Raw genomic sequence first — 69954 nt, 5'->3', positions numbered from 1 at the left:
GGGGAGGGTTGGGGGAATGGAATGGGGATTGAGGACAAATATGTGATACCTTAATCAATAAATAAATTAATAATAATAATAATAATAATAATAATAAATCCTTGAAACCTGAAATTCTAGCACCTCATCCTTTCCTGGGTGCACTTTTGAGGGAAAGTTTTCAGGATGTTGACTGGAATGGGCACAGCACCAAGGAAAGAAATCTGCTGTCCCCAAGTCCCTTAGCAATTCAAGGTCCTCTTAGGTTCCCCACAATGAGAGAAAGCAAGGATGGTATGGATGTCTGCATGATACAACCTTCCCCCTTGAACTGTGAAGCCACAGGGCCTCTTGAGTGTGCACCTGCCCTTTCCCCCTGCTCAAAGAATAAATGAGTCAGATATTGCCCATTTACATCCCATGTAATGGACAGTGGGGACCAACTGCCTTGGTCTGGTGCATACAGCCCACCCTGGGATGGGATGGAGAAGTCAGTCCAGGGGGGAAAAAGGCCTCCAGAGAGGACTCAGAGGCCTGAAGTGAAACACAATGCACTTTATTGGTGACAGAACAGATGGGTAGAGGATCCTGTGTGTTAGTCACATCAGAACTGTGGGGATCATTCCACCGAGGGAGGGGACCCCAAGGGCAACAGAAGGTGACAGCTAAGGCCACACAGGCTAGAGCCAGAGAGAGCCTGAGATTCCCTTGGATGCAGTTGGCCAGGGATCTGAATGGAGGAGCAAGAGGCCCCAGTCTTCTAAATCCAAAGAGCAGCTGTCTGTCGTAGGGGAGGAGCTGATGGAGACTAGAGGTGCTCTAGTGATGGTTCCCATGCTCATTATTTACTTGGAGCGGTGCTGAGAAGACTGGGAGAACTTGACGCTGCCACCCCGGTTGCTGCCAGAGCTGAAACCTCCGCTGACCCCACAGCGACTCCCAGAGCCAGAGCCAAAGCTGCTGCCTCCTCCAAAGCCACTGCTTCCGCCGAATCCACTGGTTCCACCGAATCCACTGCCACCTCCAACGCCACTGCTTCCGCCAAATCCACTGCCTGCTCCCCCGCCTACACCGAAGCCACCGCCAAAACCACCTCCGTAACCACCTGTGGAGGCTGAGGTCGTGTTGCTGCTGCTGACCACAGCTGCAGGGGAGAGGACAGTACAGGGATCAGCGCCTAGGACACTATTATAATTAATGATCCGCTGGGCCCAAAATGATTGATCATTGTAATACACTCTAATGTCATAAGATGTTCAGCCCCATAGCTTTAAAACATCATGCGTTGCCCTGTGGTTCCTTCCGCATTCGATCAACTCTTGACCCCCTTGGAGATTAATCATAATTTCTCCTCCTATTAACAGGCTCCCTATTAGTTATTCCCCATGCTGCAGACCTGTTAATAGTGCCTTGGACCCAGAACAATAACAAAGTCTTATCTGTTTCCCCTTCCACCATATCCAACTTCCATAGAAATATTTTAATTAGTTGCTGCTGCCCTGTATTATTACTAATATTTAAACATCAGCTCCCATTATCAGGGTTACTTTGGCTACTTACAGATGCTGACAGCATTCTGACACTCTCCAGACATCCTGTATGAAAAAGCAAGAGAAAATGTCATCATCGCAAAGCAAATTTCCAACAAGCCCATGAATGAAGGTGTTGAATAACACAACCGGAACTGAATTCGGAAGCCTAGCAGATCGGTCCCCTTTTTCCACCTTTCTATGAGCCACAACAAAGAGACCCTATACACTAGGGGTGTCGAACTCAATCAGAGAAGGGGCCAAAATCTAAAATCCAGCCTAAATCGCTGGCCGAATGGTTTACTGAACAGTCATAAACTGACAATGTCATAAACTGACAGCGGAGTGCAGTGATGACAGCGCGGTGCGGGCCACATTGCAAGGCCTGGCGGGCTGGATTTGGCCCGCGGGCCTTGTGTTTGACACATGTGCTATACACATTGGTTACATATGTGCTTTGACTAACAATGGTGAGAGTGGCCTAGTAATCACAGGTGCTTCTCTGCAAGGCCTGTGGAAGGTGGGGGGTTGGGGTGGTCGGGGCCTCTCTCTACACAGCAGGCTTTCATCCCCATATACTTGTTCACTTATCTAGCCCTCAGCATGTGACTTGGGTCAGTAAAGTTGGAATTGGAGACTCACCTGCACTCCTCGCCTTCTAGCAGCTTGCGGTAGGTGGCAATCTCCACATCCAGGGCCAGCTTGACATTCATCAGCTCCTGGTAGTCACGCAGCAGCCGGGCCATGTCATCCTTGGCCTGCTGTAGGGCAGCCTGCAGCTCTTGAAGCTTGGCATTGGCATCCTTGAGAGCCATTTCCCCATGCTGCTCAGCTTCTGAGATTGCTGCTTGAAGGTTGGCATTCTGGGAAAGGAGGAGGTAGGAGAAGTGATGGGCCCAGAAGGAGTGTCCCAGGCTCTCTGAGTCTTACAATAGATTATCCTAGAGCAATTGTCTTAAAGTCAGGCAACATCATCCCTTCGCTAGCATTTGTATCTTGTCTTCATCCCTGAAGATATTTCTCTTGTGGATTACCAGCCATCTAGATTGACTTGGTATTTGAACTCCCTAGAAGCCGATGCTGCCTGAGATGAACCCAGAAGTCCATTTCAGACTGTGAATCCTGATATTCTAGCCCCCACCCCTCACCAGTAATCCCAGGCACTAGCATTTATCACCATCCCACCTGCTTCTTGGCGTTCTCAATCTCAGCCCGCAGCCTCTGGATCATCCTGTTGAGCTCCATGATCTCACTCTTGGTGCTCTTCAGATCATCCCCATGTCTGCCAGCTGTGGTCTGCAGCTCTCCCAACTGGAGAACAGAAGGGAAAATAAGGTGTTCAGGCAGTTTTGCCTGATTTGTTTCTCTGTTTCTAATCCCACCCAACCTTGAGGTGCTTCGTAAGCATTTGTTAAAATGACATTGAGTCATGTTTCAGCAGGGACACCTCTGAGGCAGCAGGGAAAAGAACATCTGGTTTGTCATGAAAGAAGGTTCTTGTATCCTGCAGTCCTTGAGCAAGCTAGAGTCAGACCCATATGTCATGGCAGGGTACAGTGGAACTACCTCCTCTAGGGGAAGCACTTTCTAAAAGCTAAACAACCAGCCATTAGAGGGATGTATTCAGAGAGTAGAACCAAGAGAGGTCTACCCAGGGACACTGGGGACTCATCACCCAGCAGCCCCATAGGCCTCAGATTCCCTGAGACCCTCAATGGATCCTCTGAGAGGTGCTCAGCTGCCACCTTGGTCTGGTACAGGGCCTCAGCCTCGGCCTTGCTTCTCTGGGCGATCTCCTCATACTGGGCCTTGACTTCAGCAATGATGCTGTCCAGGTCCAGGCAGCGGTTATTGTCCATGGACAGAACCACAGAAGTGTCACTGACGTGGCTCTGCATCTGGGACAGCTCCTGCCAACACAAAGAGATATGTTCACTCTCAGGCCTCTACCACAAACACACAGAGGCTCAGAGAGACTCTTGATTAACAATCCCATTCACTGACTCAGCTCTGAATGTACATCAGCCCTACCATGTCCCCTAGCCCCTCAGAAAACCCTATGTCTGCAGCCCATCCTGCAGAATCCCAACAAGGGACTTATTTCTAAGCTCAGTCTTTCCAGACCTTAATATTAAATATCTGAGCCTCAAATCTGAAACATCTCACCCACCTTCTCTCTCCCTCTTAGTAATAAATAGCTTTACCATATCATAGAGGGTCCTTAGGAAGTTGGTCTCGTCAATTAAGGCATCCACCTTGGCCTGAAGCTCTACCTTGTTCATGTAGGTGGCATCCACATCCTGAGAAAGAAAGAAGCATGGAGGCCTTATTCTCCCAAGGACCAAACAACAAACCATGATCACAGCATGAAAGAGTTAGGTGATTGATTGGTCCTTGTCTGAGGCTGGTCTCCACATAATAAAATGATTCACATCTCACTGTGGAGGTTTAAGTTCAACGCTATTAAAAAAATAAATAAATAAAAACACTAAAAATAAATGAACTGACTCACTAAGGAATCTTTCTAGACTAAGATGAACCTGGTTTCTTTTTTTTTTTTTTTTTTCTTCTCCAATTGCCTAAACTTGATGGCTCTGTAGCAATGGAGTAAGGAGATTTTCTCCAAAGCAGCCAGAAATCTGCACCTACAAGTCCCACATAGCCCTTACCTTCTTTAGGGTCACAAATTCATTCTCAGCAGCTGTACGCTTATTGATTTCATCCTCGTATCTGTAGGAGTTAAAAAGAAATAACTGAGTTTGGGTTTTGAGGTAGTCATAAACACCACTATTCTCTTTCAAACTCTGAAAGCTCATCTCTTCCAGCCCTCTGTTCCTCTCCCAACCCACTTAGATGAACATATCCTCCTTACTACCTCCCTATTAGTTAATAGGGCCAATCATTCCAATTTTTCCAGACATACTATCCCAGTTTTAGCACTGTATGTCCCTTGTCCTGGGAAAACCAGGATGGTTGGTCAACACACCATGAGTTGTCCCAAAATCCTCCAGATCCTAGAACCAGGATCTTCCCCAACCTCGCTCCTGAAGAAGTTCTCTCTCAACTCTACACTCATCCTGCTTGCCACAATTTTATTTGTAAAGGAATATCCTTAAAGAAGGAAGGTGAGGAGTGAACCTAATGAACCAAGCTATCCTCTGACAATAAGGAGAGGAAAAGAGATTAAGTGACACCACTGGCCAGCAGACAGGAGGAATGCAGCAAGGGCTGGGTCTCTGTAACAGGTTGTCTCATAGCATCTTCCCACTCCTGCTCCTGTCACTCACTTCTTCTTGAAGTCCTCCACCAGGTCCTGCATGTTCCTTAGCTCTGAGTCCAGGTGGCCTCTCTCGCCCAGGATGCTGTCCAGGTAGCTTCGCAGGGAGCTGATATAATTCTCAAAAAGGGGTTCAAGATTGTTGGTGCCTGTGATGGAATTGGTGCCCTGCTGTTGGAGCAGGTTCCACTTGGTCTCCAGGACCTTGTTCTGTTGCTCCAGGAACCGTACCTGCAATGCATATAGGAAAACATCAGGCAAAGGATCAGAGGGACCTTGGCTCAGGTAAGACAGGTGTCTGTATCTGCCCATATCCCAACACAAAGGCCTAGAAAGGACATGAAGATAGGCTTCTACTGTGGCTGGAGAAGATATGATCAGACAATTCTATCAGTCAGACGACTAAGGATGCAGCATAGTTTGGAAAATTACAGGAGGAAAGATGGACAGGGAAACTGAAATGAGCTCTGCCTGGCACAGAAGTAAAGATGACCCTTCAGTGTTCCCAGGGATTTCGTGACTATCATAACTTCCAAAAATACACTGCACTCTGCAAAACTGCACTTAAACCTTGCAGAGTCTTTTCCACCTAAGGCTCCAATGACACTCCAGTTTTCAAAGGATGTGAGTCACTGAGAACTGATACTGATTGAAATGCCATAACCATTGTGTCAGGAGAGCGATAGCCTGTGTGAGCTATCCTAGCCTGGAAGTCACTGACCATCCCTCTCTTTCTAAAAGATTGATTAGGGGTGCGAATTAGGTTCCCAGCTTCTCTGCAGAGACTAAGGTTCCATGTAAACCTCTTTTATCTTTTTTCTTGGGCACCCACCTCCATTGTCTGGCACAGAGACATAGAGGGAACAGATCTCCTACAAAGCCTTAGAGGGCAGCCTATGTTTGTAAAGCTCCCAGTTCTGTGTCAGAGTCAGACAAGTAGGACTTGGGTTTGTCTGGGTCCAAATAGAGGACCACTATCTTTTCTACTCATATCTTCATGTGGATAAACTTATTGGCCCTAAACATGTTCACAGACCCTGGAATGCTGCCTAACCTTGCCCTCTCAGCCTTGCCCATCCAGAATTTATCCTAAACCCTGTGTCTAAACGTCAAATTCAAAGTTCTCAGCCTAGAAATGGGGTCCAGTCAGAGCATCATCACCTTGTCGATAAAGGAGGCAAACTTGTTGTTGAGGGTCTTGATCTGCTCCCGCTCCTGGGCCTTCACCTGCCCAATCTGAGGGTCAATCTCCACATTGAGGGGCTGCAGAAGGCTCTGGTTGATGGTCACTTCCTGGATTCCCCCAGGAAAGCCACCAGGGCCAAAGCCACCAGGCCCACCAAAGCCACCAGCTCCACCAAAGCCACCAGCTCCACCAAAGCCACCAGCTCCACCAAAGCCACCAGCTCCTCCAAAGCCACCAGCCCCTCCAAAGCCACCAGCCCCTCCAAAGCCTCCTCCCATTCCTCTGCCACCACCAAAGCCACCTCCATAGCCACCTCCAAAGCCACTGCCACAGCCGCTGCGCCCTCCCCCAAAGCCACCAGTCCGGGAACCACCAGCCACACTGATGGAGATGCTCTTGTTGCCACCCAGGTTGTAGAGGCTGCGACTGCCAAAGCCACCTGCCCCGCTCCGGACCCCACAGGCTCCTCCACTGGCTCCCCCTGAACGGGCCACACAGCTCATCCTGCTGCTGCCGCTGGAGACCACAGCAGAGCGTCCGGAGAAACCCTGGCTCCCGCCGCTGAAAGATTTCTTGCAGACTTGTCTGTTCATGGTGAGATGTCTTGGTGAAAGAAGAGTTCCAAAGTGCAGCAGGGGAGCCTAGAGTCAGAGGAAGAGGGAAGGACACTGAAGACTCTCTGCAGAATAAATCCCTTTATATACATCTAAGAGGTTGCTGGGCTCACATGAACAAGAGATAATTAGTCCCAAATAGTCATGGGTTGGGTTTGCCTCCAAGGCAATAAGTTTGTTCCAGGATGCTAAAACACACCTTGAAAATAATCTGAAATGGTAAAAGTGCTAAGGTGGCAGGCTTACCTGGAAGGCGGTGGTGTCTGGCGTTGCCCCATGCTTGGGCCTGGCCACCTCCTAGCTTTGTCTGACAGGACCCAGAGGCACGCTCATCCGCATCAGGTGTCCTTAGCCCTACCAGACTGGGCTCAGCTCTGGAAGGGAAGGTGTGAAAGGTGGGTTGGGGAGGTTCTGGAGAAAATATCTTAATAGAAAGGATGATACATTCCACTCCATCATCAGTATATGGCCACTGAGTGCCCACTGTGTGCCCAGCTCTATGCTGGATTTGGGGATGATACGGTGATCTCTCTGTCTCCATTCCTGGAAACAAAGCCCAGAACCATCACAAATCTGCCTTCCAGTTCCCCCTCTGTCCCAACCTATAGTTGGGGAGGCAGCAGCATGTGGGTTCACGACTCTTTAGAGAAAAAGGGCAGTTAATGCCTAAGCGCTTTGATGAGTCATTAGCAAAATTCAACATGCAAAAATGTCATTTGTTTATTTGTTCATTTGTTTTGAAGCCTTCCCAGAGAAACTACACACTATTCCACATGTTGGGGTATCCCTAAGGCTTCCTTTCTTGCTCCCCCAACCCCATTTTTGGCGCTTCTCTGGTTTCAGTTCAAGTCCCAAAGAACTGGAAATTCAAACATCAGTTCTAGCATCACTTCAACAAATTTAACAGATTACCTAACTCGAGCCAGCTACTGGAGACTCGGTCATGAATAAGGAATGCAGGGCCTCTGTAGGACCGTTCTCTGGTGGAGGGGCCTCGCTGTCTAGATTCACTCACCAGCCTCAGAAGGGCAGACCTGGCAGAGCTGGCAGCACCACTGTAGGTCTCCAACTCCAAAAGCCTGAGAATCTGCCAGCGTGGTGTTTTTCAGAGGCTTAGCAACTGGGCTTGGCTTGTACAAGAGGAAAGCCTTCCTGCATACATCTGGAGCCTGCCAGGGAAGCCGCTTGTCTCTCCAGGACAGGTCTCTTTTCTTTCTGTCTGCTCTGCACAAGGCCCTGCCAAGGGTGTGGCCTGTATGGCCTTGGCAGGAGGCTCAACAGAATGGGCAGAAAGGAGGAAAGAACGAGGGATTCTTCAATGCTCACCGGGAAGGTCTGGAGATGGCCCAAAGGCAGAGGAAGGAAAGTGCTCTTCAATGGCCTGGTTCTCCCACCTGTCCTTCTCTCCCTCATTTGTTACCCCTAGGCTATACAACATTCTAGCCCAAGCATGTCAAATTTGTTGTGGTGGGCCACATGCCACATAAACGAGGCATGCGGACCAACGGCGAGTTTGACATGCTTATTTTCCCAAAATAAGGCCATAAACTTTCTAGGAGCTTATGGTCTTCTTAATATACTGGATCCCTTGTTTTTTAGCAAGGTGCTTTGCCAGTAATAAATGTTCATAGAGGTTAGTTGAATGCATCAATCAATTGGTGAACTAATGAATGAATCCCACCTTTATACTGAATTACAACCAAATAAAACTGGTCAAAAGCTAGTCCAAATCCCATTACACGAGGTAGCTCAAGCTCATTGAAACCATCTGAACAGGAGGAATCCAGACCTCTCAAATTTGGTGTTCAGATTTAAGAAACATACATGCAAAATGGATGTCACCACCGCTCCAGTGGGAAAAATGTGATGACACACAGGATCAAGAATCAGTCAATCACAGAATCAACTTGAAGTTGACTAGGCATTCGAAATCACTTAATCCTTCCCATAATCTTTCCCATGCCTAGTACTGAGGTTCCCTCCCTAGCATGTCTAACTTACAGCCCTGATCTCCCATGGCTGCTGTCCAAGACTTAATGGCATATGAAATTAGCCCAAGGCCACACACAGACACCCTCCTTGTCTTTGCTTCCTCAAAGGAACCAGAGTTTAAAGAATGAACCAAATCCAGAGCTAGACCAATCCCTCTCCATTACTAACCATGACCAAGGCTTTTAAAATTCTCTGTACATCAGCATCATTAACCATTAAAGATGGCCAATCATCTCTATCCCTCTGGGTCTCATAGGAACATAACAGGATGAACAAAACCTCTGCCAGGTGTTTAAATAAACATATAAAAATTTAGCCTTATTTCTCTCTTAATATTTAAGAGTATGCACTTTAGAGTCAAATAGATCTAGTTTTTTAATTCATTTATTTTTAACTGAGGTATAATTGACATACATTATATTAGTTTTGGGTATACATAGACCCAGTTTTTAAATCTCAGCTTTGTCACTACATGTACATGAGCAAGAGCAAGTTCATTAACTCTCTGTGCCTTTGTTTCCTCATCTATAAAATTATTAATGGTACCTCTCTCCTAGAGTCACTGTCATGCCTAGGCAGTACCTAGCATATTAAGTGTTCAATCGGTGTTCACTATTATTTTTAACTATTTTGGTTTTCAAGTCACACAAAATTTCATCTTTCATACCTGTCAAAACAATTCATTCAATAAAATGATGCTTCCATTTTCAGATAATGCCCCACAGGGAATGTGAGCACAAATAGAAATCATAGAAACTCCACAACTTGGGATGAGGGGAAGCAGGCCTCAGCTTCCAGCACCACAAAGAGAAATCAGTGAACAAATAGGAGGAGTGTTTACTGAGCAGAGACTCTCTCAGTCACCATGTGGTAGAGAGAATGGTTTACAACGAGCTCACAACCTAGACAAACCGAACAACACAAGACTGTAAAGCTAAGAGCTGTGTTGCAGGTGCTGTGAGAACATAGAGAATCAAAAAGCAATGAACAGATGGAGTCACATGGGAATGCTTCAAGAAGAGAAATGAGCTCAAACTTTTAAGGAGGGCAGGTTCGGATAGGCAGAAGGACAGGCATTTCAGCCCAAGTGGTCATGAGCCAAGGCTTAGCATTGAAAATGAGCACAGTTGGATTTAGGAAGTAAAGACTATGCGAGGCATTTGTCATTTGTGGTTACACAACATCTTTGAACAACCTTCCTATGGTCTGGTCATATTCCACATTGTGATCCTGACCTTCCTAAGGTAGAATCTAGAAAACACATTCCCGGACACTTTGCAGCTAGAGGCCAGGCCTTGCCATCTTCCAATAAGATAGACCATTATGAGACTTGGGAACAACAGAAGGAGATGGACAAAGAGAGAAAGTGATCTTTCTAGAGAGCCCAATGATGGATCATCTGGGTCTCCATGGGCACAGGTGGAGTTTTGTCATTTTGCCCCAAGCATCTGGGTATAGCAATAGTCATCATGATTTTTTCACCAGAGCAGCCCCCAGGAGTGGCTGGTGTGGTTACAACACTTCCAGAGATTCCAGGAGCAACAATGTCCTTTAATAAACTATTCTCAGTTTTCATTAGACAGAACAGATATTCATATTTGAAATCCTGGGCAATGGGTCTCTAGAAATCCTTAAGCCCATAGTGAATCAAGGCACCTTACTGTCCCCCACCAAGGAAGATACCAGCCATCACCAGAGTCCACTGATTCTGCACCATACTTGTCATTTTTATAAAGACAAATCACATGGAGAAGAATCTTAGAGAAGTAAAGTCACAGCTAGGATTGTCATCAGCTAAACCTAGATCTGGGACTGCCCCAGCAGGTGGTAGAAGGAGTGGGAAGAGGGATTTAATCTATTCTTATTGTACAGGCAGGATTGTGGAGAAGAAATTACCCATAATAAAACAAAAAGATGTATGGGAGGGGGGGCGGGCGATGTTAAAATATGTACACAGATAATAATTTAATAAAATAAAAAAAAAAACATTAGCAGGACTAGAATGTCAATTCTGATTGGAGAGTCATAAACAATGCAGATGATGGAAGGAGAGGAACCAACCGCTCAGTGAGTTGAAATTCTTGATAGTCAGGCTCAACCCTCTGTACTTGGGGAACCCAATAAATATTTTGAGAAAAAGGAACCTGGATTACTTGACGCTTAATTAAGTGTCCTAAGTACTTTCTCCCTGGAGAAGAGAGTGAGTCACTGTATTGCAATGTATCAAATCAGAACCTCATAGGGTGCTCCAGCCAGGAGGCTATCCAGTCCACTCCTCCTCTTGGAGGCATACCCCTGCACACACAGCCTTTTCTACTCTTCAGGATTCCTGTGGAAAGCAATTTATCAAATCTCCTAGCTTGCCCGAGCCAGCAAGGCACCACCCTTACCTAAGGAAAGTCTTCATGATCCTGTTTTCATGCCTTCTGCTCCAGTGGGAGCCTGATTCCTCTTCATGGGATTGCTGAAGTTGGGGTTGGCAGGGGCTTCACCCGCCTATCCACCATTATCACGACACCCACCCCTCTCTGGATCTGAAAATCCCTTTTAATGCCAAAAAGTCATATTGATCTTCATATATATCAGAACTAATGTTTTCAATATCCTTTGAGAACATGCTATGATTATAATAGTATGTAATACTAATATCTATACTAATAAAAGCCTAGGTGGCCTCACACCCTCATGCCATCACACGACTGCTCATATCTTCACAAGATGGCCACCCTCACATTGTCACAAGATGGCCACCACAAAATGGCACCACAAGATGGCCGGCAGGGGAGGGCAGTTGGGGGTGATTGGGCTGGCAGGGGAGGGCAATTGGGGGCAACCAGGCCAGCAGAGGAAGGCAGTTGGGGCTACCAGGCCTGTAGGGGAGGGCAGTTGGTGGAGGGGAGGGCAAGGAAGTGATGTTAGGGAAGGCAGGCCTGCAGGGGAGGGCAGTTAGGGATGACCAGACTGGCAGAGGAGGGCAGTTATGGGTGACCAGGCCAGCAAGGGAGGGTTGTTGGGAGGCATCAGGCCAGCAGGGGAGCAGTTAGGAATATCAGGCCGGCAGGGAATGGTTAGAGGGCAATCAGGCTGGCCCACAGAAGCAGTTTAGGAGCAATCAGGCAGGCAGCAGTTAAGTGGTTAGGAGCCAGCAGTCCCAGATTGTGAGAGGGATGTCCAACTTCCACAATCTGGTCCTGACAAGCCTTCATTGGATGTGGCCTGAACTGAAATGAATTTGCTCTCCTCTGGCCTTCTAGAACAATACACACAAACTCCCCTGGCTTCTGTCTGACAACTCTTCCAATATTAGAAAACCCGTTGAATTTGCTGAAGCTATTCTCCAAATTAAATACAACCAGTTACTTCTCCCAGTCCTCAGTACACATAGTTTCCAGGCCTCTTCATTCCATTTTGTTAATATACATCTTAAAGCCACGGTGCCTGATTAAGATGTAATATTAATAAGTGGTGTAGTGTGCACCAAAACTACCAATAGGAACCTTGTTATCTGTGATGTGGACACTGCTTCTTTCAATGCAAGCCAAGATTCTATGCCCTTCTTAAACTGCTCGTCCTGGGTTTGAATCTCAGCACTGCCTCTTACTTGTGTGATCTTGGGCAACTTTCCTCATCTGTGAAATGAAAATAATAGCAAATTTATCTTCCATAGCTATTGTGAGAATTGAATTAAATAATGTATTGCAAACACTAAGAATGTACCTAGATATAGTTAATACTCAGGGAACATTTGTCATTTTGTGAGGCTTTGGAAGTTGCTTATGTCCTAACATGAGAATAGGGCTTCTTCTCTTGCTCTGGAAAAATCACAGGTTAATTCAAATAATTAATTGCTTCTGTGTCTGATGGTGGAGCAGAGATGTAATGGCCTCTATAATAAGAAGGTATCTTCAAACAAAAAAAAACAAAGCAGGAAACACCATAGAATATAACAGAATTTATTATAGAGTAATTTACTTACGGGAAGATTGGGTCGGAACGAAAAAGACAACCCAGCATTCTGTGCAAATCATTCTCTGCTAATTGACCCCTATTAGAGTATTTTTATGGTATAACTTTGGTACTAATGACTGACAAGGCAAAGAGATAGAGAATACAGTAGTACCAGGGGCTTTATCTCCTGGTAGTCTTATCATTGATAATATCACCAGATTGATATTCATCTTGGTTGTTATGCCATTCAGTCCCTTACTAACAAAACTATTTTTAGCTATATTTAAAGAAACACAGATAATCATCAGCTATCTAGATTGCTAAGAACAGTGAGGTTGGTCAAAGGTCATAGCACAAAACTTAAAAATGAAATGAAATTAGACACAGAGATGGAGTTGATTTTGTTCATGTCTACATCTATACATGACCCAAGCACCCGTTTTCCTCATCAAATTCTTGACTTAATGTCCTGCTTCTTCCATAGATGCAACACATCCACCTTGATCAGCCTGCCCTGGCTCTCTCCATTCATGCAGTAAACACTTTCTGAGCACTTACTGTTTACCAAGCACTGTTCTATGTGTGAGGAATGCAGTAGTGGACAAAGCACATGAAGTCCCTGCTCTTTGAGAGCTAACATACCAGTAGGAGACAGACAACAAAGAAATAAATGGATGTCATGTCAGGTGGTAAAAGGTTCTATGAAATAGATGCAGCAGGAAACAGAGGTAGGCATGACAATGGGTATTATTTCATAGAGAGTGGTCTGTGTAGACCTGAGCAGATATCTGAATGCAGTGAAGGAGCAAGGCATGCAGACATATGAGCAAAGGGTGTCCTGGCAAAGGAAACCACAAGTGCAAAGGCCCTGAGACAGAAGCATGAAAAGTGTTTGAGGAGCAGTGTGGGGCCAGGACAGCTGAAGCAAATGGGAAAGGAGGATAGGCATCAGAGATGAGGTCTGAGGCAGCTGAGAGGCAAATCACACAGGCTCTGAGATGCTGAATAAGGCTGTGTTTTACTCTGAGAAGTGAAGCCTTTGAAGGGTTTTAGCAAAGATGAGAGAAGAGCTGACTTTTTAATTTTTTTAAATATATTTTATTGATATTTTACAGAGAGGAAGAGAAAGGGATAGATAGAGAGTTAGAAACATCGATGAGAGAGAATCATCGATCAGCTGCCTCTTGCACATCTCCCACTGGGGATGTGCCCACAACCCAGGTACATGCCCTTGACCGGAATCGAACTCAGGACCTTTCAGTCCGCAGGCGGATATTCTATCCACTGAGCCAAACCGGTTTCGGCAAGAGCTGACTTTTTAAAAGTTGAGTCTAGAGACAAAGCTTGTGCACAGCTTCATACAAGAGATGGGATGCAGAAGTGTCCACTCAAGTCCTGTTTTCCCTAAAGGAACGGAGAACAGGGCTCAGTGTCCTAACCTGCATGGTAGAGTCCAGTACACACACACACACACACACACACACACACACAAAAAAAAAAAAAAAAACAGGGACCTGGTTTCTTCCCACACAGCAATACTCAGTCACAGTCTTAGTTCCTGGACAATGCTGTGAGGCCAGGAGGAAACCCCTCTGCATGCTCAGCCAAGTCATGTATCCTTACTACAGTGTTGACCAGAGAGCTGACTGCAGGGCCACTGCATTCTGGAAGCCCTAGGGTTTATCCCTCTCTGCTTTGTTATCTTTTACTAAACAGACATTTACAGGGGCTCTCTCCTGCTAGTCTCTTTCCCTCATTCTACACCAGGGGTCTTATTGAACCTTTATGTAAAAACGAGGGGCCCAGTGCAAGAAATCATGCATGGATGGGGTCCCTAGGCCTGGCTGACAATGAGGGCCTATCTGGGCCGTCTTGCCTGAGGGAGGGATCAGGGAGGTTGGCTAGCAGTGGGAGGTTGGCTGTGGGAATGCACTGACCACCAGGGGGCAGCTCCTGCATTGAGCGTCTGTCCTCTGGTGGTCAGAGCACATCATAGCAACTGGTCAACCAGTCATTCTGGTCCTTCCTTTCATTCCATCAAACAATCTCTTAGGTTTTTATAGAGAGAGATGCCTGATAACCAACTAATTGTCCTGGTTAGGATGGGATGGGGTGGAATGGGGTTGGAAATAGGAGTAAGTTGCTGAAATGCTGAGCCCCCACTCAGACTCATGGTAGGACCCCTTCTTTCTGTAGCTGGGTTCAGGCCTCTCACCATTCTGCCTTGCACACAGCTCCTGGGAGCCCAGGCTAATGTCCACCAGCCTGTGACACACAGGGTCAGGGATTCTTTGTTCCTGCTACAAAGGCCTCAAGAACTTTTCCTGGCTAGTACTGGTAATTAGAATGCTATTTCTTTTAATATTGTGTATTTTTTGCTAATTCCCCGTTTTCCTGAGAGCAACATCTCAATAGTAACTTCAATATTATATATTGGATAAATTTTTTTAAATATTTTTTATTGATTTCAGAGAGGGAGGGACAGGGAGATAGACAGAAACATCAATGATGGGAGAGAATCGTTGAATGACTGCCATCTGCACATGTCCCCACTGGGGAGCAAGCTGGCAACTAGGGCATGTGCCCTGATGATTCTGCCAGAAATCAAACTGTGATCTCCTGGTTCATGGGTCAGTACTCAACCACTGAGCCATGCCAGCCAGGCTTGGATAATTTTTTAAAAGAATGTTTTAAAAAGCTTTTGATCCTCAGATGTCTGTAGATTTCTTTCCATATGAACTGGGGTTTTTTGTATAAAGTACATTTTTAAAAGTAAAATAGATAGATAGATAATAGATAGATAGATAGATAGATAGATAGATAGATAGATAGATAGGACTAGCTGCTGTGTGGACTTTCGATCACAGGAGTCAGGGGAGAATGTGTGGAGACTACACCACCTTCCTTATCTTCTAGGACAAACACTTGCCTTCCAGTTTCAAGCAACTCACTTCCACTTCCTGCTGTAAGAAGAAACAGCAGCCACAGGGCACTGCAGAAAAGATAAACAAGGAAACAAAACAGACGGTGAGGCTTGCCCTGAGGAAGCCTTTATTTATTTAAGTTTCCTCTGTGGCCAGGAGCTCACCCCATCGTTGTGCTGAATCCTATCTGTCTGCTGTGCCCCCTCAAACCAGTGATTGTAGTAGCAGAAAGCTCATCTTTTCCTCATTGTGAGGTTTAATGACAGGGAGTTACTAAATAAGTTACTTGAGACAAAAGGTAAAGGGGGGGAGGGGGAGGGGCGGGGAATTAGGTGATCATTTGACCTCGGGAAGAGAAAGTTAAGAGGAAATATACATTAATTTTACTGTGCAATGGTTTGAAAAGCACAGATCTCACTCCCTCCACTGGAGAATCTAAGGGATTCCACTTGGACTTAAAGCAGAGGGTGTGGTCATGGTAGAAAATAAGATAACCATGAAATACTGTGTAAGTAATCTAGGGAGATTTAGAGACAGCAATTCACAGCTCCTCGCCCATGGAAGGTAGGCAACAATTATTGAAGGGATGTATGTCATTCTGAGGGAAATGATTCTTCCAGACCAAAAAATGGCAATATATCTCCTAGTCCCTGAGAACATCTCTCATAGTAAACAAGAAAGGAACAGATTAAAGCAGCTGCAAGACTCAGCATTACTGCTCCATAGAAGGGGAGTGAGGTGCAGAGGCAGTTCCCAGATATGAGTCCAAAGTCCATCGTGGACCTAAAGGCCACATCCTGAAAGCAGGTGACCCTGAGTCCCCTCTTCATCTCTTTCAGAGCTTGTTCTCTCACACATGCCTCATCCTCAGCTTATTCAGTCTTGGCACTTGAAGCCCAGCCCCAAATGAATTGGACCAAATGGTCCTCCAAGTGTGTCCTAGCCCTCTTCAGCCTCCCCTCCCACCACTTCCTGCTCTTTGTCTTGAGGATGCTAAGTTGCTTTGAGTTCATAGATATATTGTGCTAGGCCATACTTCCCTGCCTTTACTGTCTAGGGCACCCTTCTCCCCTGCACACCTGCATCTCTCACCTCAACTCCAAGTCTATGCCTCTTTCACCTGGATGACTCCTTCTCAGGCTTCAAGATTTATCAGAGGTGTTGCCTCTCCAGAGAACCTTCCTTGAATCCCTAGGCAAAAGTAAATGCTTCTCCCTTGGTGTGACAGAGTTTCAGTATTTACATCTACCATCGCTCTCTTTTCTGAAAGTAGGCAAAATCTGTATTTAATGTCTGCTTCCCCAGTGCTCCCCATACCCATGCACACATGCTATATAATAAAGATGTAATATGCAAATTAACCCTCACACCCTCACAAGATGGCTACCTATGACCTGGTCGACAGGGAGTTTGTAAGGGACCATCAAATGACTGAATAGCAGGCTGTGTGGGGCAACCAGATTGGCAGGAGGAGGGGCCAGTTGGGGGCAACCAGGCTGGGGGGGGGGGGGGGGCAGTAAGAGGCGACTAGACTGGTGGGAGGGGCAGTTAGGGGTGACCAGGCCAGCAAGGGGGTTGCAGTTGGGGGCAACCAGGATGGCTGAAGGGGGCAGTTAGGGTCGATCAGGCTGGCACCCAGAGGCAGTGAGGGGTGATCAGGCTAACGGGGGGGGGAGAGGGGGGTGGTGGCAGTTAGGGGTGACCAGGCAGGCAGGCAAGTAAACAATTAGGAACCAGTGGTCCAGGATTGTGTGGTCCCAGATTGGAGAAGGTGCAGGCTAGGCTGAGGAGACCGCTCCCCCATGTCCAGGCCTTTAGTATTCACATAGAACTATGTCCTCCTCAAGGGTGAGGACTCCAGTGTGATGCTTGTTGAGCTGAAACTTTTGGTGGATTTGCAGACAAAGGAACTCCCAGTATTATGAAGGAAATACTACAGATACCTCATAGGGAAGGGAGAGTGATCAGAATGAGGCCTGAAGAGGCCTGTGGGTGGCAGAGCAACAAGGTGAGTCAAAAAGGCGGAGCCACTCAGGGAAGCTTCCTAGAAAAAAAGGACTTCCCCTTAGAGGAGATTAGAATCCTGTTCTCAGTAATATTGAATATAGCCTGGCCGATGTGGCCCAATGGTTGAGTGTTGACCTATGAATTAGGAGGTCATGGTTCAATTCCTGGTCAGGGCACATGCTGACCTATGAATCAGGAGGTCATGATTCAATTCCCAGTCAGGGCACATGCCCGGATCGTGGGCTCAATCCCCAGTTTGGAGTGTGCAGGAGGTCCAGGCTTGATCCCCATTGTAGAGTATGCAGGAGGTAGCTGATCAATGATTCACTCTCATCCTTGATGTTTTTCTCTCTTTTCCTCTCCCTTCCTCTCTGAAATCAATAAAAATATTTTAAAATAATAATAATCATATTGAATGTAAACTATAATTGAAAAATAAAATAGAATCCTGCTCTCTGTCACATCACTTTTCTCCACCTCTAGCACCCAGGCTTACGTGTCCTTAATGCCACCTCCTGCATGAAGCCCCCTTTGTCCTGGGCCGGCCCCCTAGTATCATGCCCTGGAGCAGGGGTCTTCAAACTTTTTTAAGTGGGGGCCAGATCACGGTCCCTCAGAGAGATGGAGGGCCGGACTATATGAACTACTAATTCCTACTGTAACACCTTGGCTGCGCTCACTGCCCAAAAAACCTGGCGGGCAGGATCAGACTCCCCTGGGGGCTGCATGTGGCCCGCGGGCCGTAGTTTGAAGACCCCTGCGCCTGGAGGGTCACAAAGAGAGAACAACTCCCTCAGTTATTTCCTCAGGTAGCTAGACACTGACCATCCACCCAAGAAATAAAAATGGACATATTCCAAGGTCTTAGAATCCAAAACCTGGGTCCCAACAGCAAGCTAAACCAAAATCCCACAGTAGGACAACACTAATAAACTCCTCTTTGCTATCACCTTCTGGTTTTACTAGCAGCAAGAGAGGGACAATTTGCTGAAACTGAGAGGGTGGGACCCAGATCAGAGGGTTTTGGTAAAGGCAGAGGGACCTATGCAAATGTGATCATTGCTTGGGAGCTCAGAGCCTAAGCCAAACCAAGGATGAGGTTTCAGCCATGATTAGAAGTCAAGAGCTTGAAGAGCAGGAGTCAGGGTAGATGAATCAAATAAATTGATTAAAGATTTCCCAACTCACATTATGATGTGATAAGTGATTTAACTATACATCAAGGTAAAGCATTGGCGGGAGAGAGGTGGGGAAGGACCAGGGGGCGGGGAGTGGGGGGCAGAGAGCTCCCAAGGGGCAGGTAATGTCTCTATAGTTCCCCTGAACACAAAGGGCTGGCCAGAATTCAATTTAAGGGGTCTTAGGGAAAGGAGGCACCAATTATCTCAAAAATAGATTTTCTCCCCAAATAATTCCCTTCAATTAGCCACTCAGCTTCAAATTCATGGCTCATGACCAGGATCCACTGCCTTGGACTGTTCTGGAAATAGAGAACAACATGAATGTTATTTCTCTTTTTTGTAAGATAGGAATCTTCTTGTATAAATAAATAAAAAACACTCACATAGCCACATACCTACAAATATGAAACCTAGACCAGCAGTGGCACCGGGGTGGTTTCTCTCATTCTATGCTTGCTCAGAGGACATGACTAATTCATTAACCTGCCCAACAACTACCACCACCACCACCCCTGACCTCTCAGTGCGGTCCATCACAACCTGCAACTTCCTTGTGGGTGAACTTGAGAACCTTCTCCCTTTGTTCCCATCCTTGACTCCTCCCCTCGTAGACACCCCAGAAACTCAGAAAAGAGCCAGTTCAGCATTTTTCCAGAAGAGGGGTGCAGTGGTGGGAAGAAGTCAAAGACTTCTTGTTCTGACACTTGGGGTGAACCCCTGAGACAATGGGGAGATTAGGGCAGGGTTTTTGAAGAACCAAGGAGTCCTGCCCAGGGAGTGGCTGCTCCTGGCAAAAGGCTTCAGCCCAGAGAGCCCAGATTAACTCTTTGCTGCTCCTCCCCTGCTGCCCTGAGCCTACCTCCAGGTCTGTGTGAAGGCCCCTTGGGCAAGGACTGGCCCTGAGGAAACTGTGTGCCTTCTATGTGCACACAATCAGAGTCCCCTGGGCACTACGCTGGAGGGACTGGAGTCTGAATGAACACCCCAGAAGGCAAAGGTGTGAGGCACCAATTGGGTGGCCAAGGAAATGAGTGTCAGACTGCACATAGGGAGCCATGCAGTCTTTCTCTAGTGAAGGGAAGATTATGCTGCTCCAGGTATCCTGGAATTGGTCCAGTATAGAAACAGGGTGTCCACAAAGGCAATGCCCAAACCTTCACCTCTGAGTGCCCTGACCCCCATTCTTCCTTTTACCAACAGGAATCTCCCAGGGTTGGCCCATCAGGCAGCTTCACCCTCTACTGATCACCTCCCTGACTCTTGCATCATTACACAGTCGCCTGAGAACCTGGGGAAGTGGTCATATCACAAAAGCTTGGTGAAGAGGACAAGCTTTCACTCCTCCATCCAACAACCATGACCATGTTGATTCTTAGAACAAGTTTCTGAAAGCCTTGCTGGTCTGGTGAGATTTAGGCCTACACATGGAATTTCGTAAGTAGGGAGGCCTTGCTAGGTAGACTCTGAGTATAAATATCCAATTATTCCATATTCAGTAGAAACTCCTGATGGCCTTTCTTCATACCATTCCTATACCCCACACCTCCAAGACTTGGACTCCTTCCCTCCAGGTTCACTGCAGGCTCAGTATTGAGATGGCCTGGCCCTGATTCCTTACAATGGTTTATCTTCGTATAATTGTTGATTGTTTTGAGTTTATGTCTCTATTCCAGATGCAGCCTTCAGGCTCCACACACTTCTCCCTCAATAATCTGAGTATTTTTTTTTAAAGACCTGAAAATTTAACTGATGATCTTGATCTACACAGACAGAGCCCTCAAGCCCCAGCTTCCTTCACTTTCACCTGAATTCAGATGATTTCTTCCTAATGAAGAACAATTGCTCAGAGTGAATGACAAAAGCATTTTATTGAAAATTCACCCATAGATGGATAGAAGGAAGGAGAAGAGTTAGATGGGACACTGAGTGGTTCTTGTCCTGACCTTGCAGGGTCAGTTGCTGCCAAGTGATGGAGAAGGAGTTGGTCCTGATGTAGAGAGATATCTGGGATCCGGTAGGAGATGGCACTGGGCTGGGAGGGCATGAATACGATCCCAATTATTCTGAAGATGAAGCGTGTAGTTTTATTCTCCTCTGTCCATGTGGGTGAAGAGTCAGCTGACAACCTTCCCATTACAGGTAAGTCACCAAGTCCACATTGAGAAGAAATTACCAAACTCCAAAAGGGCAGAGTCCACACCCTGGCACTGAGGTGACATTGGTGAGATGAGTCCCAGAAAGGTAGCGTGGAGGCGGAGGTGAAGGAAGCACAGAGACACCAAGACTGGGCCCAGCTGGGCTCAGGGAGCTGCAGGGATCTCATCTCCTCTATCGGTGGGATCTCTTGGTCAGGGTGGTGGAAGAGATGATCTTGCTGGAACCACCAAACCCATAGCCACTTCCAGAGCCAGAGCCAAAGCCACCGCCCAGGCCAAACCCAGAGCAGCTTCCTATTCCTCCACCAATACCTCCTGCGCTGATAGCACCACCGACCACAGCTGTGGAATAGAAGCAAAGGACATGGTTATTCCAACAGTATGGGCAACCAAGAATTACAGCTCAAACCAGTGTGAACAAATGGGCTTGGCAGGGACCGAAGGTACTTACAGATGCTCACAGCATTCTGGCATTCTCCAGACATTCTGTGGGAGAGATAAAGAGCAGTGAGTCACAGCAGAGCCCATAGCCACACTTCATTCAATAACCAGGTGTCGAGCACCTTTCCCATTGTTAAGCAGACAAGCATAAGGCCTGGCTATGAACCTGTTATCTAATAGTGTACTTGCTTATAATGCACCAGAGCAGCATTGAAGCAGGTGGCCCCACAGAAGTGCCCCGGACATGCCATGACCCCAGATCTCTCCATTCCCCATGTTCCTGGACTGCTTTCCTCCCCTCACCTGCACTCCTCGCCCTCCAGCAGCTTGCGGTAGGTGGCGATCTCAATGTCCAGGGCCAGCTTCACACTCATGAGCTCCTGATACTCCCGCAGCATCCGGGTTAGCTCCTCCTTGGCCTTCTTCAGAGCAGTCTCCAGCTCTGTGCGCTTGCTGAAGGCATCTTTCAGGGCCAGCTCCCCACGCTGCTCAGCATCAGCCACGGAGGCCTGCAGAGTCTGACACTGTAGGCAAGGGCATGTGACAGACAATCGTCAGTATCCTGCTGTCAAGAAATGTACATCTGTCCCCTCTCCTGCTTGCTGGACTTAACATGTCAGGGTTTGTCTGTCCTTCTCCCCACCTTCCCTGATGCACCTTGTTATACATTTCATCCACTCCACCAGAGCCCACCAATGCCCCCCACCTGGTTAAAGAGCAAAAACCAATGAAAAAGAGCCAAGAAAACTAATTTCCTGGGGATGCATGTCATGTTAACTAAGATACTGCTGAAAGATCTGGGTATGACTTATGTAAAGAACTACAAATTCCCTGCAGACAAGCTCAGGATTTTCTGGCCTGTGTGCCTTACCTTCTCATCTCCTGTGGAGACACCTGTTAGGCCCCAGCCCTGTACTACAGCTGGAAGGAAGTGACACTTACCTGCTTTTTGACGTTCTCAATCTCAGACCGCAGCCTCTGGATCATCCTGTTGAGCTCTGCAATCTCACTCTTAGTGTTCTTCAGGTTGTCACCATATTGGTCAACTGACGTCTGGAGCTGCTGGAACTAAGACCCAAGAGACACAGGGAACCAGGGGTTAGAGGTGTCTAAGTAGGGTCTATTCTCAAGTCATCCCAGCAAGAATTGCCACAAGTAGAAGGAATAAAACAAAAATGTCACATTTTTGTTTTATTCAAAACAAATCAGACCTCAAAGAATCAGTTCATTTCTGACTTCTCTTGGATTCAAGCTGATAATCACCTGCTCACAGACATCAAAAGCAAAGCCCCAGAAGCCACTCCAAACTCCTGAGAAAGCCTCAGGACCCACCTTGCTCTGGTACAGGGCCTCAGCCTCAGCCTTGCTCTTCTGAGCGATCTCCTCATATTGGGCCTTGACTTCAGCGATGATGCTGTCCAGGTCCAGGCAGCGGTTGTTGTCCATGGAAAGGACCACGGAAGTGTCACTGACGTGGGTCTGCATCTGGGACAGCTCCTACAGGGAAAATGTCTCACATTAAGCCACCTGGAGAGTCTTCCCTTATCTGAGACCAGAAATCTGCTGTCGTCACAGAAATGGCCATGCCACAAGCTCAGATGGAAGCAGAGTTAACATTCCCAATGGGGGGGTGGAGGGGGCAATTTCAATGTATAAATCAAATGGTTGTGGCATTTCAAGACAGGAAAGTAATGTTTGTAGTCCTTACTGCTCCTCAAGGACTATCATAAAGAAAATGGAACAAATGCATTTCACTAGAGAAATGCTAAATGGCAACAAATTCTATCCCATGCAATGTTTAGATCTAATCACCTCTTCTAAGACATCTGGTTTTGAGAACCTCTCACATCACCCCTTTCTATCCATGACCTTGTTGAGAATCCACCCCCCTGAAGTAAAGAATTAGAGTCCTTTCAAAGAACTGTGAATTCCAATCAACTGCCTCATAGATGGAGGATTCCCTTCCCTGAATAGAGGGGGCAATGGAGTCCTCACCGCAGCATAGAGGGCCCTCAGGAAGTTGATCTCATCATTAAGGGCATCCATCTTGGCCTCCAACTCCACCTTGGTCATGTAGGCAGCATCCACATCCTACAGAGGAAGAGTGGGGAGAAGAGACGCGCTACAGTAATTATAATCGGGGGCAGCAGATATTAGGTGACACAGAAAGGCTTCTCAGTACCAGGTGAGGTAGTGAGGAACTAAGCCATTAGACATATTCTGCCCCAAAAGCCTCCTGCAGACATGGATGTTAATTATCTAAACAGGTTTTTTTCCCAGCCTTAATTTCTTAGGACCCTGTTCAGGTAAATCTGGATAGTATCAAATATGGTGGAGATGAGGCAGAGATAGACCAACCCCACCAAAGACCATTCCCAAGGGAAAGGTGACCTCCTTTATCCCCTACCTTCTTGAGCACCACAAAGTCATTCTCAGCAGCTGTGCGCTTGTTGATCTCCTCTTCATACCTGGGATGGAGATAGAAAGGAAAAGACAGACGCACCACAGTGAGCTAGTGTTTCTCAGCAACCTGCTACTCCTTTCAAACATCTGTTTGGAAATATCCAGCTAATTGGCTACATTCCCCCATGTTCATACAAATATTCATTCAACCTACATTTATTGAATAATGACCAGGCATGATGTACCAGACTAGACCCTGTTTTATTCAGAGAAGTGAAAACCAAACTTTAAGAAGACTGTTTTCAAGAGATAAGATATTGGGGGGGAGGAGAGGGGGGAGAAACAGCAATGATCTGCTTGATCTTATTTCCCTAGAAGTCATCTTTGTTTCATGTGATAGTTAACTGAGGGAGAATGTTGGTATCTTCTCAGCTGCACCCCATAATGAGTCAGCATTATAATAAGAGCTACTATGCATTGAATGTTCATTATATGTCCATTGCTACCTGCTTTCTTTTCCTCTTTTAATTTCATTTAATTCTCAACATATAAGGTAGGACTATTATCCCCATTTAAATATGAAGAAACTAAGGTTCAGAGAGGTTAAGAAGCTTACTCAAGATCATACAGCCAGTGAAATATTCAGTATTTAATCCAAATCCAGCTGTCTCTACAACCTATATTCTTCTGATCATGGTATTGTATTTTCCATCTGTTTGATTTCTAATCTTCTTTGTATATGGCAAGTCCAGCTCTTTGAATGTATCATTCATTTTATGTTTGGGCAATTTAGGATTACTAGGCCTTACCCCATTAAAATGTAACTGTGGCAATACAGGGGAGCAGACTAGAGAACCTTCTTGACACCTTTGGGATATCGTCAGAGCCTAGGTTTCTAAATGACTGGAGAGGAGCCCAGGAAGCCTGGGACATAGCTGGGCAGACTTGTGAGTTGGCATCCCCCTTTCTTCCCCACGTACTTGGTCTTAAAGTCCTCCACACTGTCCTGCATGGTCTTCAGCTCGGACTGCAGGCGTCCTTTGTCATTGACCAAGGAATCCAGCTGCTTCCTGAGGGCACTGAGGTAGGCCTCAAAGAAGGGATCCAGGTTTTTGGTGGATGTGGTGGTTGTCTGCTGCTGGAGGAGGTTCCACTTGGTTTCCAGGACCTTATTCTGTTGCTCTAGGAATCGCACCTGTGTTTCAAAAAGTATAGAATGAGGGCCCTGGCCCTGGCTGGTTTGGCTCGGTGGTTAGAGTGTCAGAATGAGGGCCTGAAGATTTGACAGGAGAGTTGGCAATGGCCAACTCCAACCACTTCAATCCAAGTCAACCAGGGGGCCCAAGAGCCATTCAAGTAGGGCCATCATGTTGCAACTTCAGGAACCACACACTGGGTCGGTGCAGTGGATCCCCACTTGTGAGCTCCTGGAATCCAATGGGCCATGTGGGTTGTGAAGAACAGAGCATAGACAGAGCAGCAGAGCCTGACAATGCAGCAAGAACAACTTCCTGTACAGGGATCCAGGGGCCCTGGGATGAATTACTAAGAACACTGAACCTCTATTAAATAATAAAATAAAGTAAAGTAAAATTAGGGAATACACCCATAGTCTGAGTGATTGCATTCAAAGTGACTCAGGACCATAGCAAAGGAATGATAAATTCATTGTAGATTTTTTAAAAAACACTTACTCATAAATGCACTTGGTATGTCCCTGTGAACTTGTGTACAGCTGAGTATACTTAACTAAGATCAAGGCCCTAGACATATTCTGAATCTCAGCTAGATTCAGTTCTGCAAGGGGACTTCCCAGAACTTTCCCTTTTTCTATGAAAAGATCTAGCCAGATAAATCAAGGTAGCAGCTTAGCATGGCATTTCCACTTTATGTGCTTAGAATTTAAATAAAAACGGGTAAGGGCAACTGATCACAATTTGAACCAAAAAGGTTAGATGAAACAAGCACCAAACCTTTGATCTTGCTATCATATCTATGTGCCCTAGGGTCGCAAAGAAAAAAAGCCTCTTTAAGCTACTATTGGTTTATTCAAACTAGCAAGAAGAGCAAACAATCCCACTCAATCTACACCAAGATTGTTCATTCCTGCCTCATACAGTTAAACAGACTTAGACTTTGAAGCATGGAGACCCAGGGCATCCTTGACTGAGGGTGCTACACATATCCATTCATTCATTGGTCATTGGATGCCTCAGCTCTCTGAGGCTAATCTGCTTGCTATCATCCATCACACTTGACTATAATTGAGTTTGAGGACTTGAATCCCTAACCTTGTATGGAAAAGGAAGTTGGACTTCTAAAAGACCAGGAGAGACTCATCCTCTTCATCTCTTTAAACAAACCCAGATAAGCAATTTTGCCCAGATTCAGGAGGGGACCTAGATTCTGCCACTGAAGTAAGACTCTTTTTTATTTGACAAACCAGCCTGGTTTCCTTCTGTTACAACAGAAGTGCCAACAGTTAAATTATTACATCAATTATAATAAATTGTTAGCTAATTATTAAATTATTAACTGTGTTATTTTAAAACCAAAATCTGAGAAAAAGCAGGGTAACAATGAACCCACTTAATCGCTGGGGCAATTGGACCCAGAAAAGTTGAATGATTTTCCAAGTATCACATGGCACATCTAGAAAACTCCAAATATTGAACTACTTTGACAGCCCACCCAGCAGGAAACGAGAGACTTAGAATACTGACACACACCCCCTTCAACAGCTGGAAAATGGAGGTCCAGGTAGTTCAGTGGTTTTCCCATTGCAGGCTCAGGTCTGAGATGCTGGGACTCTAGCAACCCTGGTTTCTGCCACCTTATCTGGCCAAGGGGTTTGCTCACCTTGTCGATGAAGGAGGCAAACTTGTTGTTGAGGGTCTTGATCTGCTCTCTCTCCTCAGTTCGGACCTTCTGGATCTCGGGGTCGATCTCCACATGGAGTGGGGTCAGCAGGCTCTGGTTGATGGTGACCTCCTGAATCCCCCCAGCAGGGCAGACGGGGAAGCCAGAACCACCCCGTCCACCAAATGAGCCCCCGAATCCACCACCAAAGCTGCCAGCACCGAAACCAGCACCAAAGCCACCAGCCCCAAAACCTCCCCCAACACCAAAACCTCCTCCAGCCCCAAAGCCACCACTTTGCCGGCACCCGGCCATGCTCATGGAGATGCTCTTGTTTCCCCCGAGGTTGTAGAGGCTCCTGCTGCCAAAGCCCCCAGAGGAGCTACGGCATGCACCCCCAGACATGGAGGCCGAGCTGAAAGCAACCCGCTTGACCCCACCTACGACAGCCGAACTACCGCTAAAGCCCTGGGATCCGCCTCGGACACCCTGCTGTCTGGAGATCATGGCTGGAGAGAGGAGAGTGAGCTCTGAGTTGTCAGAGAGAAGCAAGAGGGGCCAGGCCAGTGAATGCCGCAGCTCTAGCCTGGGTCTCTTATATGTGCTGGAGCAGAAGGGCTTGGTTGCAGGGGCATAAAGGAAAAATCTGAAACATTTCTGGGCTTGGCCTTTGGCACCAGCCCAACCTTCTCACACTTGCTGAGCATGTCACTAAACACACCTACAGAAGTCAATCGGAGGACACAGGTAACTGGATCCCAACACACTCCCCTCCAGGAGAACCTGAACGGGTGCCTCAGGGCCTCCTGCATCAGAGGCCTTGCCTGGCCCCACCTTCCAGGTCCCCCACCCACTTCCCTTCCATCTCACCAGCTGCCAGTGGCCTCCCTGTTCCAGACAAGACAACCCCTTGCCTGTTTTTTCAAGCCACAGAATTTGGAACCTGAGGGCCTGGGTTCAAGTACACAACCTGCGCTTACCAGCTCTGCAAACCTGAAGCAAGTCACTCTCTGAAACTCATTTGCTTCACCTGTAAATTAGAAATGTTGCTTCGTAAACTGTCAGAAGCTGCACATATATTTGTTGTTGTTGTTGTTGTTGTTGTTGTTGTTGTTGTTATTATTATTATTATTCCTCCATGTGCACTTAGCCCCATGTACACATGGCAAGGAGGAAATCCGTATTATAGCCTATAGCCTTCCGAACCTAGGTTAAGACAGCTCTGTTCTGTTTGCTGTCCAGACATGTGCTTGCCTCCACCAGGACAGAGCCTGTTGTATTTTCTCATAATTAGTCCCAGTTCAAAAGTGTTTGTAGCTTTTTTGGTGCTGGAGACCCCTTTGGCAGAATGATGAAACTTATGACCTCCTTCTTAAAGCAGTGTTTTTAAATACAAAAAAAACAACTTTTAAGCCCTAACTTAAATTTTTCCCCACTGAGTGCAACAAGCAGCCCTATGTTCAAATCCCACCTGTTGCCACTAACTAGGTGTGCAGTCGTGAGCAGGTCAACTAACCCTCTGAACCGCTTCAACCCATCCTCTCATTCATAAAATGGGAAACCTGCCTTGTAAATAATAAGACAACGTACTTATAGTGCCTGGCACTAAGTAGGTCAGTAAGCATTCCTTCTTTTCCTGCGTGGGTTTCGCCATTGCCACTCGTGAGGAGACATTAGCTAGGTCTGTACCGCTCTCCTCTTCTCAATTCCTCATGACACTGCTAGTCCAAATCTAGGGAGCAGCAGTGACCAGGGCCTGGATATTTCCCCCAAACCTGAGCTGACCTTGACTGAATGAAAGCTGATTACAGCAAAAATGCACAGCTCCTTTCATACGAAGAGAGAGAGCAGGACCCGAGGGGTGAGAAGAGGTGGGTCAAGGGATCCAGGCTTTGGGGACAGGAGTGCAGGGAAGGCTGGACTGGCTGGGAAATCTCTCCCCTCTGCCAGCCTCTCCTCTTCTCACTCCCATCCTCCCCACCTCTTGCTCTACCTCTGATCTGCACCTTCTCTCTGGCCCAGCTACCTCAGCCTTTGCCCAGGTGGCCTCTGAGTGAATGAAGAGTGGGCAGAAGAGCTGTGTCAGTGAAGACAGGAAGCAGGGCCCCATCCAAGGTCTGTGGGAGAAAGCCCAAAAGATGGTCCATCCACCTGTAGTAAGTGAGCATTCTAGAGCCAGGACCATCTCTTATAAGGGATGGGGTTGAACATTCCCTCATCCCTTTAATGAGTATTTAGTGAGTGTCAACATTGTGCCAGGCACTGTGTGGGATGCTTTATGAACAGGTGACTATTTAATCTTCCTCAAGCGCTATGCCATCAATATGATTAGCCCTGTCTTCAAATTATGGCCAGGTAAAGGAGCCCCAGGGTCACACAAGAGCATGTGTGAAGCCAGGACTTGGACCCACATTAGTCTGATCCCAAAATCTCTGCATTCCCTGGCCTCTCACCCATACCATCCTGATGGTATGAAGTCAGTTTGTCTGATGTGTGCAGCAGCCAATCCAGAATTGAGCAATGAACAAACCTAATTGAGCAGATTGATCAGGCCAAGGGCCTCTAAGGGCCCAGCATCAAAGAGTCTACTGATTTCTACCCTGACTGATGGTAAAGAAGGTAGAGCCACTTCAGGTCTCTGGGGCTGCTGCTGCAGGAGCAGAGGAGACCTGGTGCTACCCCTTGGAGCTGAGTCTGATTGTCTGGTTTCCTGCTCCAAGAAGAGGTAGGAAGGTCATCAGAATCATAGCCTGAGAGAGGGCCCAGGGGCTCAGACTCCTCGCTACCTCACCTGGATCTCTGCTCTTCTGTCTCACGGCTCTATTCTCCTGGCTTTCCCTGGGGGATTGTCAAGGACATTTATAAGCTAACAGGGGTGGGGAACCATTTTTCTGCCAAAAGTCATGTGAGTATTTATAACATCATTCACAGGCCATACAAAATTATCAACTTAAAAATTAGCCTGCTATATTTGGTCAAATGTTTAATTAACTCACCCCTAATATCTTGGAAGGGCCAGACCAAATGATTTTTTAGGCCTTTTACGGTTTTCTTGGGCCAGACATTCCCCACTCCTGGCTAAGAGGAGGGGTTACATCTGCAGAGATAAGGCCTCAAGACATGTCGCTTGTGTCACTTAGTCTGTGGCAGTGACACTCCATCATTAGGAGAAATGATGTGTGTTGTACCTAGAGTTGTATCTACTCATGTCTAGTGCCCAAAACAAAAAGCAGCAGTCAGGAAGGGATTTGGGGGGAAATGATATATAATATACAACCAATCTTATTTTGTGCTTGTGGGGAACCCAAACCATGAGCAAAGATTGAGGTATTTCCCATGAAGATAACTCTAAATTGAGTTATGCATCATCTCTTAAATAAAAAGTAAGATGAGGAAAAAGCCACAGTGGTTTTCAGGTAAAAGGGACTCTTATTTATTTATTTTTTTAATAATTCTTTATTGTTGAAAGTATTACATATGACTCTTTTTCCCCTCATTGACTCCCTCCAGCCCACCCCGATCCCCACCCCATTGTCTGTGTTCATGGGTCATACATACTGGTATATGCATACAGAGTCCTTGGTTGATTACCTCCCACCCACCCACTCTCTCCCACCTTCCCTCCAAGATTCCACACTCTGTTCCATGCTTCCACACTCCGTTCATCAGTTTATTTTGTTACTTAGATTCCACATATGAGTGAGATCATGTGATACTTGTCTTTCCCTGACTTGCTTATTTCACTTAGCTTGATACTCTCCAGGTCACTCTATGCTGTCTCAAAAGGTAAGAGATTCTTCTTTTTTACTGCTGCATAGTAGTCCATGGTATAAATGTACTACAGCTTTTTTTCTTTCTTTCTTTTTTCTTTTTATTTCTTTATTGATTAAGGTATCACATATTTGTCCTCAAACCCCCATTTCAATCCCCTAATCCTCCCTACTCATGCCCCCACCCCTCTATTGTCCTTGACCACTGGTTAGGCTCATATGTATGCATATAAGTACTTTGGTTGATCTCTCCTTTTTATTCCCACCTTCTCTTTGAGGTCCAACAGTCTGGCCCCTGGCTCCTTTATCCATTCATCTACTTGTGGGCATTTAGGCTGTTTCCATAGCTTAGCTATTATAAATTGTGCTGCTATGAACATAGGGGTGCATCTTTCTGATTTGTGCTTTGGGTTTCTTAGGATATATTCCTAGCAGTGGCATCAATGGATCAAATGGCAGTTCCATATTTAATTTTTTAAGGAAACTCCATACTGTTTTTCCATAATGACATAATGACGGTACCAGTCTGTGTTCCCACCAGCAGTGTACTAGGGTTCCCTTTTCTCTACATTCTCACCAGTACTTGTCATTTGTTGATTTGTTGATGGTAGCCATTCTGACAAGTGTGAGGTGATAACCTCACTGTCATTTTAATTTGCAACTCTGATGATCACTGACTTTGAGCATTTTTCATGTGTCTCTTGGCCATATGTATGTCCTCTTTGGAGAAGTGTCTATTTAGGTCCTTTGCCCATTTTTTTTTTTTATTGGATTGTCATTCTTCTGTTAAGTTGTATAAATTCCTTACATATTTTGGGGGTTAACCCTTTATTAGATGTATCATTGCCAAATATGTTCTCCTGTACAGTAGGCTCCCATTTCGTTTTTTGATGGTTTCTTTTGCTGTGCAGAAGCTTTTTGTTTTAATGTAAGGATTCCCATTTAGAGCTGCCACTGTGTACTGGACACTGGGTGCTTTTCTTATTATACTTCCATTCCTCACAACCATGCAAAAGAGGTGTTGCTGTGCTCAGTTTAGGGCTGCAGACATTGAGACTCAGAGAGGTTGCATATTGTGCCTGAGAACACACAGCTAGGCAGTGGTGGCAGTCGGAGGCCAATCCTGTCTAACTTCAAGCTTGTAACCTTAACCTCTACACCACAATGCTTATATCGGTGACTGTCTCTCACAGAGACTTTGAGGAGGGAGATTATATTGCAACTTATACAGACCCATCACTTATGGCCCATCAGGGCAGCAGCTGGGTCTTGGGCAGCACACTGCATTTTCCACAGAGGTATCTCTGCTCCTTCTGTCCTTGCTCTTGTCACGTGATTGATTGTTTGGTTTATGTGGACCTGATCTTACAAGTATTCAATAAGGTATGACACTGTCTGGAGGGGCCATTCTGTGTCCTCCAATTAACTTAATCCAAATTAACTTAATTACAAATCTTATAATAAACCCAAACCAAACAGGAAGGAAGTTCTAGTCTAGAGGTATATTCTGTAGCATTATTATTAAATCAGAATTGCCAAAGTTCCCTAAATCCTAAAACTATAGCATGAGAAACCTAAGCTAGATCAAAGGAAGAGCTTCTTATACAAGGAGCATTTACCCTAGAGTGAGAGAGGTAAAGAGAGTTTATTTCCCTGAGAACGGGAGAGATGCCTCCTGCTACCTGGGCCAGAGGCAAGGGGTTGGGCTACATGACTCTACCTGGCAGCAACGGCTGAAAGCTGGTCCCCACCCCACCCCCACCGTGTCTGCTATTGTCCTCCATGACCCTTCCTCATCTGGCAACTAATCCAAACCCTGTCAAGAGGGATGAGCAGCTGACAGGGGTGTGGAGCAGGGCAGGCGGGTATGTTTGCTCACGACTCTCTGGGTGAGGGAGGCAAGCCTCGCTTTCAGCCCTGGGATTATGGGAATCCTGAAGTCTTTCACTCTCAGCCCCAAACCTGTTGTGTGGTGTTGCAAAGCACCTCACCCACCCTGGCCAGGCCTGGGCCCTCACCGGTTTGGTCACCATCACCTGGCCTTGGCCTTGGCAGCCCCATTGTGTCTGAGTCACTCTGTGTGGAGCCACAGCCAACTTGGGGATCAGATACCGCAGAGAAGACCTAGTCAGCATTTTGGGAAGAAACCAGTAAGGATAATGGGAGGGTGGGGACTCCTTAGCATCAGGAAATGGGGGTAAGGCGGTGGGGGGGAGTCTATGCACAGGGTCCCTCCCCCTTCCCAGGGGTAGAGAGCCGCCTCTCCTGTCATCCACACTGAGCATGTGCAAGCAGGGGCTACTCAACATGTTTTTCAGCAAAGTCATTCTTGCCCTCAAAAATGCCTAGTCCCACTTGTAAGACAGATACACGGACAGATGCTCTACTTGGTGCCCAGGAGGGCTCTGTGAGCCATCTACAACCCCTGAAAGCACCCTTCTTTACTAAGTTGAGGGACAGTTCCTTCTATACCTAGTTTGTTGTGAGTTTTTATCATGAACAGATGTTGAATTTTGTCAATTTTTTTTCTGTGTCTATTGAGATTATAATGATCTTTATCTTTCATTTTTATTAATATGATGTATCATATTTACTGATTTGTGTTTGTTGAATCAACCTTGCATCTCAGAGGGAAATCCCACTTGATCTTGGTGTATGGTCCTTTTAACATGTTGCTGAATTTGGTTTGCTAGTATTTTCTTGAGAAATTTTGCCTCTATATTCATCAGAATACTGACCTGTAGTTTTTCTATGTTGGGAGATTTTTTATTACTGATTCAATCTCCTTTTTAATAATAGGCCTGTTCAGATTTTCTATTTCTTCCTGATTCAGTCTTGGTAGGTTGTTTGTTTCTAGGAATTTATCCATTTCTTCTAGGTTGTCCAGTTTGTTGGCACACACTGTTCATAGTGCTCTTGTGCTCTTTTGTGTTTCTGTGGTATCAGTGGTAACATCTCCTCTTTTACTTATAATATTGTTGATTTGGGCCTCTTTCTTTTTTTTCTTTTTTTTTTTTTTTTCTTTTTTGTTAAGTCTACCTAAATATTATCATTTTTATTCTTTTCAAAGAACCAACTCTTAGTTTTGTTAACTTTTTCTATTGCTTTTCTATTCTCTATTTAACTTACTTCTGTTCTAATCTTTATTATTTATTTCCTTCTGCTAAATTTTTACTTAGTTTATTCTTTTTGTAGTCCCTTGTGGTGTAAAGTTAGGTTGTTTATTTGCAATCTTTCTATTTTCTTGATGCATGTGTTTATAACTAGGAACTTTCCTCTTAGAATTGCTTTTTTGCATCTCATAGGTTTTGATGTGTGTGTTTCCATTTTCATTTGTCTCAAGAAACTCCTGTTTTCCCCTTAATTTCTTTTCTGGTGCATTGGTTGTTCAAGAGAGTGCTGCTTAGTTTCCATGCATTCATGAACTTTCCAATTTCCCTTCTATTATTGATTTCTATCGGGTATAGTAATAATTAATGTCGTTTTTAACATTCGTTTAAAATCTTGCTTGGCGTTGACTTGTATTGACATAACCTTCAAACACGTGGTATCTACAGAACGTGTGAAGTGCAATTAACAAGTTTTGCTTGAAAAAGTTTGTGTTTGGTTTGGTTTTTGTTGCAGAACTAGGGCTAAGAAGATGGCGGATGAAGAGCATATTCGGCACTGCATGCTTTACGAGTTCCAATTAGGAAGAAAAGCAAGTGAGGCTGCAAAAAACATCTGTAGTGCTCTTGGTCAAGATGCAGTTAGCGCCAGAAAATGCCAACGTTGGTTTGATAAATTTCGCGAGGGAAATTTTTCGTTAGATGACAAGAGTGGTCGAGGCCGTGTGTCCAATTTTGATCAAGAAGCTCTTCAAGCTCTTTTGGTGCAAAATCCTCAAATTACCCAACAAGAGCTTGCGACAACTTTAAATTGTTCACAAAAAACAATTTCCAATCAATTGCGTGCACTTGGCAAAGTCCAAAAGTTTGGAAAATGGGTTCCTCATGAGTTGACCGACAACAACCGTAATCAAAGAGTCACAATTTGCAGTTCGCTCCTCTCTTGTCAAAACCGTTTGCCATTTTTAGAGCAAATTGTTACCGGAGCTGAAGAATGGGTGCTGTATGTTAATCTGAAAAGGCGGCCTCAATGGTTGGACAAAAATGAGGCTCCGCAGCCCACACCAAAACCTGACTTGCATGCGAAAAAAGTGATGTTGTGTGTTTGGTGGGATTTTAAAGGAATTCTTCATTATGAACTTTTACCATCTAACCAAACCATTACAAGTGCAGTGTATAGTGCCCAATTGGAAAGGTTAGCCCAAGCTTTAAGAGAAAAAGAACCCGCGCTGATTAATCGGAAGGGCGTAATTCTTCACCACAATAACGCACAACCGCATACTGCAAGAATCACTGCTGAAAAACTGCGCCAGTTGGAATGGGAAGTTCTCCCTTAACCTGCATATTCTCCTGATATTGCCCCTTCCGATTACCATTTGTTTCGTTCTTTGCAAAACTTTCTTCTTGGAAAAAAATTTAATAATGAAGAATGCCTCAAAAATGCATTGACCGAATTTTTTGCATCAAAATCACAAGAATTTTACAACAGAGGGATTAAAATGCTTCCTGAGCATTGGGCACATGTAGTAGAAAACAACGGCAACTATATTGTTGATTAAATTTTGTTGTATTGTTTAAATAAATTCGATTTAAAAAAAGTATTAGAAAACGACATTAATTATTACTAGACCTAATAATTTTGAACTATTATGGTCAGCATACATATGCAGTATGATTTCAATCTTCTTAAATTTGCTAAGACTTGTTTTCTGGCCTAACATATGATCTATCCTAGAAAATGTTTCATGTACCATTGAGATTGAGAAGAATGTGTATTCTGCTGTTGACAGAAAAATGTGAATTTTTATTGATGACTAGAAGAAAAAACTTCTAGAGAGAAAGATGATGACTACAAGATGATGAGCTGGGAAACCAGAATCCAGGGAGAAGGAAAGCAAAGAGAAGCAATTCTTGTTTAGTTCTTCATAAGCCAGAGGCTTTACACATGTTCTCATCACACCTGCTTTTACAAAGGAGGAAACTGGCACTGAGAGAGGTTAAGTAACTAACACAAGGTCACACTGCTAGTAAGTGGCAGAGTTGGGATTTAAACCCAAATCTATATAGTTCTGAAGCTCAAGATCTCTCCACTAAACAATCATGCTACCTGCCCCCTCAGAGTTAGCGAAGGACTCAATAGCATCAGGGGAGGGGCTGGGTGATAGGTTGCTGCTCAGTACCTGGGTCCTGCCTTGAGCAACTTACATATTCCCTCCAGCCTTCTTCTTTTAAAAAAATAATAAATCTTTATTGTTAAGATTATTACAGGTGTTCCTCTTTCCCTCCTCTCCCCCCCCCCCTCCTCCATAGCTTCCCTCCACCTGATTCCCAAGTCCATCCCATCCCTTATCCCCGCCACTGTCTTCATGCATAGGTGTAAGATTTTGGTCCAATCTCTTCCCGCACCCCTTAGGCTCCCTTCCCCCTGAGAGTTGTTAGTTCAATCCCTTTCTATGTCCCTGATTCTATTATAATCACAAGTGCATTGTCTTCTGATGATTTTTTATTCACTTGATTTTTAGATTCACTTGTTGGTAGGTATTCATAATTTTTGTTGTTCATAATTTTTACCTTTAGCTTTTTCTTCTTCCTTCTCTTCTTAAAGAATACCCTTCAGCATTTCATGTAATCCTGGTTTGATGGTGATGAACTCCTTTAACTTTTTCTTGTCTATGAAGCTCTTTAGCTGACCTTCAATTCTGAATGATAGCTTTGCTGGGTAGAGTAATCTTGATTGTAGGTTCTTGTTGTTCATAATTTTGAATATTTCTTGCCACTCCCTTCTGGCCTGCATAGTTTCTGTTGAGAAATCAGCTGACAATTGTATGGGTACTTCCTTGTAGGTAACTAGCTATTTTTCTCTTGCTGCTTGTAAGATTCTCTGTCTTTTGCCGTTGGTACTTTAATTATGTTGTGTCTTGATGTGGTCCTCTTTGGATTCCTCTTGTTTGGGGTTCTGTGCACATCCTGAACTTGTAAGTCTATTTCTTTTACCATGGAAGGGAAAGTTTTCTGTCGTTATTTCTTTCAATAGGCCTTCAATATTCTGCTTGCTCTCCTCTTGCACCCCCAAAATCCAGATGTTGGTACGTACGCTTTAAGCTGTCCTGTAGGCCCCTTACACTATCCTTACACTTTTGGATTATTCTTTCTTTCTGCCCCTCTGGTTGGGTGATTTTTTTTCTTCCTTATATTCCAGATCTTTGGTTTGATTCTCGGGGTACATTGATCTATAGTCAAGTTTCTGTATATTCTTTATTTCAGACATTGTATGCTTAATTTCTGACTGGTCCTCTTCCTTTTTTTTTTTTTTTTTTGTATTCTCATTAAGGTCCTTGAAGGTCTCACAAAGCTTCTTGGAGGTCTCATCAAGTTTCTCAAAGGTTTTTAGAAGATTCTTGAGTAATCTTATAAATGTGATTCTGAACTCTGTGTCGTCTAGTTTACTTTCCTCCATCTCTCCCATTCATGACATGTTTCTGGGTCTCCTCATTTTGGCTGCCTCCCTGTGTTGATGGAGTGGCTTTGTGTGATAAGTGACCTATAAGGGCCAGTAGTTCAGCTTCCCCAATCACCTGAGGTGGTCGCTTTTGGTATATCCCTTTGTGGGCTGAGTGCAAAGTCTTGGTGTAATTAAGCCTTGATTGCTGTTGGTACACTGAGAGGAATTGACCTCCAGGCCAATTGTCTGTGAGGACCCGCTGTGTCTATAAAGGAAGAACTGCTGCACTGGAGACATACTTTGTTTCAGTAAGGCTTTGGTGCTCACTAAGTCCGTCTCCCGAATATGTCACTTATGGGTGTGAGTGGTTGAAATTGACTATTAGGAACTCTGGCTACTAGGAACATCTCCAATGGGATACAGTTCAACTACTATCTGAGGCCACCTGGTAGGAGCTACTGCAAGAACTACAGTTTTCTCCTGTTTGCTTGGGATTTGGCGGTTTTGTTGCTGAAGCTGCAGTTTATATCATTAAGCTGCCACAATACAGGCCATTTATATGCAAAAGCAGCTGTGTGGTACCTGGGCAGGTCTGTAGAATGTGTGGGCGGGGCATCAGGGTGGGGCTTCAGGGCGGGGCGGGGCTTCGGGGGGGGGGGGAGTGGGGGCTCAGGACATTACTAGGTTGGGGTTTGGCTAATAGCGATGACTGCCGACAGCCGTCCCTGCCCTTCCATGTTTCCAAGTCCCCGCGTCTCCAAGTCCCCGCTTCCTTGCAATCCAGCACAGTAAACAATGACTGCTGCATGCATCTCTGCAAGATAGTCACCCTACTTTCGGACCCGATGGCCCACAGACCAGCTTCTCCCCTTAGGCATCTGGGTCCCCCACGTGACCCCAGAAACTGGATTTCAAAGTGATCCAGCGCTTGTTTCCCTTCAGGTTGAAAAAAAAGCCATGATCCCAGTGGCCCTCCACCAGCCCAATTCACGTGCCTCTGTACCTAGGCTCCTCAGCTTTTCAGCGCTTGTGCTCCTTTCTCTTTCAGCCAGCCTTCCCGTGGTTTTGGGTGATAGATATCCTTTATATTAGTTTTAATTTTTAAATTGTTGTGCAAGGCGGCAGACCAGTTATTTACCTACACCGCCACCTTGGTTTCTTCTACCCCTCCAGCCTTCTATGAGCTCTACAAGGGAGAGAGAATGAGCCAAGGCCAAGAGTGCTGATAGCATTGCACTTGTGCGCTTTCAGCATGATGACTGGAGAATAGTGAGCATGTGGTTATTGCTGCCTCAATCATTGTAGAGTTAATCAATTGACAATTTCAACTCCCCAGACAGGACAGACTAGAGCCACAGACAATAAGCTAGCTGAAGTTGCCATTTATTGAGATACATCACAGGCACAGACAGTGAAGGGGGCTGTGGGTAGATTCAGGGAGTGGGTTTGGTGGGAGACTGGGGAGGTTGAAGGGTATTTGGGGACCACTCCTGGCTTCCCTTCCTCCTCCCCTAGCCTGTCCTAAGCTCAGACCAGATGAGCAGAGGTGTGAAAACCAAGATGGCCTGGGAAATTCAGTCTCCTCTCAGTGGTCAAATGGTCACCCCAAATCACCCAAACACATAACTCAAGCTGGTGGCCTTAACCTCCTTTTCTATCCCATCCAGAACAAAGGAGAAACCTGGGTAGAGTTGAGCCCTTCCCAAAATGCAGATCACATGCAGAGTGTGACATGCAAATACACTGAATCTGTGGTCTTTGGGCTGTTCCTAAGGAGGCAGGTGGGGAGAGCAGAGGTGGGTAAGTGGTATGGGGAAACGACTACAGGGCCCAGCTTGCAAGGTTCAGCAGCTAATACCTCCGGCTGGACGTCTTGACTGTGGTGGTCTTCCTCAGGATGGAGGTGCCCCCAGAAACGGGACCTCCCTTGACGGTGCCGTAGCCTATATTGGTGCTGAAACCACCCTTGCTGGCACCTCCACTCCCGCCCAGAGAGATGCCACCCCCAAAGCCGGCTGCACCACCTCCGCACACAGTGGTAGAGTTGCCAGTCATCGCTGCAAAGCAAAGGATTTGGATGAGAAAGGGCAACCATGCTGAGAGAGGGCCAGGGACTTTCAGAAATCAGTGAGGGGCAGGAACAAAATTAGGCAGTGAAGCCATAAGAAATGGATGGAGAGCTGGGGAAGGAAGTTCATTTTCTGGGGACCCATTAAACCTGTCTCCAGTGGCTCAAATGGAGGGGATGTGTGCTTTTGGCCAAGGACAGATTGAGTGGACTGAGCAGAGGACAGGGGCAGGCCTGGGGCAGGGCAGCAAAATACTCACAAATGCTGACAGCACTGGGACATTCTCCAGACATCCTGGAGGAAACAGAAATGCCAGGAAAAGGGTCAGCAGTTCTGGAAGCCTGAGAAAAAGCCCTCTCCTCCCTCTATCTGCCTTTACAGTGATTTGATTCAGGTGGACAACTCTCAGAAACCAAGACCAGGAGACATGAGAAGAGTGTGCATGTGGCCATCTGGACCTGGGACCATTCTGCAGGTGCTAAAGCCAGTATAGCAGAGAAGAAGAGCCCAACAGACCATGCCACCACCTTCTCACCCCTCCCCATGAAGGCCAGGGTCTGAGGGAGTACAGACAAAACCCAAACAGAGCCGCCTAGTTTCTGGCTAAAGTGACTGACTCTACATCTCAGGCCTTCCCCAAAGACAGAGAAAATGGATCTTTTTCAAAGCTTCCACTGATGATAGAATCTAGTGTTGGAAGAAGAGGTCTCACTCCTCTTAGCCTACCAACCACCATAAGGATTACTGAGGGGATGTGCAGCAGAGGCAGCAAATACAGTGGAGTGCCTCCCTCAGGTGATGAGTTGGGAGCTCCCTAGTTCCTCCCTTATCTATCTGCCCCCACCAGAGCCAACTACACAGTCCCCTCAACCCATCCCCCCTGACAAGGCAGGGCTGGGAAGCCCTCAGAATCAGGCAGGAGGGATCACCACCTGCTCTCCTCGCTCTCCAGCAGCTTGCGGTAGGTGGCGATCTCCACGTCCAGGGCAAGCTTGACGTTCATGAGGGCCTGGTAGTCACGCAGCAGCCGGGCTAGGTCTTCCTTGGCCTGATGCAGAGCTGAGTCCAGATCCCCAAGCTTCTTCTGAGCATCCTTTAATGCCAAACCCCCACGCTGCTCTGCATCTGCGATGGCAGTCTGCAGTTGCTGGCACTGCCCGGGGAATAAGAGGTGTTGAGAACTTCCTTCAAGGTTATCATACCCATCTCTCTGCCCTTAAGCCAGGCATCCCCATCCCCTACCTGCTCCCATCACAACCAACTGGAAAAGAATAAAAAATCAAAACTATTCATCTGAAAGAGGAGATGCTATTACACAAATAGGATCATGTAAGACCAGTGGGAAAGTCCCTCTTGCTGCAGCTCAGTCTAGTGCCCCAAAAGAGATAAAATAAATAATACAACTTCACCAATAACCAGATGCTTCACTCTGATCTAGGGATGAGCCCAAACTTTTCAGCCATACCCTAGATGGACTCAACAGTTATGATCTGGACCCTTGAACCCTGGGCCTCTCTGATCTCCTGGAGATGGGGTCAATCTCCTTGGAGGAGGTCATCCCATCTACTCTACCACTAATATGCTGTGACCTTGGATAATCCCTTTCTGCCTTTGGGCCTGTTTCCTCTCTCAGATAATGAGTGTCTTGATCTTGATGGTCCTGCATTTGTGCCCCGTCCACGAGGAGAAGAACAGATCTCACATCTCAGAATGACAGTAAGAAGGCCACTCCACCTCCACCAACAGCTGAGCCAGGCCCTCAGGCCCCCAACCAGAGGTTTACCTGCTTCTTGGCTGCATCTGCCTCACTCTGCAGCCTCTGGACAGTGCGGGTGAGTTCAGCAATTTCATTCTTGGTGTCCCGCAGATTGTCCCCATGCTTCCCAGCCGTCACCTGCAACTCCTCATACTAAAAGCCAAATAAGTGACAGTGAGCTGTCAGATAGCTCCAGACCCGCATGGGTAACCACTGGCCCACCCTCATAGCTGGAGGTGTCTGACCACAGACCTACAAGGAGCCCAGTGGTCCAGGCCTTTCCCAGTGGAGGAAGGTCCAATCCCAGCTCACATATTTAAGCCAGCCATTCTCCTCACCTGGGTCTGGTACCAGGCCTCAGCCTCAGCCCTGCTCCTCTGGGCAATCAGCTCATACTGGGCCTTCACCTCGGCGATGATGCTGTCCAGGTCGAGTTTACGGTTATTGTCCATGGAGAGGATGACATTGGTGTCAGAAACATTGGTCTGCACTTGGCTCAGTTCCTGCAGAAACAAAATTAGCTGCCACCAGGCCCTCAGGAAACAGCCAAAGGATGAAAGACATGGGTCCAGGTGGCATCAGGCCAGGCTACAACTGCAAGAATGGCCTCAGTCTCTCCAGCTGTGAAATGGAGCTCTAATTTTAGTAAACAACATTTATCTTTGTGGATTTGTAGGTTCCCATGAGTGAATGAAGGCGGTCTTGTCAGAACCATGGGACAAAAAGTTCAGGCTTTCCAAAGAAATGGAGCTAATGCAAGTAGAGGGAAAAGAGCCTTATGGATTAAAAGGCATGTGCCTTCTTAGACACCAGGGACCCTGAAGGAAAGAGTGGGTAGAGAGTAAGATGAGGCTAAAGTGATGGCACTGGAGCAGGGCCTGGAACCCAAGGGATGTTCCCAGACCAGAGGGAGGTCATAAGGCTCCTTCCCTGCCCAGTAAGACATTGGTGGTTGCCAGAAATAGGTGGTTGGATCTCCAGATTTCCCTAAGATCTGGCTGTGAAAAACAGATTATAAAGTCCATTACCAAGTGCCACAGTGGCAATCACAGTTGATTTGCCCACGAGGCAAAAAGGAAATGATTTATCTGGCCTTCATTCTTACTCAACCCACACCCTCAAAAGAAGGTGCAGACAGACAATGAGGAACTTTGACAGAAAGTGACACCAGCTTGGTCCCCAGCTCACCTTCCCTGTCCACCTCTTCACCTTATTCTCCAACACACTCAATGCCCTTCCTAGTGGGAAGGCACCACTGAAGATCTAGTCCTGAGACTAGGACTCTGTCTCACAATGACCTGCAACAATGAGACTAGGATTCTCACTCGGTCTGCCTTAATTCGATTATCAATAATTTGTACTGAAATATCATCAAACAACTAAATTGAAAGTTTATCAAGCCTGCAGATAACCCAAAGCTGATGCATCACTAATATATCTAATTGGGCATCTCCAATACATGGAGAGGAAAATCCAGTTTCAATGTGCCCACAATGACCTGCAACAATGGGATAAAACCTCAATAACATTTCACAAGAAAAAGGGGGAATCATTAGCTCTTGCATTCAGTTTCAAAAATTCAGCTTCCCAAATACAAGAAGCTGGAGGACAGTGGTTGCCTGTCTCCCCTGAAAGCATTGATGTGGAAAAAATCCAGGAAGATTTTAAGGGAACAAACATGGTGAGATGGTTTTTTAAATAACACATAAGTTAGTACAATATTAGGTTGCATAAATAGAAGTCTATATCTGTAGCCTCCCTCCCTTCTGTTTTCTGAATTTTGGATTCAGAACCTTCTTTCCTAAATTTCTGCACATACCACAGATTTCAATTCCCTAATCATCCTGATCTCAAAGGATTTGTCATATGAAAAAATGTCACATGGAAGGTAATTAGATATGTGCAGCCATGGGCAGAATCGAGGTTTATCAAGAGCAGAAGCCATGAGAAGACAATTCAAGTCAGCTTTCTAACAAAGTTGTTCTGAAATGGAAATGCCTGGCCCAAAATAAATATATATAGAAGTGGAGTCTACATGATCCCATCAGGGAAATTAGAGAAAGTGCTTTAAAATGAGTGGAAGGCTTACCTTGAGGTCCCTACATAGAGTCTATTATTCTAGAATCAACTCATGTTAAGTTCAACCCTCTCACCCAAGTCTTCAAATTCCCTTTGTTTCCTGGAACCACACCACCCACACCTCATCTCCTGCTCCAATCTGGAATGTCAGTCCCCATCTCAGCTCTGCCAATCTCTGCTCCTCCATCCCTTGCTCTACTACAAATTGGGCAAGAAAGGGGACATAGTATAACACAGTAGCAAGAGTCAGAGTTTGAAGTTAGAGAACTAGATTTTAACTCCAGCACTGCCTCTAACTAGCTATGTGACCATAAGCAAGCTGCTCTGAGCCTCAGTGTCCCTGACTATACAATGGAGACAATAGTACCTACAGAGTTGTTGAGCGCTTAGCCCAGTACCTGGCCCATTTAAGCACTTAATAAATGGAAGCTAGTATTAGTCAAAGGTCCAGGTTTATCTTCTATCAACCAAATGGCACTGGTGAATTCAGATCAGTCCTCTGGAGGGATCCCCCGTGCTGTATGTAACGATTCCTGTCCACTGGCCAGCTCACCATTTCATAGAGAGTATTCAGGAAATCGAGCTCCTCGGTCAAGGTGCCCACTTTGCCGTGTAGATCCATCCGGCCCATGTACGCAGCATCCACATCCTAGGGATGAGGGAGAGAGCAGGCAGATGGCTCAGCCCCCAGACTCAGGCCTCTCTCAGCATCAGCCAGCAGTCTGGCAGCCAAGGGACCACCCTCCCCCACTCCCTGTCACGCTGCTCACCTTCTTGAGCACCACAAACTCGTTCTCGGCAGCAGTGCGCTTGTTGATTTCATCTTCATACCTGTTACACAGACAAGATTCAGTCCAGGCTTACCCATGATGTACCTTTTAAGATACTGGACCCTCTTGGCTTTAAGGAAGCCTTGATGGGTCCCCTACTGGCCAAGAACACCTTTGGGAAGCAGTTCTTCAGCAAACCGGTGAAGAAACGGGATGCAGACTTTATTCCTCCCTGCTTCTGTTGAGGAAATGGCACAGAATTTGTGCAATACTACCCCAGTTAAGAGAAGTCATCTCTTTGTATCAGAGCCCTTAGGAGGCTTTATAGGAACAGGTGGTGATGTGTCAACAGGATGGCATTTCAAACTAACTTCTCTCCAAATGCTTTTGCTGAGACTTTAAGGTTTCCAACAACTCAGGTCAAATTGTTGGAAAAGCCAGGACCGGTTTGGCTCAGTGGATAGAGCGTCAGCCTGCGGACTGAAAGGTCCTGAGTTTGATTCCGGTCAAGGGCATGTACCTTTGTTGCGGGCACATCCCCAGTGGGGGGTGTGCAGGAGGCAGCTGGTCGATGTTTCTCTCTCATCGACGTTTCTAACTCTCTGTCCCTCTCAATTCCTCTCTGTGTAAAATCAATAAAATATATTTTTTTTAAATTATTGGAAAATTTATGAAAAAGTAGGCCTTAAAATTGTAAATATACATATTGACCATTCATAAGATGTGAGCCTTGTCCACGTTGGTGGTATAGTGGTGAGCATAGCTGCCTTCCATAACATGTGAGCCTTATTTAGATCTCGATTCAAACAAACTGTACTTTTAAATACTATTACTGTAATGGGACAATTAGAAAATCAAAATTAACTGACTATTTGATGAAATTGAGGAATAACTGTTTTAAAAGTTTTAGGTGTGATTATGGCATTGTGTTTATGTTTGCTAAGTCCAGTCATGAAGATGAACTATATGAACATATCCAGTAAAAAAAAAAATTGTGAATTAAATTATATGATGGCTGGAATTTGCTTAAAACAATAAAGGAGGAAAGAAAGTAAGTAGGGATATAGATGAAGCAAGATTGGCTGTTGATAATTATTAAAGCTGGGTATTGAGAACATATAAATTCATTACACTATGCTCCCCACCTTATAATAAAGACTTTTCATAATTATTGACAAGTGTGACAATTCTCCAGGAGACTATGGGTCCAGTGTCTGAGCACCAAGGGAAGCAGCTCTGTCTGTGTATCTCCCACGTGGGCCCCAGGATCCTGCAGATGAGATGGTTCTCTCTGCGGAGATTTCCATGTGCCCCCGCCCCTCCCCACATCATCCCAGCCTGCCCAACCCTCCTTACTTGCTCTTGAAGTCCTCGACGAGATCCTGCACGTTCCTGAACTCCAAGTCCAGCCTGCCCCGCTCGTTCAGGAGGTTGTCCAGTTGCCTGCGCAGGCTGCCCAGGTAGGTCTCAAACAGGGGCTCCAGGTTGTTCCTGGTGACGCCCTTGTTCTGGCTCTGCTCCTGTAGCAGCGCCCACTTGGTCTCCAACACCTTATTCTGCTGCTCCAGGAATCGCACCTGAGCCAGAGCAAGAAGAGTGGTGGGCTGGCACCATCCCCTTTCCCCAGGAGGGACTGAGGATGAGGCTCCTCACCACCATCTGTCCACAACCAGGACATCACAGGGGCAGTGCAGGCCAACACCTTGCTGGAGGGAGGAGTTCCTGAGAGAGCGGTCTTTGCTGGAAAAGATGGTCCTGATGACAAGGGCTCTAAAGAGTTAATAAGCATGCAAGCCCCAGCTGAGACATTTACTACTTAGAGACAGTCAAGTCACTCTTCTCTGGGTTTTCCTTCCTCATTTGTCCTGGATAAATTGGATTAGATCAATGTTTTTTTTTTTAACCTAATTCTACATCAAAATCAACTGTTAAAAATACGAGTGTGCCCTAGCTGGTTTGGCTCAGTGGATAGAGTGTCAGCCTGCCGACTGAAGGATCCTGGGTTCAATTCCAGTCAAGGGCACATGCCCAGGTTGTGGGCTTGGTCCCCAGTGCAAGAGGCAGCCAACCGATGATTCTCACTCATCACAGATGTTTCTATCTCTCTCTCTCCCTCTCCCTTCCTCTCTGAAATCAATAAAAAATATTTTTAAATATAAATGCATATATATGTGTGTATATACATATAGACAACTATATATGTATATATTTATGATTATATATACACACACATTAAAAAGGAGAAAAAGCTAATGTGGCAAAAACATTTTAATTGATAAATCTGGCTGAGAGTATAAAAGAATATGTTGTACTCTTCCTGCAACTTTTCTGTAAATTAGACTTTAAAAAAAAATAAATAAATAGCAGTGCCCAGCCCTATCTCTAAAGACTCAGAAGGGGGCTCATGACAAGGGTTTAACAGGCCCCAGGGGAGTTCTCTGCAGAGCTAGTTCTCTGCAGACACCAGACACAAACAACCTCTTGGCCCCCAGCTCTCAGACCATGATTCTGAGAGCCTGAAAGGGATTTCTGCTTCGTTAGCCTCTGGGACAGTCCCATAGAAGAACCAAAAGTCACTAGGGCAGAAGGTGAGGAGGGTGGGTGGAATGGCTTGCTTCACTCTCTGCTCTCCAGTCTCTCCAGGTCCCACGCCCACAGCACCACAGGCCCACAGTCATGTGGCCCGGGAGCACCACACAGCAGGTGCACCTGCCATAAGCAGTAGGAGCCCTTTTAGTGCCAACCTCTACCTCCAGGTACCTGTATGATCCTGGGAAAATTACATGACCTCTCTAAACCTGTTTTCTCTTCTTAAAAATGGACACAATGTCACCTTCTGTGGTTCCTCGTGGGACACTGAGGGTCTCACATGAGAAAGGAACATGAATGTCCTTTGGGAACCCACAAATCGCTGAACCCAGGTACAGTCATCCACCAGGATTTTTCCCATCATGGTCCTGGAGGCTTGGGCTGGAGATGGACACGGCCAGCAAAACAGACCTGGAAATGCCAGCGAACAGGACAAGAGCCTCCCAGTTCACCTGGATGCCAGGGAGGGAATCAGGACACTTCTAACCTGGGACAGATCAAACTCCATGCCCCCAGTCATGGAGTTTGGAGAAGCAAAAGGGGGCTTTCCCCTAGGACAACGCCCTCCCCCATTGTGTCTGACCACATCTTTGTCCTTAGGCCTCCACCAAGACTGAGAGAATAGGGAGCAGATGGGGCTTCTTGGGTAATTTTCACCTGAGCCAATTTCCTAACTGTCAAAAAAAAAAGGTAATAAGGGCCACCTTGCTAAGAGGAGCAATGAGGACAATCCGCTACGTAATTGTGAGCTAAGGCTGCTGTGTCATAGTATTAACTGTGACCGCAGGAAAGGCTGCAGCCATCAGAGTGGGCTTGGCCGATAGGCAGCATGAGTAGACCCGATATTCACTTGAACAATTACAGTAAAAGCCTGAAGATTGTCTCCAGCCATCCAGGTCTGGACATCCCAGGCTCAGGCTAGAAGGACTCCGAAAATCATCCCAACGACCCCACCCAAAGGCACATGGGCTACAGCGGCCTCCATCCAGCCCACCTTTCTGAGAGGCCCTGGCCCTCCTGCAGAACCCTCCCTGCCTCCTTCCCCCTTGGCCTACCTTGTCGATGAAGGAGGCAAACTTGTTGTTGAGGGTCTTGATCTGCTCCCGCTCCTGGGTGCGCACCCGCTGGATCTCCGGGTCAATCTCCACGTTGAGTGGGGTCAGCAGGCTCTGGTTGACGGTGACCTCCTGGATGCCACCAGGAGGACAGACGGGCCCGAATGTCTGCCTTCCAGCCCCAAGGCTCATGAAGGCCCCACCGCCATGGCCAAAGCCGCCTAGGGCCCGCCCTGAGGAGGCCCCTCCAGCCATACTGACGGAGATGCTCTTGCTGCCCCCCAAGTTATAGAGGCTCCGGCTGCCAAAGCCGCCTGTGCTCGGGCCACAGCGGGCCCCACTACCACTGCCACTGCTCCGGGACATGGTGACAGAGCTGAAGCTGGTGTGGGCCCTGGGCCCACCCCCTCCGCTGGCAGAGTTGGAGCTGAAGCCCCCTTTGGTGGTGTACGTCCGCCGTGCCATTGAAGACCTCATGGCTGTCAGAGGGGCTAGAGCACAGGCTGAGAGCTGGGAGGGAGTGTGGTGAGCTGCTGGGCCACTGATGCCTTTTTATCTTTTCCCAACTGGGCCGGCTCCTCACCTCCACAGATGCTCCTGCCCCATTGCCCCAGGAGGAGAGGGAGGGGCCCCGTGGGCTGGGGCGGGAGAGTTCCTTCTCCCCCAGCCGGAAGGAGGGGCTGCTTCCAGTTATCACCGGTGCCCCAGAGCTGAGGTTGAGCAGAGACTGTCTGGGGCAGGATGCCACCCCCTGGGGCTCCCCTGCCTTGGAACGGGATGATAGGGGCTCCCACAGCCACCTCCACCACCGCAGGGTGGCTGGTTTGGTCTCCTCCCACCCAGCCCTGGTGGCCGCTATCAATGGGGCTCTGTTCTGTGGGGTTTATCCCAGGCTCCTGATGTAAGCCAAGGCCCCAGGGCCCAGGCCTTGCAGGTGGTGAATGAAGGCACATTGGGCAATAGGTTGTGGAGAGAGCGCCCAGCCCTGCTGCAGTCCCACCTCCCAGCCCACGGCCTCATTGCCCCCTGGCAGGTCTGGGTGGGGGGCACAGGTGATGGATTGAGCGTGGGACAATCTGTTTCCTTGTCATACACCACAGGCTGGGTGCTGCATGGAGATTCTGTGCTGGGCAAAGTGGTTGGGAGGGCAGGAAGAAGGTTCCTGCCCAACCACAACGCCTGCGCACTTCAGGAAATAGAAAGCCTGGCTCCACAATCAGTGCCCAGAAAGCTGGGAAGGTGAGGGGGCAAAGTGAAACAGTGGACTATCACCCGAGACCCCCCGACCCTCTGCTTTACATCAGAGCCTCCCAGAAGGGTGCAGCCACTCTGCAGGGAGCTGGAGCAGGTGGAGGACACATCCCATCTGGCTGGACATAGGTACAGATCCAAGAAGTCTGTATTCAGCAAAAGCCCCACGAGGTCCATGGAGCACCCCAGCATTCCTATCTTCCCAGTCCAGAAGGAGCCCCATGCTTAATTCAGAAGGAGCCAGGGGGAGGGAGGTCCTCAAATCACTTCACACAGTCCCCTCCTCGTTTCACCAACTCAGGCTACTGGGACCAACAGCCACAGGGAAGCTTGGAAATGTTAGTCAAATGCTAGGACTGAGGGAGTACTGAGGGGTTGACTTTAGAGACTGTCTCTTCTCACCTACTTAAAGGGTGAGGGGGAGGGGCCCAGAAAGGAGAGAGACTTGCCTGAGGGAAAGAGAAAGATTGCACTGGCTGGGCTCCTCACACAGCTGCCAGGGCTAGAGCTGGGACTCTCACCAGTCTGTGTTCCCAGGATCTCAGAGGACATGGGACCACCCCCAAGGGAAGCAGGAGGAGAGCAGGCCACATCTCCCAGTGTCAAGAAGTTGAATATCCTCCCATGAGCAGTAGGACATGGAACACTGACAGATCCAGTCCCTTAATTTTCCTCCCTGCTTGGAGCTAGGGTAATAGGCATATGGGGAAGGAATTGGGGAGGGGAGATGAATCCCCACTGAGCTGTGTGTCCTCTGGCAACTCTCAACCTCTCTGGGCCTCCTTGCCCCTGAGCAGGGCTGTGAGCAGGGCCGACCAGCGAAGTCCTTTCCAAAAGCTCCTGCCTGTGATTGCAGAACCCGGCTGTCATTTCCCTAACCTTTGTCTCCTGCCCCTGAGGCTGTTATCACTTTCTCAGCCTCCCTTATCTCTCCCTAATGGGGGTGTGGGAGGCAAAGACAGTTGTGAGTGGGGCCTCCCTCCCTGGGGAAAGGAGTGATGTCAGCTGTCTGAGTCAGGAGCAGCCCTGGTGGTGGGAGTAGAGTGGGCTGCAAACACACATTCCACCCTGCACAGCCACACATATTTACCTGGTGCTCTGTGCCAGGCTTTGTGTTGGGAGCTGATGACAGACACACAGGCAACCCAGGGCCTGCTCTCGCAGTTACTTCCTGCGTAGCCTCCCTCCTACCCAGCAGGACATCTCACCAGTCCCATCCCAGACAGTGTGGGAGCCACTGTGCCTCCTCCTAGCCTGCCTCTCTGCTTTTGTGCAGGCCACCCAAGCTCACACCTTCTCCGTGGCCCAAGAAGGAGCAGTTTCCTCCCCCTGCTGCCACTCACTCTGAGAGCATCCATCACCTGTCTAGGGCCCCTCCCTGTGACAGGGCAAGAGGCAATGGAATGATGAATGAAGTGGGACAACCGGGCACCCAACATGGGTCAGGCTGGGTGCTGAGCAATAGAAAGGATACAGAGGTGAAGAGAATAGTCTCCGCCCTTGAGGAGCCCCCATACAAAGGTAGAACTTTCTGTGGTTATATAGGCAATCCTTAATTGAGCACACACCTTAGGGCAGACAGGAGCCTATACGCTTTCCATGCAATAACACCTTTCGTCTCCATCCTGAATATGCTTCCTTTGCCTCTTTCCAGATCCACTCACCAATCTCCCTGACCCTGGTAGGCTGCTCACTTGTTCTCTGGCTTCCAGCTGGATTGGCCAAAGGGAGACTCCATGGGGAGGTCTGGGAGGGAGAGAGGACCAGTATTTTCTCCCGCTCCCTCCCTGTTTCTGCACCTGATGTCTCCTTCCACGTGATCTCTCCACAGTTCCCCAACTCTATCACCTAGTTGCTGCTTCTCCCTCCTGTGTCTCCAGCTCTCCACAGGATGTCCACCTAGCCCTGATTTTCCCAGGACCATCTCGCTTTAGCACCGACAGTCCCACATCCCAGAAAACCTCTCGGCCTGGAAAACCAGATGGTAGCCTCCCCAGCTCTGGAGTAGCAATGGCTTCCCAGTGCTGCCAGCCTCTGGCCTCTGCATCCTATGCTTTTTCCCATAGCCACACCCACACCTCTGTAAATAATCCTTTCATTAAAGCCTATTTATCTAAACTATTTTGGGTGAATTTGTTTGCTCTTGGGATCCTGAATGTTACCATCCCCACACGGCCCTGTTAGTATTATTAATGTCTTGTCACAGATGAGGAAACTGAAGGGAGAGGTTAAGTAACTTGGTCAAAGTTCCACCACTAGTAAATGGCAGAGCTGGGATTCAAGCTCCAGAGCCTCACGCTCACCCACTCATGTCTCCCTCACAGAGGGCTGACAAGCCTCTTTCTTGGATACTTTTGATGGAGAGACCCATGGATCTGAAAAAACAGCTGACCTCTCTCTATTAGTCTGGGACCTCTGGCAGGCTGGAGTTGACCCAGGTGGAGAGGGAGAAGATGGGAGGACAGTGCAAGAGCCAACACAACTGCTGAGGTAGCACCTGGCCCTGATGTCCATTCTCCTGGCTTCCTGCAAAAAAGAGGGAAGGAGGAGAAGCTTCCAGTCTCATGCTCAGACAGGCCCATGGGTGGGATAGAGCCAAGAAGTAAGAGGGATGGGCCATAGTTCCAGTCCCAAGTCCCCATAAGAGCCCCAGCACAAGCTGAGCTGCTGAGCTAGGAGAAAAGCCTGACCAGAGGTCCCAGGCTAATGGAGAAGCTGAGTCCTAGACCATAACAGACAGAAACAGAGCCCAGGATAGCAGCCAGGCTGTGCTGGGAACAGGAAGAATCTGGTGGATTCAGACACAGGGAGTCGGGAAGGTTTACAGGGAGAGAAAAATCTGGTTCAAACTTGGGCAAAAGGAGAAACAAGGATGAAGGGGACTGTCCTGAGTCAGAAATGGAGCCTATTCTGGAGGCTTAATCAGGTAACAAGCTACAAGAGATGCTAAAACATCAGTGGAAATGGAGGGTACACCAGGGAGTATACTGAGGGGCTAGAAGGAAGCCTCTGATAAGCTGATTGGGATAAGAAGTGAGATGATCATAGGATATAACATGAACAAGCCTAAATATTTCACGGATTGCCTTCTGTGGAGAATGGGCTGGGCACTGGCACACCTTCTTTTTTGCTGGTTGCACAAGCCTGGAGGCCTAGCTGAATTGCTGGAAGAGTGACAGAGATGATGCACGTTGCCACAGGGGACCTTTGACCCTGCCCTTCAGCCTCTCCTCAAAATGCCCTTGGATCACATACTGAAGGCTGTGGCTCGGCATCACTGCTGAATTATTAACCTGACTGGGGCACCCCTGTCCAGGAGGAGGGCCGGATTAAAGCTCAGAGAAGAAAGGTGAGGGTGAGGTGACAAGACCCAGCCTGGCCACCTTAGATAGAGCTGGAGCCAGGGCATCAGGAGGAAGGGATTAGAAGAAGGGACAAGACACAAAAGGGCCTGACCACCCAGGTTGGTGTCTGGATTAGCCACAGGAGGCTGGCCTCTGGCCCTGGAGCCAAGGGCTCTGAGAAGGAAAACCTGGTTCTCATGGGTGGGAGGGGTTATGCTGGACACATCAGAAGCAGATGTCTTCAGACCCACTAGGAGTGAGGATGGTTTGGTCTTCCTTGCCAGAGTAGCCCCAGTCTTGGAACTGTGGCTCAAGTGTGGTTTGTACCCAATACAATTTGTGGGAGGGAATGGAGAGGTAAAGAAAGGAAGGAAAACTCATCCCCAGAGAGAACTGGGGCTGCTTCATTTCACAGAAAAACTAGAGAACTGGAGGCTCAGAGGCAGATGAGTAGCACAAGGGCAGGTGCCTCTTGGTGAAGCCTCTAGGGTGTGATCAGTGGCCCTCAGACCTTTCCCCTCCCCTCAAAGGACAATACTTGGATAGGATGCAGACTGGCCAAGCCAAACCAAGAGTTTTCCTAGCTCAGCTTGGAGACCATGAAGAGAGAAGAGGATGAGGCTCGGTAGCTGGAGGATGGAGCAGTATGCACTGGGCAGATAGCAGACAAATTAGACAAATCACTAGGCAAGACCAGGCCAGCACTCATAACAGCAGGTAGACATGACTTTATTAATTTTTGCAGCATCCCCTATGGGCAGTGGACACACAATTGGCCATGCAGGGATGGGATGACGGGGTGGGGGTAGGGCTGAGAATGTTCAGGAAGGCAGGAAAGCAAGAGGCTGGCACTGCACTCAGTATGTGATGGATGTCTTGAGACTTGATTCGACAGTCTTCTTCAGGATGGTGCGACAGCTGGAGCCAGAGCCAGAGCTGGACACAGAGCAGGACCCCATCACAGGGCCCTGTCCAGAGCCCAGGATGATGTTGGAGCCTCCAGTCACGACGCTGGAGCAGCCAGACCCACCTCCAAGTCCACACGTTCCTCCAGACAGGCTGGCACTGCCTCCCCCCATGGCTGCAAGAAATACACCAGTGTCATAGAGGGTCCTTGACTCCCCATGTGGATCCCTCCCCAAAAGTCCCCTGATACTCACAGATGGTGACCTGGCTGGTCCATTCCCCAGACATTCTGGGGGGAAAAGAACAAGAGAGAAAACGTTGAGAAAGGCGCAAGAATGCCTCTTGGAGCAGCTCACCTACTTTCTCAGCAGGTAAAGTCCACGGTCCCCCATTTAAAACCCCTCCCAGAAGAATGGGTTGCCCTCAATGGCTTAGAATGTGAGGAAATCTCTCAGGATTCCCCTCGCCTGGAAAGCTCTGTGTTGGCATTCCATCCCCCACCACCACCTTTCCTCGCAAGAAACATATCCCCAGGTCCTCTGATGGGCCCCACCTGCACTCCTCGCCCTCCAGCAGCCTGCGGTAGGTGGCAATCTCCACATCCAGGGCCAGTTTGGTGCTCATCAGCTCCTGGTACTCCTTCAGGAGCCGGGCCATGTTCTGCTTGGCAGTCCTCAGAGCGGCCTCCAGCTCGGCCACCTTGGCCTGAGCATCCTTGATGGCCAGCTCCCCACGCTGCTCGGCCTGTGTGATGGCGGCCTCCAGGTCAGCATTCTGGGAGGGATGTAGACATGAGGGAGAAAATGGCTGTAAGCACAACACAGCCTCCCAAAGCACTTGCTACAGATAAAAATAAGGTTTTTTGCAGATGTAATTAGTTAAGGATTGCAAGATGATATCGTATTGCATTTCAAGTAAGTCCTGAACCTAGCGACTGGTGTTCCTAGAAAAAGATAAGAGGGCACAGGCACAGAGAGAAGGCACCACTTGAAGACGAAGGCTGAGACTGGAGTGATGCGACTACAAAACCAGAGATGCCAAGGAATTGCCGGAGCCACCAGCAACCAGGCAGAGGACAGGAAGGTTCCAGCTGGCTCCTTTAGAGGGAGCCTGGCCCTGCCGACTCTGATTTCAGACATCTAACCTCCAGACTGAGAGAATACGTTTCTGCCGTTTCAAGCCACTAACCTTGTGGTACATTGTTACAGCAGCCACAAGAAACTAACCCACCATTTGCCACCTCAAGTGATCTCTCCTGCTTCTTCCCTCCACTAAGCCTCTTTCTGTCCTGTTCCATTCACTACCTACAGCCCCATTTCAAATATTTTGTCCTGTTTTCAGAGTTTATCAAACTATGTACCCCCGTTTTTAGTTTGAAAAATAGACTCTCCGTACTTATCTCTCCAATCCCACAGAAAACTCTTAGATGAAGACCCCTGCCTAATTGGCCATCCAGCTGATTGGCCTTCATGTTTGATTTGGAGTGAAGGCATTCCCTAAATGTTCTCATTATTCTTTCCCAGGCAAGCACCCTGTGGATGGGAGCATCACCTCCATTCTACAGGTGAGGAAATTGAGGCTCAGAAAGGTGAATGTCAGGGTCACGACCCCACCTAAAGCTGAAGTCCAGTCCACCGCTCTAACTGTAACCCGCAGGGCTCTGCCTGGGGCCTGGCACAGGGGAGCCCAATTCATTGTGTGCATGAAGAGGAGGAGTAATGGGAGCGGGGGGAGTCATATCCCCAAGAAGGGGTCAGCCTTTTGTGGGAGGAGCTCTGGTTCCCAGACAGTTTGGGACATAGTTCCCCGCTAAGTTCTGGCAGCTGGACTTTGAGACTCCCCGTATTCGTGTCACCTGAACGAACTTAGATTAGGAAGCAGGTTTCTGGGCTCCACCCTTAGAGACTCTGTTTCCCTCCGTCTGGCAGGAGACCCAGGCAACTATTTTAACAGGCAACCCAGGGAATCCAACCTTAAGGGCAAAGCACAATGACAGCAAATTAAGTAACAGGTCCTGTCACACTCCAAAGAAGTGCAGGTAAGGAGGGTTGGAGTCCGAGTCTGGGCGTGGAGTGGTCTGTACTCTAAGGATTTGCCCCTGAGGGCCCTGCTGGCAATGGATGGGTCATGTCCACCTTGGGAGTCAAACCGAAGTTCTTAGAGGGAACTTGACCTGGTGGTCTCAGCTTTCAATGCTCTGTTGACCCCAAAACAATTATTCAGATTTGGGGGAAGTAAATACAAAGACACTTGAAAACTTAAGAACTGGAAATCCTTCACATCTAGCAATGAATTCTCCAGGAGGAATGGAAAACCACCTTCCTGACCTTGTCTCCCTCTCTCTCCATCCTTCTCACTCCTCCCACACCAGGCACCAACAGTATCACCTCCTAAGGAGGGCTCTACTGCCCATGTCGCCTGCTCCCTGAGGTTCTGGCTCTCACCCTCCCCAAAAGGAAACCAGGAAATTCAGTGCATGGCCTTAGAGGCCCTGCTGGGCTTGATGCATCGAAGTCAAAAGAAGGGATAAGAAAAGAGATAAAGTAACCCTCTACCCAAGGAACCTAAAGCAAGATGTACACCTGGACATGGAATCCAGCATGAGCAGAGCCATCTGGAGTTGTCCAATGCAGAGCCCATGCAGCTAAAATGTGTAAGAGGAAGGCTGAAGTCTCCTTAAGTGTGGCTTGAGGTTCTCTCTACCCCAAATTACTTAAAGTCCAGCCAGTTATCAAGGTTCACACCAGCCCAGCAGTGACCATGGCACAAAGGCAGCAAGAGACAGGGCTTGGGGAGCTCTGGAACCCTCACCTGCTTCTTGAGGTTCTCAATCTGGCTCTGCAGTCTCTGGATTGCCTGCTGCAGCTGAGAGATCTGAACTTTGACTTCCTTCATGCTGTTCCCATGGAGCTGGGCAGATGCCTGCAGCTCCTGGTACTGAGGAGGACAGAGATGACCATGAGTTGAGAGGAACCTCACTTTTGATGCCAAGACTTATGCCCCCCATTCGTTGCTTCCTCACGTCCTCATTTGGAACATGGGTTAAACACTGAGACCAGAAAATGGTGGGATGCACTTGCAGAAGTCCAGGCTCGTCTCCCACAGGTTTCCTGCATTGCCTCCCTCCAGGAGAATGGATGTGGTTGTGCCCACCCAGCTCTGGAACTTCAGGAAGGTTATCAGAACTGCCCAATGGAACCGAGGTAGACAACCCCCCTGGGATGTGGGCAGAAAGACCCAATCTTTTCCAGCACGGTGCTGCCCCTGGCCCTGGCACCTTGGTCTGGTACAGCATCTCAGCCTCGGCCTTGCTGGTCTGGGTGATCTCCTCATACCGGGCCCGGACCTCGGCGATAATGTCACTGAAGTCCAGGCAGCGATTGTTATCCATGGACAGCACCACGGACATGTCGCTGGCCTGGGTCTGCAGCTGGCCCAGCTCCTGCCAGGAAGACAGACTCAGTGTCCACTTGCCCCCAGCTTCCTTTCCCCTTGGAGCCCTGGGGAAGATGGGCAAGAAGCCTGACTCTCTGCCCACACTCCATCAGTGGGCAGCCCTCATTCATACAGGGTGGCACTGAGCACTCCCTGCCATCTGTGGGGCTGTCTCCTTGTCTGGGATGAGGGCTGAAGGAGGTGGTCTCAATGACTCTTGAAGCTTGGAAATTTGTTATATTGATCTTAGAGAAAGAGAAACATTGACCTGCTGTCCCACCCACCTATGTACTCTTTGGTTGATCCTTGTATGTGCCCTGACTGGAGATCACACCTGCAACCTTGGTGTATAGAGACAATTTCTAACCAAGTACCCGGCCAGGGCTTGCAGCTTGGAATTTAAAGGAAAATGTCCTGCAAGTCCTGAAATCATCTGGTCCCCATCACTCTCCTGACCTCTTATCACCCAACCTCCCTCACTCAGGCTGTTCTAGCCACACGGCCTCTTTGCATTTCCTCGGACACCAGCATGCGGGAGGAGGGGGGGGAGGGGGGGATTCCTTCACCCTGGGATCCAGGATCACTACCTGAGAGGGTAACTTCCTCACCTCCTTCAAATCTTTGCTCAAATTTTATCTTTATAGCGGGCCACCCGGACCACCTTATTTGAAATTACAACCTGCCCTACCCCCCACATTCCCAATCCTCCTTTCCCTGTTCTAATTTTCCATTTATCTGTGGCATTTATCACCTTCTAACATATGTATTTACTAAGTCTGTCATTTATTGTCCAGCTCCCAGTAGGAAGCAAGCTCTGTGACTTTGGGTGGGTTATTCACTGGTGTGTCCCCGGAACCTAGCAATCCGCATAGTAAATTCTCAGTGATTGTTTGTCTAATGACTGAATGGCCAGAGTCTACATCACCCTAACTAGGCTTCGCCCCTCCTGGCCACTCCAACAGTGGCCGCAGGGAGGCTGCCCACCCTCCCCTTTCCCCTCACTACCATCTGCCCTCAAAGACCACCACTTCTGCCACTGGCGGGTCCTCACTTCTTCATACAGACGCCTCAAGAAGCAGATGTGCTCTCTCAGGGACTCCAGCTTGCCTTCCAACTCCATCTTGCTCATGAAAACTTCATCCACATCCTGGGGGAGGGAGGCAGAAACCATGTACCCTACTTCCTCTCTGTGGCCCCACTCTAGCTGGCTCAGGAGTTCTGTTCACAAACTGTCCAACATCCACCCACAGCCATCTCCAGACACCCGCTTCTTCATTCTTCACCCCGCCCTGTGCTTTTGTCTAACATTGACCCATACTGCCTTCAGGAACCCTTCCCTGATTAATCCCAACCAGTTCTGCTTCTTCTATTCTCCCCCCTCCCCACCCTCTCCCACAGTGACACCCAAAAACATCACATGATCCTTCTATCGGATCTTGTCTTGGGGTCCCTATGTCTAAGTAGATGGCTCGTTTATCTGAGGGACCCCGGCAGGCAATATGACAGTGTATTCTTCATGGGGATCTCCAACTCTTTGCCCTCCAAACCCATGACTGGGCTCTGCATTCTGGGTCTTCAGGATGCAAATGGAGCGGCTGACACTCCCCCTCACCTTTTTGAGAACCACAAAGTCATTCTCCACCGTGGCCCGCTTGTGGGCTTCCTGTCCATACCTGCCAGGTAAAAACAGAGAGATGCTGAGCTCAGAGCCGATGTGCTTCCTCCAAGCACGACTTCCCTGAAGAGGCCACTCATGCCTGTAGATGCTCCAAAGCAAGACACACAACCAGCCTGGGTCTCTACCTTTCTTATCAGGAAGTTTTGGTCACATCCTAGCTATGCCCTCTCTATTCTTTCAGCCCATGTCTCCTTAATGACATAGGCTGCTCTTCTTCACATTTACAAGACACACATACCTTTTCTCGCCACTCACAATGATGGGGCCTGAAGCAAGCAGTTGGATTTTATCAGAAAGATTCTACAAATCATGTTGCCCGAGTCATAGATGATTAGGTGGCCACGCAGACCTAACACCTAGGTCTCCTGTCCCCAACCTGGTTTCCTTCCAGGGCCCACTCCACCTCACATCCCACCTTCCTAACAGCCTTGGGAGGGAAGAAAGGTAATGACATCTTCCCAGTTTCCAGATATAGAAACTGAGGCTGGGCTAGGTAAAATGACTTGCTCAAGGCCACACAGCTGCCCTTTACCCATAGCCACTGAACCCAAGCCTGCTGTTTGTCCAAGGTTCTCTCCATACCATCAGGTGACTTAGGTGGGAACCCAGAACCGCAGCTGAGCTGTGAATCATGCCACGGGTCTGGGGATGGTCCCACAAAATAAATTCCCTTCCGCCCCTGATACCAGAAAACATCTGAGTCACTTTAGCCTACAGCCTGCTCAACAGGAATTTCTCGAGAAAAAAACCCATTGAGGCATTGTTTAAATAAGCCTCTCCCAGTGCTGGCCAGAAACCTGGGCCTTGGAGCTGGGGCCTGTTGGCTCTCAGATTTGGGCAGCAGGGGCAGTGAGCTACTTACCTGCAGCAGGTGGGGCATACTAAGAATCAGGGGGAATGAGATGCAGAGGGGCTAAAGGGAAGCCAAGTGGGGAGGTGAGGGAAAAGGAAGGGGACAGGGGAAGGCCTCAGCTGACAGCTCTGATCCAGCCCTCTGAGACCCCACTCTGTCCCCATGGGGAACTTCGGTCTACCTACTTGGCCTTGTACTCCTCCTCCTGGTCCTGGCAGGACTTCAGCTCAGCATCCAGAGCCCCTCGTTGTCTCTGGATCTCCTCCAGCCACTTCCTGAGCCGGCCCAGGTAGTCCTCGAAGAAAGACTCCAGGCCCTGAGGGCTGTCACTCACCCCTAGTTGCTGCAGCAAGTTCCACTTGGTCTCCAGGACCTTGTTCTGCTGCTCTAGGAACCGCACCTGCGCATAAGCAGAGGGTCCCTGAGGCCACTGTGGGACTCCCTGGGCACAGCCTCTGGAGCGTGAAGCTTCAGGGACCCTGTAGTCAGCCCACCTTCCGCTGCCCCCCAACCCAGCAGCCTCAAGACTCTGAGCATATCAACACAATCAGAAAGACTAAGGAGGAAGGGTCTCCCCACTGCTGGCTGGCAGCTTTCTGCTGCTGAGCCCCAACCATGGGACCGCAGGGCTTCCACATAACCAGGGAGACTCCAGTTAGACCAAAGAGGGACTTCTTTGCTGCAGAGGTAGATAGGAAAGTGGTAGACCAGACATCTCCATCCCCAAGTCAGTCAGGAAGTTCCTCCTAGGGATGCACTGAGGCAGGGTTTAGCTGAGTTGACCCTCACCTTGTCAATGAAGGAAGCAAACTGGTTGTTGAGGGTTCGGATCTCTTGGGTCTCCTGAGTCCTCACCACTTGGAACTGGGGGTCAATCTCAATCTTCAATGGGGTCAGCAGATCCTGGTTGATGGTCACTTCCTGGATGCCCCCTGGAGGGCACAGGAAAAGCCCAGGCCCACCACTCCCCTCCCCAAATTGCCTTCCCCCTGACCCCCAGGCCATTCCACGGGAACCTCCTCGGCATCCCCCGAAGGAACTGAGGCTCCTGCTGCTGAAGCTACCCCTGATTTGGCCCCTGGAGCCAGCAGAACAGGCTGAGCGAGCACTGAAGCCCCTCTGAGTCCTGCCGAGGGAAAGAGACATGGCAGAGACCTGCAGTCACAGCAGCACACAGGCAGAGGAGAATCAAGGTGTGTGAGTTCCTGCCCCGAGGCCCTGGCACAAGTCTTTTATCCCCTCCCGTATTTGGGCTGGGCCTTGGAGAGCAAGATGCTCTTGGCCTGACTGTGTCTGCCACTGGCTGCAGCTGACCTGTCTGACACACCTGGAGAATAAGTGCTCGGCACGTGCAGAGCCCCAGGAATGAGACCCAGACCCTGAGGGAGAGCTGGGCCTGTCCCCAAGACAAGGAAGTAGTAGCCAGAGTCCTGGACTTCAGTGCTGAGAATGGAGGGCAATGGCCCTGAGCAACATCACGGAGGGTCAGTCAAGGAAGACTTCCTGGAGAAGGAGACAGGGAAGAAGGGAAGGACATTCAAGGGGGGAAAGGACTGGACGGGGTTCAGACAGAGAACCTGAGTGCCTTGGAAATGTTAGATAGAGGTAAGTGAAGCTTCTCAAGGAAAAAAAATCTACTTATAAGAGCTGGAGAAGGCACTTCGCAGCACTGAGAAGCCAGGAGGTGTTACTGTCAGGGTTGACTAAAACACTTCAGGGTTTGGAAATGAAACAAAAAAACTGGGTGTCCAAGTCCCTCCTCTTGCCCAACCCAGCAATCATCCATGGGGCACCACCCCACTCACACCGGGCATCTCCATCCAGGATCATGGCCAATGGAGCATGAGCCCAGCCTGTGTCCCTTCCACAAACACCCAGCGCCGGCCCCTCTCCAAGTCAAGTGCCACATCATCAGGTTACAGAGCAGAGGCACCCAGATTATGAAATGAAGTGCGTCTAGAAACACGCTGCCTTGGGGAACTGGGAGCAGAAACAGGAGCTTGGAGTTCCTCACCGGATAGATACTGTCTCTGCCCTGACAGTCTGCTAAGTGGAAGAGACACAGGGTGCACCCAACATTGAGTGGGCCTCCTCTGCTGCAGGACCCTGAAAGGAGGCATCAAGCCCCCACCATCCCCCACCACCTCCACCACCACCACCACTGAGGCTCCTCCACTGCTGGTGAGCAGTATTAGGCAGCTCTGGTTTTTCAGAAATTTCTAAAATGTCTTTTTTACATGGCTGGAGAGTTCTTTTTCCCTTTCCCCCCGCCCCATCCCCACTCCACCACCCCACCACCACCACCACTCCTTTTCTAGAGCCTGGTGTACTCCAAAGCTACAATACTGGGGCCTTTGATAATGCAACTCAAAGCAAGGTCAAAGAGAGACCCCCGCATAATACACACTCAAGACCAAGACATGAGGAAGTCAGTCTTAGCGATCCAAACCATCCTAGAGACACTCCACCCCTCCCCCAGCCAGACAAAGGGAGCAGGTTACCCTGCCTTCCAGGGGATTAGGAGCCCCTTCCTCCTACCCTTAAATGAACCTGAACCACAGATGACCTCAGGGGAATCAGTGGGAAGAGCAAAAGAAATCAAGGGACTGAGAGGGCAGGTGAAGAAGAGAAGAGGAGAAAAGACCCAAGGGAGGCAGGGAGGAGAGGCAGCCATCTAGAAAACCTGGAAATTGGGTTGAATGGTATTGAGGACCCACCTCCAAGCCCTAATCCCCAGGACCAGTTTGCAGAGGCAAAGCGCGCCGGGTGCCTTTCTTCTGGGTCCCACGAATATGCCTGAGAATGATCTCCATGGACTGGACTCTACCACCCCTACTACCCCTCCCCCTGACCTGGTATTAAAAAGTGGAAGACTGTTCAGTGGTTGAGGTCATGGTTCAATTCATGGTCAGGGCACATGCCCGGGTTGCAGGCTCAATCCCGTGAGGGGTGTGCAGGAGACAGCTGATCAATGATTCTCTCTCATCGTTACTGTTTCTATCTTTCTCTTCCTCTCCCTTCCTCTCTGAAATCAATTTTTTTTAATTACTTTAAAGTTGAAGACAGAATCACACATTTGGGATGGGACCAGATCCACCTCTTTGGAACTTCCCCATATTTGAAATATTATTGAGTATTTGAGCCTAAGTGAGCTTCAAGGTTCAATGCCCTCATTTTACACTTAATGACTCTGAGGTCCCATTGGCTGTAGGGTGGGGTGCAGACTGTGCACCCTTGAGTAACCTAAGAGATTGCACCAGGTGGCCTCTAAGCCTGCTCTGACCCAGTACTCTGTGGTCTGAGTAACTTGCCTAAGGCCACCCACATGGCTGATGAGCTAGATCCAGGACCCCCAGCCAACACAGACCCCTGCCCACTAAGCCTTTGACCAGTACTCCACTTGTCTGTCTTGTCCACCAGCCTATCTAGCTCAGGTTCCAGTAAGCACTTATTTTAGGAGATAAGTTGTTACTCATGGCAGGACCTTCTTAAATGCCCAGGTTCTCAGATGCTGCTGTCATATGTGTTTCCCCTGGTAGAAAAAAAAACACACACAGACACACAGTGATGGGGAGAAGGACCAAATTGTTTGGAGATTTGAATGCTCAACCTCTCACAGTCTGAGCACACGGGGATCCCAATCTATGCAGCAGCAAAGGTGCAAAGGGCTCAAACCCTGGACTTAATATTAAGCCTGGCAAATGCAAAGGCTCTAATGGGTTCTATCTATGGGGTTATATTCCTCAGTGCCAGGGGGCCTGGCTTCTGGCCCTTCCCTGGATCTGTGGACTGGGGCAAGTGCCCTGCCTCTCTGCACCTCTGTGCTCTCAGCTCAGCAAGTACTTGGCTGCGCTTTCTCTTAGGGCCATTCTGACCCTCACCACCCTGGGCTCTTGCTGAGGGCTGGTAGCTGTCAGGAGGGTAACCATTCTCACCCACACCTGGAACTCTGCAGTCCCTGCCACCTTATCCTGCCTTAGAGAAAGCCCCTGGCCACCCAGCTCATGGTAGCTCCCCATAGCCTCCGTCTCTCCCTGCAATTCTCATGGCATCCCTATAAGTTCCTCCTAAGTGGCCCTTCAGTGTCCCCTGGCCACAACTACAACTCCCCGGCCTCTTTCTCTCTAATTGCTCTCAAGCCTGTTCTGCTTATGCAGTAGTTTTTGACCCAAAAGCCATTTATTCACATTTATTCATTTACTCAACAAAATATGGTTGAGCACCTACTATGTGCAGGGCCTGTGCTGAGAATTAGAAATTTAGCAGAGAGCAAGGCCCAGCCCTGGCACCAAGAAAGCCTAGAGCCTAGTAGAGAAAGAGACACTGAAAAGATAATTAGACAAGTATTTAATTGTAATTATGATAAGGAAAAAATAAGTATAGGGTATGAAAGAGGCCTAGCCTTGTTTATCCCTTAATTCATTCTCCAGAATGCCAGGAACACGCCTGCCTCAGGGCCTTTGCACAGTTGCTTCCTCTTCCGGGCATGCTCCTCCCTGGATACCCACTTAGCTGGAAGTCACCCTCCCTGGCTGCCCTCAACCAAAACTGCAACACTGAGGCCATCCCCCCTCCGACACTTCTTATCCCCCTCCCTGCTTGCTCGCTTTCCGCTTCCACTATCGCTTCCTACTATACCAGGTATTTCACCCATGCCAGTCTCCCTGCACTAGAATGTGAGCTCCACAAGGGAGAGATGGTGTCTCTTTCCTCACTTCTGTGTCCTCTGCACTTAGAGTGGTGCCTGGCTAGTACGTGCTCAATAAGTATTTCCCAACTAAGTGAATTCCCGTTCAATTTCCTCTTATTTTCCTCCCATCTTTCAACCTCTAGAGATCTTTGTGACTCTCAATTATGTTCTCCAAAGCGTTGATCACTCCCCACCCACCCAAGATTGGGAGATGCATACATTTAATAAATATGGTCATGTGTATATGGGTGTGTGTGTGTGTGTGTGTGTGTGTGTGTGTGTGTGCCTTTAGCCGGCCTCCCCTCTCCAATCACAGTCAGCCCAGTGACTTCCTTGATTTAGGCACCATGGAACCATCCCTCAGTTCAGCCTTTGCAGCCAAGAAATACATGCCAGATTCTAACCCAGAATATTTCAAATATCCCAAGCATCATTCGTTCTCATTTACTCTTCACCATCATGGCCTCTATAAGTCCATAAGACCTGTTATGTACTTAATATTTTTCTTTAAATCAAATCTTATTCTGACCCCCAGCAATAATGTTCTTAAAATTGTGACCATTGTGTGCTAGTTCTAAATTTTCTAATTTGTATTTGAATAAAACATAACTATTAAAATGTGAACTGCTTGTCCATGTGCCGGCTGCTTACACTGCATCCTCAGGAAACACAGGTCAATCCAACCCTGTCTTAGCTGCCCCAAAGCCAGTGAGGGCGGGAATGGACACCCTTCCTGCCAGGCCAGCGATTTCTAGCCTCCTCGAATTGTACCTCTCTTGGCCTGTAGGGGCAGGAGAGAGGAGGGAGCCATAAAGCCCCCTCACTCCATCCAGGTCAGGAGAGCACTCACTCCAGCACCCTCTGTGCTGGTGCCCTCCTGCCTGCTGGGCTGGGGGCAAGCAGCCTGCCCTCCTCATTGCACTGACCAGGAGTGTGCTGGCACCAACCGGAGAACGGGCTCATTGCCACAGGAAAGGGATGCCCACAGGTGAGCCAGTGGCTGCCCCCACAGCCCAGGAAATGAGACCCCAAAACTCACGGGCAGCACATTCCCAAGACAGAGGCCTTGAAGAAGGGTTTTCGAAGTCTCACCTGGGAGTTCAGAATGTAAATGTAAATGTACCTGAAACCTCCAAGGGGATGACGCCCAACTCTAACTCTGGAATACAGACAGACCCTGCCTAAAGACAGGGATTCGTCCTGAGAAATATGTCGTAGGTCATTTGTCATTGTGCAACCCTCATAGAGTGCACTTCACAAACCTACACGGTACAGCCTACTGCACACCTAGGCTATATGGTGTAGCCTATGGCTCCTAGGCTACAAGGAGCAATAGGACAATGCAGAGTTGTAGGCAATAGGCAACTGTATCACAAGGGTATTTGTGTATCTATGTATACCTAAACATAGGAAAGGTGCGGTAAAATATGGGATAAAAGATAACCCACACAGGGCACTCACCAGGAGTGGAGCTGGCAGAACCAGAAGCTGCTCTGGGTGAAGCTGTGAGTGGGTGGGTGTGAGGGCCTGGGACATCACTGACCACTACTTAGACTTCATAAACACTTACACTTAGGCTGCACTAAGTTTATTTTTTATTTGCACTACAACATTATGAAAGCTAGATCACTAGGCAACAGGAATTTTCTGCTCCATTATCTTATGGGACCAATCTATATATGCAGTCCATTTCTTACTAAAATATCATGTGACACATAGTTGCAATGACCCATTTACATGTGTAACATGATGGTGATGTTTTTTTGTGTGTGTGTTTTTTTTAATATATATTTTATTGATTTTTTACAGAGAGGATGAGAGAGGGATAGAGAGCTAGAAACGTCGATGAGAGAGAAACATCGACCAGCTGTCTCTTGCACACTCCCCTACCGGGGATGCGCCCGCAACCAATGTACATGCCCTTGACTGGAATCAAGCCTGGAACCTTTCAGTCCGCAGACCAGTCCGCAGACGCTCTACCACTGAGCCAAACCAGTTTCGGCACATAATGGTGTTTTACATTCAGAATATTGAGGACCCTCTGAATGCCATCACTGAGCCAGGCCTAGATCTTCCATCTTCTTTAATCCTCCCCCACAATCTGAGAAGTGGTATCATTGTTTTCACTCCACAGACACAGAAACAAAAACAATTCTCAAAGATAAAAAAGGAGTCACGTCAGGCTGAGAACTCAGATCTTTTAACTTACCCTGCAGTCAGGTGGGAACACCACAGCATCCCCAAGACTGTTTTGTTTTAAACCACACCCCAGGATATGTTTTGTTATGTGTTTTTTCATTGCTGAGAGAGAGAGAGAGAAAAATAGAGGGGGGGGGGAGAGGAAGAGGGAGAGGGAGAGGGAAAAGGAGAGGGAGAGGGAGGAAAAAAAACAACATTGATGTGAAAGAGAAACATAGATCTATTGCCTCACACACACCCTAACTGGGGATCGACCCCACAACTTGGGTATGGGCCCTGACTGGAATCAAGCCTATGACCCTTCAGGGCGTGAAACGATGCTCAAACCACTGATCACACTGGTCAGACCTCCAAGACTGCTTTGTGCAATATGTATCTGTCCGTTTTTTTCTTATGCAGCAGAGAACTGGAAGCTTCTCCCACACTGATGCCGGGAGAGAGCTCAGAGGAGACTCGCTGGGCTTGCTGGCTGAACAGGGCGTGCTGCTATGTACCTAACAGCTGGCTCTCTGTGTTTTGTAATGTTTGTCATTTTCTGGGTTGTAAACGACTCTCGCCATGGCTAATTTTAAGCTACTAGTGTGATGTCAATAACTATCGTGACTGTCATTGACTACAGTGATGACACTGGCTGCAGTCAGGAAGAAATGAACATAGTCAGGAACCCCAAGTTTGTAGGGCTGGCTCCAACACACACTGGCAGGAAGAGCTGGAGGCCTTCCTGTGGAGAGGAAACTGTCCCAGACTGGGGAGTCAGGCACACACTTTGGGAGCAACTGATGACGCCTGGGAGAGGGAAGAGGGCCAGGTGCAGAGGGAAGAGGAAGTGCTCAGACCAGAAAGCCTGACTTCAGAGTCCAGACTTGCCCGTCCAGGGCTCAGCACGCAGCCACTGCCACTCTGACCCAATCAGGTTCAGCCAGTCGGATGTCCTGCTGCTAGCAACTGCTCTCGGTGTGCAAATATTTATGAGGCGTGTTACCAAGGACACCTTCCCAACAGCCCAGAGGGTGAAGGTCCATGGGGCAAGTTCTAGGGCAAAGTTCTGAGGATTCCCACAAGCCCAGGAAAGCAAGGTCAAGGCCCCGACAGGAACTCCTGGACTGGGTGATGGGGTGGGGGATTACCTGGACCAGCTCCTTGCTCCTCAGCTCCTCTCACCAGCCTCCCTCCCATGGCCTTCTGAAGGCCTGTGCCCTGGGCATGGAGGATGGGGGGTTAGAAATTAATCTTCTGTCCTCATCCCCACGGAACTTCAGTCTGAGAAAATAGTATTTTCAAAACCAGGAGACAGACCAATTAAGACCACGTGTCTGCCCTTGGGGAATGTAGACTCTAGTAGAGAAGACCATAAAAAAAACACAGCTAGAGAGCAATTTGACAGCAAGAACACCCAACTCATGCATAACCTGCCAGTCGCTGTAGAATGCCAGAGCAGGGAGACATAATCGGTCATCTAGTCCAACATCCTTATTTCACAGTATAAGAAACGGAGGCCCAGAGAGGGAAAGCAACCTGCTCAGGGCACACAGCAAGGATGGGGCAAGAATCCACTAAGCCAGAGGAGACTAAGAGAGCCAGGAGACTAAGATAGAGGCCCACAGATAAGGACCCCAAACACTCACCCACCTTCATCATCCCAACAAGTGCTATCATCCACCTACAACTTTTACTAGACATTTCTCAGCGCCAAGCCCTGTGCTGGGTGCTTCAGAAACAACTATTTCCCTCCAGATGGAAATGGCGTGCACCTGCACCTGCTGCCCTGGGAAGGGAGACTGGCTCTTTGACCTCCCTGACCTGCTCCAGACTTCTTACTATTAGGAAGTTCCCAAGTCCAACCTCACTCCTTCCTGCTGCAACATCAGCCCAGTTTCAGCCCAGTTTCTCTGGCCTGGCAGGTGGGGAGGGTGCCCGGGGCCTTCTCCTGGCTCCTGAGTCAGCCTGTCCATTGTTCCGACAACTGCCTGCTCAGGTGGCATGAAAGCACAGGGAGAGCTGTGCCAGCAGAAGCGTGGGGGCAGGGGTCAGAGAGAGGAGAGGACCGGCAGGAAGATGTGGGTGGAGGGGCAAGAAAGCCACCCACTGACCAGCTTCTGAAAGTCTGTGCTATTGTTTTAAGGATGTGGAGGAAGACCATTCTAAAATGTATGGCATTTCCTTTTCCTTATACAAATAATACGAAGTCTTGCCAAAACCAGTTTGACTCAGTGGATAGAGCGTTGGCCTGCAGACTGAAGGGTCCCAGGTTCAATTCTGGTCAAGGACATGTACCTTGGTTTTGGGCACATCCCCTGTCGTGTGCAGAGGCAGCTGATCGATGTTTCTCTCTCATTGATGTTTCTAGCTCTCTATCCCTCTCCCTTCCTCTCTGTAAAAAAATCAATAAAAATATAAAAGAAAGTGTCTAGTAATATGGGTTGACTGAATAATGAAATGTGTTTACATAAGGAAAACTCCGGAAGATTACACGCTAAAAGGTTACCACGTCTAGGTGGTAGTAATTTGGAACAGTTTCATTTTTTTTTCTAGTTTTATTTTCTTACCTGTTGTTTTAAAAATCTCAACAAGACTTTGTATTATTATTTTTTAAAAATATATATTTTATTGATTTTGGCTGGACACTTTCAATGTGCCAGATATTGTTCTAACTCTAGAGAGAAAACACTAAACAAAACAGTTAAAAAATACATGCTCTAGGCCCTGGCTGAGTGGCTGTTAGTTGGAGTGTCATCCCACACACCAAAAGGTCACTGGTTCGATTCCCAGTCAGGGCATATGCCTAGGTTTCAGGTTTGATCTCCAGTGCGCACAACTGTGTCAAGAAATACACCCTTAGATTACTGTGAATGGTTCTGAATATTGCCCTTCATGGATTCTGGGGGCTTTTCATCAAGTGCAGTATCTGGTTTCTTTCCCACAAGAGACATGAACACACACACACACACACACACACACACACACACACACACACATACAAGCATGCATGCACACACCGTAGACCCTGGGAGCCAGCTGCTGGCTCACCGGACAGTGTAGTCTAGTTCAATCCTTGTCCCAGACATCTTTCTAGTGTTTCCCAGGGCACAGACCCATTCCCTGCATTCCCTTCCAGGCAGGAGCAGGAGCCTGGCTTCTCTCACTCTTGACTCCCCCTGCAGGCGGTTGTGGCTCTCGCAACTGGAATGGGGCCTGGGAGCCACGTGGCAGGAGCTGTCTGGCAGCAATACCTGGAACAGAGCGGGGCTGGTCATGGTCTCCCTGAAGTCCTTTCTTTGCCACCAACTCCCGGGTGCCTGATGCGGGTATAAAGCCCCCAGATGGTTCCTGGGCGTTTTTCTGGACTTGAAAAGTTCACATACATAGACTCCCTGGAAGCTAGCTCCCGAGATCCTGGAGGTGCCTTGGGCAGGGCACAGAAGTGAGGCTGAAATAAAGGGAAGAGCATGGGCCAGACTGGCCAGGGTTCGGATGCTGTCTCCACTACTGACTAGCTGTGTGGCCTCCAGCGACTGACAACCTCTCTGTGTATCCACAGTCCAGACTGTACGAGAATAATTCCTATTCCGTGGCATTGCTAGGGGTGTCAGACAAGATGGTACACACAGAGTGCTCCCAACAGTGCTTAGCACAGCGTAGGGGCCACCAACTATGAACCTTCATAATTGTTTTTATCTTCTGAGCCCACCTTCGACAACCAGGCCTGGCCCACGAAAAGGTGACTTTTCTGGGACTTTGCTTGCTATCACTGTCATGGGAGGACAATCAGACCTTCTGACCTCCTGGGGCAAAAGAGAGAGAGTCGGGACATGTTGTGTGTGGATATGTGTGGGAATGCCTGTGGGGAGTGTATTGAATGGAGCTTGTAGCTGAATGTGGGGGATGAATGAGAACGTGCCTGTAGGAGGAGCAGGTGCTCATGTAGGACCTTCCATATGCACACACAAGTAAAAGGGTAGTGGCTGTGAAAGTATAGTTTGCATGCAAACCTGTAGCTAGTTGTATAGCATAACAGTGGGAGTGTGAATGTACAACTTCTGTGCATGTGTATCAAGAAGACAGTTGTATCTAGAGGGAAATAATGAAGAACATAAACTGATGAACAAAAACAGACCCAGGGACAGAGAAGCAGCGATCAGACTGTCAAACCTCAGAGGTAAGGTAGGGGAGGGTGGGGGTAAGGGAGAGAGTTCAACCAAAGGACTTGTGTGCATGCATGTAAGCCCAACCAGTGGTCACGGACAACAGGGGGGTGGGGGCATACGTGGGGAGGGGTTTGGGATGGGAATGGGGGGATGAGGACAATTATGTGATACCATAATCAATAAATCAATAAAACAAAAAAAGAAGACAGTTGTATACATCAGTGGGTGATGGTGTATGTGAGACAGAGGCGGTACGGGGTGTGAGTGTGCAGTTGGATTGGGTTAGGAATGTGTAAAAGTGCATATGTGCATGGAGGTTA

At 48.0% G+C, this 69954-nt stretch overlaps 4 protein-coding genes across 4 annotated transcripts; all 4 read right to left on the bottom strand.

Annotated features, from left to right (window-relative positions):
* Positions 1 to 824: 824 nt before the first annotated feature.
* KRT3 (keratin 3) lies at positions 825 to 6564 on the bottom strand (the record flags this gene model as incomplete). The annotated part of the gene is made up of 9 exons (XM_084878263.1): positions 825 to 1123; positions 1540 to 1574; positions 2151 to 2371; positions 2694 to 2819; positions 3254 to 3418; positions 3713 to 3808; positions 4178 to 4238; positions 4796 to 5016; positions 5947 to 6564. The coding sequence occupies 9 exons, from the start codon at positions 6562 to 6564 to the stop codon at positions 825 to 827; spliced, it is 1842 nt and encodes a 613-aa protein (XP_084734389.1).
* A 13917-nt stretch (positions 6565 to 20481) lies between these two features.
* On the bottom strand, positions 20482 to 27102 carry KRT4 (keratin 4). The gene is made up of 9 exons (XM_084877487.1): positions 26497 to 27102; positions 24618 to 24832; positions 23642 to 23702; positions 23230 to 23325; positions 22567 to 22731; positions 22177 to 22302; positions 21538 to 21758; positions 21245 to 21279; positions 20482 to 21135 (listed from the first exon to the last, which is right to left on the bottom strand). Exons 1-9 carry the CDS (start codon positions 27001 to 27003, stop codon positions 20966 to 20968), a joined length of 1596 nt encoding a protein of 531 aa, XP_084733613.1. The 5' UTR covers positions 27004 to 27102; the 3' UTR covers positions 20482 to 20965.
* Positions 27103 to 38184: 11082 nt separating this feature from the next.
* Positions 38185 to 47663, bottom strand: KRT79 (keratin 79). Its single transcript, XM_084877446.1, has 9 exons — positions 47134 to 47663; positions 44846 to 45066; positions 43490 to 43550; positions 43273 to 43368; positions 40979 to 41143; positions 40668 to 40793; positions 39817 to 40037; positions 39144 to 39178; positions 38185 to 38872 (listed from the first exon to the last, which is right to left on the bottom strand). The coding sequence occupies exons 1-9, from the start codon at positions 47608 to 47610 to the stop codon at positions 38667 to 38669; spliced, it is 1608 nt and encodes a 535-aa protein (XP_084733572.1). The 5' UTR covers positions 47611 to 47663; the 3' UTR covers positions 38185 to 38666.
* Positions 47664 to 52441: 4778 nt separating this feature from the next.
* On the bottom strand, positions 52442 to 59799 carry KRT78 (keratin 78). Its single transcript, XM_084879941.1, has 9 exons — positions 59390 to 59799; positions 58786 to 59000; positions 57682 to 57742; positions 57121 to 57216; positions 55912 to 56076; positions 55446 to 55571; positions 53188 to 53408; positions 52889 to 52923; positions 52442 to 52809 (listed from the first exon to the last, which is right to left on the bottom strand). Exons 1-9 carry the CDS (start codon positions 59744 to 59746, stop codon positions 52586 to 52588), a joined length of 1500 nt encoding a protein of 499 aa, XP_084736067.1. The 5' UTR covers positions 59747 to 59799; the 3' UTR covers positions 52442 to 52585.
* Between the last annotated feature and the right edge of the window lie 10155 nt (positions 59800 to 69954).

This window comes from Pipistrellus hanaki (assembly GCF_964339955.1).
Source record: "Pipistrellus hanaki genome assembly, chromosome: 3".
Lineage (NCBI taxonomy): Eukaryota > Metazoa > Chordata > Mammalia > Chiroptera > Vespertilionidae > Pipistrellus > Pipistrellus hanaki.
The sequence above is the reverse complement of the archived record's forward strand: the minus strand, read 5'-3'. Positions and strand labels throughout refer to the sequence as shown.

Bases quoted from the DNA above. Each gene is read 5' to 3' on its own strand.
- KRT78 (XM_084879941.1), bottom strand. From the start codon at position 59,746: ATGTCTCTTTCCCTCGGCAGGACTCAGAGGGGCTTCAGTGCTCGCTCA. The intron at 55,572-55,911 runs GTGCCAGGGCCA...TGTCCTCCTCAG, and splicing joins AGATGCTGTACCAGACCAAG to TACCAGGAGCTGCAGGCATC. The intron at 52,924-53,187 runs GTGGGGCCCATC...TTTTCCCCCCAG, and splicing joins CTGGAGGGCGAGGAGTGCAG to AATGTCTGGGGAATGGACCA.
- KRT79 (XM_084877446.1), bottom strand. From the start codon at position 47,610: ATGAGGTCTTCAATGGCACGGCGGACGTACACCACCAAAGGGGGCTTC. The intron at 45,067-47,133 runs GTAGGCCAAGGG...GCTCTGGCTCAG, and splicing joins TTGCCTCCTTCATCGACAAG to GTGCGATTCCTGGAGCAGCA. The intron at 40,794-40,978 runs GTGAGGAGAATG...TTTGGCTTTTAG, and splicing joins AGGCCTGGTACCAGACCCAG to TATGAGGAGTTGCAGGTGAC.
- KRT4 (XM_084877487.1), bottom strand. From the start codon at position 27,003: ATGATCTCCAGACAGCAGGGTGTCCGAGGCGGATCCCAGGGCTTTAGC. The intron at 23,326-23,641 runs GTAGGGGATAAA...CTTCCTCTGTAG, and splicing joins ACTTTGTGGTGCTCAAGAAG to GATGTGGATGCTGCCTACAT. The intron at 22,732-23,229 runs GTGAGGACTCCA...TTTTCCCTGTAG, and splicing joins TGAGGGCCCTCTATGCTGCG to GAGCTGTCCCAGATGCAGAC.